The sequence below is a fragment of the Meles meles genome, chromosome 6, assembly GCF_922984935.1.
Source record: "Meles meles chromosome 6, mMelMel3.1 paternal haplotype, whole genome shotgun sequence".
NCBI lineage: Eukaryota > Metazoa > Chordata > Mammalia > Carnivora > Mustelidae > Meles > Meles meles.
In genome coordinates, this window is record NC_060071.1 from 23,694,303 (window position 1) to 23,755,250 (window position 60,948).

A 60,948-nucleotide genomic window follows, 5' to 3' on the forward strand; every position below is an offset into this window, starting at 1 on the left:
TCTCCTGTTTTCTTATTTTCTGGTTTGATTATTCTTTTTGATGGTGTGTTTCAATGTTTTACTTTTTGTATTTTGTGTATCTATTATAAGATTTTACTTTATACTTATCATAAGGCTTACATACAACAACTTGTATCTAAAGTAGTCTCATTTAACGCAATAATATAAATTGATTGGATTCTAAAGCCCTGCATTTTTAATGTTCTCTAAAACTTTTATTGTTTTGATGTCACATTTTACATTCTTAATCTTGTATTTCATTATTTTATTTTATTTTCTCAGTGTTCCAAGATCTTGTGTTTCTTTTAATTATTATAGTTATTGTTCTTTTTACTACCTATTTCTTTTAACCTCTATATTCACTTTTTTTTTTAAGATTTTTTTATTTTTATTTATTTGACAGACAGAGATTCCAGGTAGGCAGAGAGGCAGACAGAGAGAGAGGAAGGGAAGCAGGCTCCCTGCTGAGCAGAGAGCCCCATGCGGGGCTCGATCCCAGGACCCTGGGATCATGACCTGAGCTGAAGGCAGAGGCTTTAACCCACTGAGCCACCCAGGCGCCCCTATATTCACTTTCTAAGTAATTAACTACATGTACGATATATTTACCTCTACAAGTAAATTTATTCATTCTTGTGTTTTCCTGCTACTGAGTAGTACCCTCTGTTTTTAAATTAAAGAAGTCCCTTTAACATCTCTTGTAAGGCCAGTTTAGTGGTGATAAATTCCTTTAGCTTTCAACACCACTAGCCATCATGGAAATACAAATCAAAACCACATTGAGATACCACCTTACACTAGTTAGAATGGCAAAAATTAACAAGATAGGAAACAAGTGTTGGCAAGGACGTGGAGAAAGGAGAGCCTTCTTTTTTTAATATTTTATTTATTTATTTGATACAGAGAGAGGTCACAAGTAGGCAGAGAGGCAAGCAGAGAGAGAGGGAGAAATAGGCTCCTCACTGAGCAGAGAGCCCGATGTGAGGCTCGATCCCAGGACCCTGAGATCATGACCTGAGCTGAAGGCAGAGGCTTAAACCACTGAGCCACCCAGGTGCCCCCGAAAGGAGAGCCCTCTTAAACTGTTGGTGGGAATGAAAGTTGGTACAGCCACTTTGAAAAACAGAATGTAGTTTCCCCAAGACATTAAAAATAGAGCTACCATATGACCCAGAATTTGCACTACTGGGTATTTACCCCAAAGAAACAGATGTAATGAAAAGAAGGAGCACATGCATCCTGATGTTTATAGCAGCAATGTCCACAATAGCCAACCTGTGGAAGGAGTTAAGATGCCCTTCAACAGATGAATGGATAAAGAAAATGTGTTTCATATACACAATGGAATATTACTCAGCCATCAGAAAGGATGAATACTTGCTATTTGCATCAACATGGTTGGAGCTGGAGGGGATTATGCTAAGTGAAATAAGTCATTTGGAGAAAGACAATTTTATGGTTTCACTCATATGTGGAACATAAGGAATAGTGTGGAAGGCCACAGGGGAAGGGTGGGAAAACTGGATGGGAAGAAATCAGAGAGGGAGACAAACCATGAAAGACTCTGGACTCTGGAAAACCAACTGAGGGTTACAGAAGGGAAGGGTGTAGGTGGATGGGGTAACAGGGTAATGGATATTAAGGAGGGCATCTGTGGTGATGAGTACTGGGTGCTATATCCAATTAATATCTTTGATCACTATATCAAAAACTAATGATGTATTATATGTTGGCTAATTGAACATAACAAAAAATATCAGAAAATAGAAATAAATAAATTCCTTTAGCTTTTGCTTTCCTAGAGGGATTTTTATCTCTCCTTCATTTCTGAATAATAATTTTGCTAGGTAGAATATTTTTACCTTGAAATATTTTTTGTTTTTGTTTTTGTTTTTTGTTTGTTTGTTTGTTTGTTTTCTGTCAGCGGTTTGAATATATCATGTCTGTCCCTTCTGGCCTGTAAAATTTATACCAAAGAAATCTGCTGATAGTCTTATGAGGGTTTTCTTGTATATAACAAGTTTTTTCTTGTCTTTCACTTTTCAAATTTAATTATAATGTACACTGATGTGGGTTTCATTGAGTTCTTCTCATTTAGAACTCTCAGAGATTCCAAGATCTGGATGTCTGTTTTCTTTCATAGCCTGGGGAAATTTCCAGCTATATATTTCTTCAAAAAAGTTTTCTGGACAAGATGGCAGAGAAGTAGGAAGCGCTGTTTCAACCTGTCCCCTAAAGTGACCTGATTACTTACCAAAGAACTCTGATCACCCATGAAATCAGCCTGCGATAGAATTATACACTTCTGGATCTCTATGGAGGCAGAAGACACCAGTGGTCAGGTAAAGCAGAGTGGGAACATCAGACAGATATCAGAAGATAAACTAAAGGAGGAGGGAGGCACTAGAAGTGACCCACTGGAAAGTAATACCCTGATACAAGAGTGCCCTGTGATTGAGGACCAGCATTAACTTGGAGTCTGGTTGAAAGCACTCAAAAAGAGCAAAAGATCTTAAAGGGAAATTGGTGAAATTGGGTGGTTAGGGACAGGGACTTAAGCCCACGGACCCAGTAGCCACCGTCAGTGAGGAATCAGAGAGCGCAGCAAGGAAGCAAGCCATGTCTTGGTCCCTGAGCCATCAGCATGCCTGAGAGTGTCTGGGTTGTGGCACCAGTGAGGGTGAGGGAGCCTGCTATGGACACCAGCCAGCAGAACCACAGCCTTTTGCACTCTGCATGCACACTGCATGACGGGGGTCTGAGTCATGCCCCACACCCTCCCCTGAGAGAGGTCTGTGCAGGCTCTAGCCACCACTCTCTAGGACATGGAGAGTCAGAGCACTCACAGCCCAGGCCAGCATGAAAATCTCAGTGCGCTATCTCTGGTTGGGACCTATCTGGCAGTCGGGAGCTGCTAAGACAGTCACGGCTTGTACTTCTCCTGGTTTTGGATACAAGCAGGAGTTCCTGTGACCAGAGAGACTGTTACTGGGGAACTCTGCCAGCGGCAGAGGGGGAATTTATGTGTTCTGGAGCACCCAGAGGGGAACAGACTGAGTTTTCTCTCTGAGATGGAAGTCTGGATGCAGCTTATTTCCTCTAAACCTCCAAAGAATGGCCAAAAGCTGCCAAGGGGAGAAAAAACAAACTAACAAACAAAACCTTCAGACAATAAAAGCCGGAAAAACGGGCTTCCTCAGAGACCAGCCCCTTAATAGGGGCAGAAGGACTCAACACCAGCAAGACTCACTGAAAAACCACACAGCAGGCCCCTCCCCCAGAAAGCCAGCCAAAACAACAAGGACAAAAAAAAAAGAAAAAGAAAAAAAGAGGACAATCATCAATACTTCATAGATACAACTTTTATTTTTAACTTATTCCCACTATTCTGGTTCTTTTCATTTTTTAATATAACTTTTTTTTTAAAGATTTTATTTTATTTATTTGACAGAGAGAGATCACAAGTAGGCAGAGAGGCAGGTAGAGAGAGAGGAGGAAGCAGGCTCCCTGCGGAGCAGAGAGCCCGACGCGGGGCTCGATCCCAGGACCCTGAGATCATGACCTGAGCCGAAGGCAGCGGCTTAATCCACTGCGCCACCCAGGTGCCCCCATTTTTTTTTCATTTTATTTATTTTTTTCAGCGTAACAGTATTCATTGTTTTTGCACAACACCCAGTGCTCCATGCAAAACGTGCCCTCCCTATTACCCACCACCTGTTCCCCCAACCTCCCACCCGTGACCCTTCAAAACCCTCAGGTTGTTTTTCAGAGTCCATTTTTTAATATAACTTTTTAACCTATTTATCATCACAATGAGATGTTCAGTGCATCAAATTCCATAATAACATTTTAACCTGAAATTTTTTGATACATATACCTGTGTTTTTCTTTTGATTTTCTATTTTTTAATTTAATTTACTTTTATTTTATTTATTTTTTAAAATTCATATAGAGATAAGCTTCAAGGTAATCCTCTTTCCCCCATCAATTCTACCCCTATATGTAAACCAGTTTTAATCCCCTTTTATCTCAGAAAAGTTGAGTCCTTTAACAAAGATATCAAGATATATTCAGTAAGAATCAAAATAAACTTCCTCGACCACACTGAGAATTTATAACCACCATCCCATTTTTACTTCTGTCAGTGTTTCTGTGTATTTATTTATTTTTTTTTCTGGTAGTACAAAAATCTTATATTTGCAGTTCATTTTGACAGGGTTCTTTAATTATTTATTTTTCTTCTCCTGTCATTTACTTTTGTCAGTCCTTTTGTTTGTCTGCTTTTGTTTGTATACTTTACAAATCGTACCTTTGGGGCCCATTTGGGCAGGATTTCTCCTTTATATTATCTGTCTTTTTTTTTTTCCTCTCTCTCTCTCTCTCTCTCTCTCTCTTTTTCTTCTTTCTTTCTTTTTGGTGGGGACTCCAAATTGCTCAGAAGCCTTCCAGAGTGCACTTTGCCTGCACCACAGCTGATACATACAGCTACACATTCCTTCAGCCATCTCTCACCAAAATGACTGGGAGGAGGAATGCCCAACAGAGGAAAAATTCAGAGCCTGGGCCCTCTCCATCAGAGATAATGGATATGGACATAGTATGTTGGAAAGGGAATTCAAGCTAACAATTATCCAGGAAATGGCTAGGTTGGAGAAAGGTTTTGATGACAAAATGGAATTGATTAGGGCAGAAGTGAAAGCCACCATGGATAATGTTAACAATGCTCTCAATGAGTTCTGATCTAATCTAAATTCTCTAACAGCTAGGGTAACTGAGACAGAAGATAGAATTAATGATCTGGAGGACAAACAGATAGAGAAAAAGGATCAGGAGGAAGCCTGTAAAAAACAGCTTAGAGCCATGAAAACAGAATTATGGAAATAAATGACACTATGAAAAACTCTAGCATCAGAACTATTGGAATCCCTGAGAGGGAGGAGGAAGAAAGCAGACTAGAAGATATAGTTGAACAAATTCTCCATTAAAATATTCACAATCTGGGGGCGCCTGGGTGGCTCAGTGGATTAAGCCGCTGCCTTCGGCTCAGGTTATGATCTCAGGGTCCTGGGATCGAGCCCCGCATCAGGCTCTCTGCTCCGCAGGGACCCTGCTTCCTCCTCTCTCTCTCTGCCTGCCTCTCTGCCTACTTGTGATCTCTCTGTGTCAAATAAATAAATAAAATCTTTAAAAAAAAATATTCACAATCTGGCAAATGGAACCAGGGGCTATGTACTAGAGGCAGAAAGGTCTCCCCCCAAGATCAAAGAATCTAGAAGGCATTGAGACACCTGGTTGTGAAAATGATGAATCATAATTTTATTATTCTTTAAATTTTTTTAAAGATTTTATTTATTTATTTGACACACAGAGAAAGATCACAAGTAGGCGAGAGGCAGGCAGAGAGAGAGAGGAAAGCAGGCTCTCTGCTCAGCGGGACTTGATCCCAGGACCCTGAAATCATAACCTGAGCCAAAAGCAGAGGCTTAATCCACTGAGCTACCCAGGAGCCAGAATCATAATTTTAGACCAGAGCTCTAAAGCAGCTAGGGAGAAGAAATCCCTTATGTACAGAGAAAAGCCAATCATAATAACATCAGACCGTCCACAGAAACCTGACAAGCCAGAAAGTGCTGGCGAGATGTATTCAAGGCACTAAATGAGAAGAACATGTAGCCAAAAACACTTTATCCAGCAAGACTGACATTCAACATGGATGGAGAGAGAAAGAGCTTCCAAGACCAGCAAGGTTTAAAAGATTATGTGACCACCAAGCTGGCACTACAAGAAATATTAAAGGGTGGGGGTTCTATAAAAGAGGAAAAAAACCAAGAATACCGTTGAACAGAAATATATGGAGGCAATGTATAGAAATAAAGACTTCACAGGTAACACGATGTCAATAAAAACGTATCTCTCAATAATCACTCTCAACGTGAATGGCCTAAACCACCCATAAAATGGCACAGGTTGCAGATTGGATAAAATGACAGGACACATCCATACATTGTCTACAAGAGACCCATACATCCAGACTGAAAGTGAAGGGATGGAGAAGCATCTTTCATGCCAGTGGGCCTCAAAAGAAGGTTGGGTAGCAATTCTCATATCCAATAAATTAGATTTTGAACTAAAGACGGTAGTCAAAGATACAGAAGAACACTACATCATTCTTAAAGGGACTATCCACCAAGAAGATATAACAATTGTAAATATTTATGGCCCCAATATGAGAGCAGCCAACTATATAAGAAAACTGTTAATCAAGATAAAGAGTCATATTGCTATGAATATATTAATAATAGGAGATCTTAACATGCCACTCTCAGTAATAGACAGATCATCCAAGCAGAAAATTAATAAAGAAACAAGAGCATTGAATGACACATTGGACCAGATGTACCTCATAAATAGATACAGAACATTCCACCCTAATACAACAGAATACTCATTCTTCTCGAATGCACATGGAACCTTCTCCAGAATAGACCACATACTGAGTCACAAATCAGGGCTCAACCAATACCAAAAGATTGAAATTTTTCCCTTCATATTCTCAGATCACAATGCTTTGAAACTGGAGTTCAACCGCAAGGAAAAGTTCAGAAGAAATTCAAACACCTTGAAGCTAAAGACCACCTTACTGAAGAATGCTTAGATCAACCAGGAAATCAAAGAAGAACTTCAACAATTCATAGAAACCAGTGAGAATGAAGATACTTTGGTCCAAAACCTATGGGATACAGCAAAGGCGGTCTTAAGAGGGAAATACATAGTCATCCAAGCCTCCCTTTAAAAAATTGAAAAATCCAGAATAAACCAGATGTCTTTACACCTTAAAGAACTGGAGAATCAACAATAAATTATGCCAATTCCACACACAAGAAGGGAAATAATCAAGATTAGAGGAGAAATCTATGAGATAGAAACTAGAGTTACAGTAGAATGCATCAACAAAACTAGAAGCTGGTTTTTTGAAATAATCAATAAGATTGATAAACCATTTGCCAAACTAATCCAAAAGAAAAGAGAGGGGCCCAAATTAATAAAATTATTAATGAAAAGGGAGAGATCACAACTAACACATAGGAAATACAAACAATCATCAGAAATTATTATCAACAGTTATATGCAACCTAGATGAAATGGACGAATTGCTAGAAAACTGTAAACATCCAATATTGAACCAGGAGGAAACTGACATCCTGAAGAGACTAAGATGTAGTAACGAGATTGAAGCAGTGATCAAAAACCTCCCAAAAAACAAGAGCCCAGGACATGACGGATTCCCTGAGGAATTCTACCAAACTTTCAAAGAAGAAATAACACCTATTCCCCTGAAGTTATTTCAAAAAAACTGAAGCAGAAGGAAAATTTCCAGACTCTTTTTATGAAGCCAGCATTACCCTGATCTTCAAACCAGGCAAAGACCCCACCAAAAAGGAGAATTTCAAGACCAATATCCCTGATAAATATGGATGCTAAGATTCTCAACAAGATCCTAGCTAATAGGATCCAACAGCACATTAAAAAGATTATCCTCTGCCCATTTCTTGATTGGATTGTTTGTTCTTTGGGTGTTGAGTTTGCTAAGTTCCTTATAGATTTTGGATACTAGCCCTTTATCTGATATGTCGTTTGCAAATATCTTCTCCCATTCTGTCAGTTGTCTTTTGGTTTTGTTAACTGTTTCCTTTGCTGTGCAAAAGCTTTTGATCTTGATGAAATCCCAATAGTTCATTTTTGCCCTTGCTTCCCTTGCCTTTGCCGTTGTTCCTAGGAAGATGTTGCTACGGCTGAGGTCGAGAAATGGGCAGAGGACATGAACAGACATTTCTGCAAAGAAGACATCCAGATGGCCAACAGACACATGAAAAAGTGCTCCACGTCACTCGGCATCAGAGAAATACAAATCAAAACCACAATGAGATATCACCTCACACCAGTCAGAATGGCTAAAATTAACAAGTCAGGAAATGACAGATGCTGGCGAGGATGCGGAGAAAGGGGAACCCTCCTCCACTGTTGGTGGGAATGCAAGCTGGTGCAACCACTCTGGAAAACAGCATGGAGGTTCCTCAAAATGTTGAAAATAGAACTACCCTATGACCCAGCAATTGCACTACTGGGTATTTACCCTAAAGATACAGACGTAGTGATTCGAAGGGGCACGTGTACCCGAATGTTTATAGCAGCAATGTCTACAATAGCCAAACTACGGAAAGAACCTAGATGTCCATCAACAGATGAATGGATAAAGAAGATGTGGTATATATACACAATGGAATACTATGCAGCCATCAAAAGAAATGAAATCTTGCCATTTGTGACGACGTGGATGGAACTAGAGCGTATCATGCTTAGTGAAATAAGTCAATCGGAGAAAGACAACTATCATATGATCTCCCTGATATGAGGACATGGAGAAGCAACATGGGGGGTTAGGGGGATAGGAGAAGAATAAATGAAACAAGATGGGATTGGGAGGGAGACAAACCATAAATGACTCTTAATCTCACAAAACAAACTGGGGGTTGCTGGGGGGAGGTGGGATTGGGAGAGGGGGAGGGGGCTATGGACATTGGGGAGGGGAGGCGAACCATAAGAGACTATGGACTCTGAAAAACAACCTGAGGGTTTTGAAGGGTCAGGGTGGTTGGGGGAACAGGTGGTGGGTAATAGGGAGGGCACGTTTTGCATGGAGCACTGGGTGTTGTGCAAAAACAATGAATACTGTTATGCTGAAAAAAATAAATAAAATGGGAAAAAAAAAAGATTATCCACCATGATCAGGGGAAATGCATCCCTGGTTTCAAGGATGGCTCAACATTCACAAATCAACCAATGTGATAGAACAAATCAATAAGAGAAGGGAGACGAATCACATGGCCCTCTCAATGGATGCAGAAAAAAGCACTTGACAAAATCCAGCATCCGTTCCTGATTAAAATGCTTCAAAGTATAGGGATGGAGGGAAAATTCCTCAACTTCATAAAGTCCACCTTTGAAAAACCCACAGCAAATATTATCCTCAATGGTAAAAAGCTCAGAGCCTTCCCTTTGAGATCAGGAACACGACAAGGATGCCCACTCTCACCACTCTTGTTCAACAAACTATTAGAAGTCCTAGCAACAACAATCAGGCAACAAAGAGAAATAAAAGGTATCCAAATTGGCAATGAAGAAGTCAAAATCTCTCTCTTCACAGATGACATGATTCTTTATATGAAAAACCCAAAAGACTCAACCCCAAAACTACTAGAACTCATACAGCAATTCAGCAAAGTGGCAGGATACAAAACCAATGTACAGAAATCAGTTGTTTTCTTATATACTAACAATGAAAATACAAAAAGAGAAAGTAGAGAATCGATTCCATTTACTATATCACCAAGAACAATAAGATACCTTGGAATAATCCTAACTAAAGAGGTAAAGTCTCAGTACTTGACAAACTACAGAACACTCATGAAAGAAATTGAAGAAGACACAAAAAGGTGAAGATCATTCCATGCTCATAATCATAAAAATAAACATTGTTAAAATGTCTATACTGCCTAGGGGCGCCTGGGTGGCTCAGGAGGTTAAGCTTCTGCCTTCAGCTCAGGTCATGATCTCAGGGTCCTGGGATCGAGTCCCACATTGGGCTCTCTGCTCAGCAGGGAGCCTGCTTCCCCCACTCTCTCTGCCTGCCTCTCTGCCTATTTGTGATCTCTGTCTCTCTGTCAAATAAATAAATAAAATATTTTTTAAAAAATGTATATACTGCCTAGAGCAATATATATTTTCAATGCCATTCTGATCAAAATTCCACCAGCATTTTTGAAAGGCTGGATCAAACAATCCTATAATTTGTATGGCATCAGAAGAGACCCCAGATTGCTAAGGAAATGTTGAAAAGAACAACAAAACTGGGGACATCACGTTGCCCAATTTCAAGCTTTACTACAAAGCTGTGATCACCAAGACAGCATGACACTGGCATAAAAACAGACACATAGATTAATGGAACAGAGTAGAGAGCCTAGATATGGACCCTCAACTCTATGGTAAAATAATCTTTGAAAGAGCAGGAAAAATTTTACAGTGGAAGAAAGACCGTCCCTTCAATAAATGGTCCTGGGAAAATTGGACAGCTATTTGTAGAAGAATGAAACTTGACCATTCTCTTACACCATACACAATGATAAACTCAAAATGGATAAAAGATCTCAACGTGAGGCAGGAATCCATCAGAATCCTAGAGGAGAACATAGGCAGTGACCTGTTCGATATCAGCCACAGCAACTTCTTTCAAGATATGTCTCCAAAGGCCAAGGAAACAAAAGCAAAAATGAACTTTTGGGACCTCATCAAGATCAAAAGCTTTTGCACAGCAAAGGAAACAGTCAACAAATCAAAGAGGCACCCCATGGAATGGGAGAAGATATTTGCAAATGACAGTACAGACAAAAGACTGATATCCAGGATCTATAAAGAACTCCTCAAACTCAACACACACCAAACAGATAATCATGTCAAAAAATGGGCAGAAGACATGAACAGACACTTCTCCAATGAAGACATACAAATGGTTAACAGACACATGAAAAAATGTTCTTCATCACTAGCCATCAGGGAGATTCAAGTCAAAACCACATTGAGATACCACCTTACGCCAGTTAGAATGGCCAAAATTAACAAGACAGTAAATAACATGTGTTGGAGAGGATGTGGAGAAAGGAGTACCATATTACACAGTTGGTGGGAATGCAAGTTGGTGCAGCCACTTTGGAGAACAGTGTGGAGATTCCTGAAGAAATTAAGACTAGAGCTTCCCTATGACCCTGCAATTGCCCTGCTGGGTATTTACCCCAAAGATACAGATGTAGTGAAAAGAAGAGCCATCTGTACCCCAATGTTTATTGCAGCAATGGCTACGGTCGCCAAACTGTGGAAAGAACCAAGATGTCTTAAACGTCCATCTTAAACAGACAAATGGATAAGGAAGATGTGGTCGATATACACTATGGAGTATTATGCCTCCATCAGAAAGAATGAATACCCAACTTTTGTATCAGCAGGGACAGGACTGGAAGAGATTATGCTGAGTGAAATAAGTCAAGTGGAGAGAGTCAATTATCATATGGTTTCACTTATTTATGGAGCATAAGAAATAACATGGAGGGCATGGGGAGATGGAAAGGAGAAGGGAGTTGGGAAAAATTGGAGGGGGAGATGAACCATGAGAGACTATGGACTCTGAAAAACAATCTGAGGGTTTTGAAGGGGCAGGGGGTGGAAGGTTGGGTGAGCCTGGTGATGGATATTATGGAGGGCACATAATGCATGGAGCACTGGCTGTGGTGCATAAACAATGAATTCTGGCACACTGAAAAGAAATTTTAAAAATTAAAATTTTGACTAGGTAAAAGTGAAAAAGTTTGCCTCAAAGAAATTATTCTGACCCTTTCAATCTCTTCTTTTTCTGGAACATCTATAATGCAAATGTTAATTCCCTTTTTAGTTTCCCCATAAATTCCTAAGCAATATTTTCTTTCTTCCTGTCTTTTTCTTTCTTTCTTTCTTTCTTTCTTTCTTTCTTTCTTTCTTTCTTTCTTTCTTTCTTTTCTTCTTTCTTTCGTTTCTCCTTTTCTGATTGGGTGAGTTATGCTGCTTTGTCATTAAGTTTATTGATCCTTTCTTCTACCTAATCTAGTCTGTTGCTGAAAGCCTGTATTGCAATTTTCCATTCTACTACATTTTATTCAGTTTTGAGACCTCTATTGGGTACTTGCTCTTCATTGAAGTACTCACTGTGTTCATCTATTCCTATCCTGACTTCACTGAGCATTTCTATGACCTATACTTTGAATTATTTTTTTATTATGTTAGTCACCATACAGTACATCATTAATTTTTGAGGTAGTGTTTCAAGATTCATTATTTATGTATAACACCCAGTGATCATTGCAGCATGTGCTTTGCTTAATGCCCATCTCCCAGCTACCTCACCCACCACACCCTCCCCTCTGAAACTCTTAGATTCTTTGACAGAGTCCCTAGTCTCTCATGGTTCATCTACCCCTCTGATCCCCCCACCTTCAATTTTCCCACCTTCCCCTATGTGCCTCAACACTATTCCTTATGTTCCACAAATGAGTGAAACCATATGATAATTGTCTTTCTCCAGCTGACTTATTTCGCTTAGCATAATCCCCTACAGTCCCATTCATTTGATGCAAATGGTGGGTATTCATCCGTTCTGATTATAAACATAAAAGTACCATTAGTTATGAAGATGGGAGTGCAACTGATGTATCATTTAACATTATACCAAAAACTAATGTTGTATTATAAATTCACAAATTGAATTTAAATTAAAAAAGAAGTATTACAATTGATAAACTTGGAAAAGTCCTGGGGGGAGGGGAGATGGGATCTTCTCAGCGGATAGAAAATCCCCTCTTACATGGGGAGATGGAGAGGAGAGGGAGTTGAGGGAAAATGGAAGGGGAGATGAACCATGAGAGACTATGGACTCTGAAAAACAACCAGAAGGTTTTGAAGGGGCGGGGGGGGTGGGAGGTTGAGGAACAAGGTGGTGGGTAATAGGGAGGGCACGTACTGCATGGAGCACTGGGTGTGATGCCAAAACAATTAACACTGTTATGCTGTAAATAAACAAAAAAAAAGTAAAAAAAAAAAAAAGAAAAGAAAATCCCCTCTTGAACATCTGCTGAAATTATGCTTCACAAATTCTGTTTACTTCCTTTAATATAGGCATAATTTTACTAAAAATGTTAAGGTCTTCTTTGAGGAGAGCAAATCTTCCCAAACTGGTCCCTTAAATATTTCCCATCCCATCACAGCTGTACTTGCTTCCTCCTTTCACTGGTTTGGATCTTCCTGTGAGGCCTTTGTTCCATCCCCCTTCGTGACCATACATCATTCATCCTTCTATCCACATTGCCAAATTTTTTCCATTCCCAATTCAGCCCTCAGATCCCTATGGTCATTTGAATTTATGTTCTTTATCATCCATCAAAGGCTCTCCAGAGACTAAAGGACCAAGAAAATTCATCACCTGAGTCTGAATAAAGAATAATAAGCAACCTGGAAATAGAACTGGATGTTTTGTCCATTCACATACATTTTGAAGACATTCAGAGAGCTGCTAGATGTTTTCTCAGTCACTGGCATAAAATTTACTCTACAGTCTTTACCAAATTACATGTCATTGCTTAATAAAATATTGATCTCACAAGGTGCCTAGGTAACTTAGGTGGTTAAGCATCTGGCTTTGGCTCAGCTCATGATCTGAGGCTAAACAAACCCAACCCCACATTGGGCCCCACTTTGGGCTTTTCACTCACTAGGAAGTCTTCTTCACCCTTCCCCTTCTGCTTCTGCCCCACTTCCCCACACATGCTCTCTCTCACACAAGTAGATAAATATTTAAAACAACAAAAGACTGTTTCCTATGCTCTCCAGGATTTATAAAGAAGTCCTCAAATTTAACACACACAAAACAGATAATTATAACAAGAAATGGGCAGAAGGTATGAACAGACACTTCTCCAATGAAGACATACAAATGGCTATCAGACACATGAAAAATGTTCATCATCACTAGCCATCAGGGAGACTCAAATTCAAACCACATTGAGATACCACCTGACACCAGTTAGAATGGCCAAAATTAGCAAGACAGGAAACAACATGCATTGGAGAGGATGTGGAGAAAGGGGAAGACTCTTACACTGTTGGTGGGAATGCAAGTTGGTACAGCCACTTTGGAGAACAGTGTGGAGATTCCTGAAGAAATTAAGAATAGAGCTTCCCTATGACCCTGCAATTGCACTGCTGGGAATTTACCCCAAAGATACAGATGTAGTGAAAAGAAGAGCCATCTGTACCCCAATGTATATAGCAGCAATGGCCACGGTCACCAAACTGTGGAAAGAACCAAGATGCCCTTCAACCGACGAATGGATAAGGAAGATGTGGTCCATATACACGATGGAGTATTATGCCTCCATCAGAAAGGATGAATACCCGGGCGCCTGGGTGGCTCAGTGGGTTAAGCCGCTGCCTTCGGCTCAGGTCATGATCTCGGGGTCCTGGGATCGAGTCCAGCATTGGGCTCTCTGCTCAGCAGGGGCCTGCTTCCCTCTCTCTCTCTCTCTGCCTACCTCTCTATCTACTTGTGATCTCTCTCTGTCAAATAAATAAAATTTAAAAAAAAAAAAAGAAAGGATGAATACCCAACTTTTCTAGCAACATGGACGGGACTGGAAGAGATTATGCTGAGCGAAATAAGTCAAGCAGAGAGAGTCAAGTATCATATGGTTTCACTTATTTGTGGAGCATAACAAATAACATGGAGAACATGGGGAGATGGAGAGGAGAAGGGAGTTGAGGGAAAGTGGAAGGGGAGACGAACCATGAGAGACTATGGACTCTGAAAAAGAACCTGAGTGTTTTGGAGGGGGTTGGGGAACCAGGCGGTGGGTAATAGGGTGGGCACGTATTGCATGGAGCATTGGGTGTGGTGCAAAAACAATGAATACTGTTATGCTGAAAAGAAATTAAAAAAATGTTTTTATAAAAAAATACAAAAATAAAATACAAAAAAAAACCCGAAAGAAATAAAACATTGATATTCTCCTTCAGAAATATTAGTAAATGGGTAACTTAATTTGCCTTTTTCCAGAAACACAATCAGATAAAATTATGCAGCGGTGATAAACCAGTGAGATTATATTACTGTGTTTTACTGATCCATAGCTAAAATTTTAGAATCTTTGTTTTGCATTTGTATATTTTTTGTTAAATATGCATGTATTTATGAATGCATGTAGTTTTTTAAATTTTTATTTAAATTCAATTACTTAACATATATTATTGTTTTCAGAGGTACAGACCTGTGATTCATAAGATTTATAGAATACCTTGGCTCAATACCTCACATCCCTCCTTAAAGTCCATCGCACATTTACCCCTCCAGAAACCACCCTCCCTTCCAGCAACCCTCAGTTTATTTCCTACAGTGGTTTCTTATGGTTTGTCTCCTTCTCTGGTTTCAACTTTTTAAAATATTTCATCTCTTTCTTTATGATTCTCTGTTTTGTTTCTTAAATTCTACATCAGTGAGATAACATGATAATTCTTTCTCTGACTGACTTATTTCATTTAGCATAGTACCCTCCAGTACCATGCATGCATGTCATTGCAAATGGCAAGATTTCATTTTTTGATGGCTGTGTTTTATATATGTGTATATATATATATATATATATATATATATATATATATATAAACTCCAACGTCTGTTTTATCCATTCATCTGGGACATCTGGGCTCTTTCTATAGTTTGACTATTGTTTGACTATTGTGTGCTGCTATGAACATTGGAGTGCACATGCCCTTTCAGATCACTACATTTGTATCTTTGAGGTAAATATCAAGTAGTGCAATTGCTGGGTCATAGGGTAGCTCTATTTTCAGCTTTTTGAGGAACCTCTATACTGTTTCCCAGAGCAGTTACAACAGCTTGCATTCCCCACCAACAGTGTAGGAGGGTTCCCCTTTCTCTGCATCCTTGCCAACATCTGTCATTCCTGATGTTAATTTTAGAGATTCTGACTACTGTAAGATGATATCTCATTGTATTTTTGTTTTGTATCTCCGTGATGCCAAGAGATGTGGAGCATTTTTTCATGTGTCTGTTGGCTAATTGGATGTCTTTCTGGAGAAATGACTGTTCATGTCTTCTGCCCATGTTTTAATTAGATTATCTGTTCATTGTGTGTTGATTTTACAAAGTTCTTTATAGATCTTGGATATAACTGTTATCTGATATGTCATTTGCAAGTATCTTCTCCCAGTCTGTCCATTGTCTTTTGATTTTGTCAACTGTTTTTTCAGTTGTGCAAAAGTTTTTGTTTTGTTTTATTTTGTTTTTGTTTTTGTTTTTAATCTAGACGTAGCTGAAATATGTCATTTTCCCTTTGGAGACATAACTAAAAAGAACTTGGTGCAGCTGAGATCAAAGAGGTTTCTGCTTGTGTTCTTCTCTAAGATTTTGATGGATTCTTGTCTCCCTGTCTCACATTTAGGCCCTTCATCCAGGTTGAGTCTATTTCTTCAGTATGGTGTAAGGAAATGGTCCAGTTTCATTTTTCTGCATGTGGCTGTCTAACTTTCCCAGCAACATTTGTTGACAAAACTGTGTTCTTCTGGGTTTAGACTTTATTTGCTATTTTCTCCAGTTCCTTTAGGCGTAGGATTATTTTGTGTAGTTTAGACCTTTCTTATTTACTGAGGAAGTCTTGTGTTGTATATACTTTCCTCTTAGGACTGCCTTTGCTGCATCCCAAAGATTTTGGGCAGTTGTGTTTTCATTTTCATTTTTTCCATGATTTTTTTGATTTTTTTTCTTTAATTTCCTAGTTGATCCATTCATTCTTTAGTAGGATGCTCTTTAGCCTCCATGTATTTGAGTTCTTTCCCACTTTCTCTTGTAGTTGATTTCTAGTTTCAAAGCATTGTTGCCTGAAAATATGCAGGGACTGATCCCAGTCTCTTGGTACCAGTTTAGACCTGATATGTGACCTAGGATGTGATCTATTCTAGAGTATGTTCCATATGCACTAGAGAGGAATGTGTATTCTGTTGTTTTGGGTTGGAATGTTCTGAATATATCTCTGATGTCCATCTGGTCCAGTGTGTCATTTAAAGCCTTTACTTCCTTGTTGCTTAGATGATGTGTCCATTGCAGTGTTGGAGTTATTAAAGTCCCCTCCTATTATTGTATTATTATAGATGTGTTTCTTTGATTTTGTTAATTAATTGGATATCTATTCAGCTGCTTTTGTGTTAGGGGCATAAATATATATAGTTGTTATATCTTCTTCTTGGATAGATACTTTAAGTAGGATACGGTGTCCTTCCTCATCTCTTAGTATAGTCTTTGGTTTGAAATCTAATCTGATACAAGGATTGTCACCCCAGCTTTTTTTTATGTTTATTAGCATGGTAAATGGTTTTTCACCCCCTCAGCTTAAAGCTGGAGCTATCCTTAGGTCTAAAATGAGTCTCTTGCAGGCAGCATATCAATGAGTCTTTTTTTTTTTTTACCCCTATCTGATATCCTGTGTCTTTTGATTGGGTCGTTTAGCCCATTTACATTCAGAGTAACTATGAAACGATATGAATTTAGTGCCATTGTATTATCTGTAAAGTCATTGTTTCTGTATATTGTCTCCGTTCCTTTCTTATCCATGTTACCTTTGACTCCCTCTTTGCTTGAAGGATCCCTTTTAATATTTTCTGTAGGTCTGTTTTGGTCATAGCAAATTCTTTAAGTTTATATTTGTTCTGGAAGCTTGATCTCACTCCTTCTGTTTTCAATGACATCCTAGCTGGATAAAGTATTCTTGGGTGCATTTGTTTCTCATTTAACACCCTAAATATATTATGCCAGTACTTTCTGGCTTGCCAGCTCATTGTAGGTAGGTCTGCTCCCAATCTAATGTTTCTACCCATACAAGTTACAGATCTCTTGTTTTGGACTGCTTTCAGGATTTTCACTTTGTCTCTGAGATTTTACGTTTCACTCTTATATAACAGGGTGTTGACCTGTTTTTATTAATTTTGAGGTGGAGTTCTCTGTGCCTTGTGGATTTTGATGCCAGTTTCCTTCCCCAGATTAGGGAAGTTATCTGCTACAGTTTGGTCCAATATACCTTTTGCCCCTCTCTGCCTTACCTTTTCTTCTGGGATCCCAATTATTTTAATATTCTTTTGTGTTGTGGAAACACTTGTGTCTCAAATTTCCCCTCATTATCCAGTAGTTGCTTATCTCTCTTTTCCTCAGCTTCTTTATTCTCCATTGTTTAGTCTTCTATATCATTAATTCTCTCTTCTCCCTCATCTCTCCTAGCAGTTAGAGCCTCTATTTTTTATTTCATTTCATTAATTGCTTTTCTGATTCTGACTTCGTCAGATTTTAGTCCTTCATTTCTCCAGAAAGGGATTCTCTAGTGTCTTCTATGCTGTTTTCAAACCCAGCTATTATATATATAAGTGTTATTCTGAACTCTAGTTTTTTTATGACTTACTTATATCCATACTGATTAGAGAAACTGTTGTTCTCTTTTTTATTTATTTATTTATTTATTTTTATTTCTTTATTTACAGCATAACAGTGTTCATTGGTTTGGCATCACACCCAGTGCTCCATGCAGTACGTGCCCTCCCTATTACCCACCACCTGGTTCCTCAACCTCCCACTCCCCCGTCCCTTCAAAACCCTCTGGTTGTTTTTCAGAGTCCATAGTCTCTCATGGTTCATCTCCCCTTCCAGTTTCCCTCAACTCCCTCTCCTCTCCATCTCCCCATGTCCTCCATGTTATTTGTTATGCTCCACAAATAAGTGAGACCATATGATACTTGACTCTCTCTGCTTGACTTATTTCGCTCAGCATAATCTCTTCCAGTCCCGTCCATGTTGCTAGAAAAGTTGGGTATTCATCCTTTCTGATGGAAGCATAATACTCCATAGTGTATATCGACCACATCATAATTATCCATTCATCCGTTGAAGGGAATCTTGGTTCTTTCCACAGTTTGGCGACCATAGCCATTGCTGCAATAAACATTGGGGTACAGATGGCCCTTCTTTTCACTACATCTGTATCCTTGGGGTAAATACCCAGTAGTGCAATTGCAGGGTCATAGGGAAGCTCTATTCTTAATTTCTTCAGGAATCTCCACACTGTTCTCCAAAGTGGCTGCACTAACTTGCATTCCCACCAACAGTGTAAGAGGGTTCCCCTTTCTCCACATCCTCTCCAACACATGTTGATTCCTGTCTTGCTAATTTTGGCCATTCTAACTCGTGTCAGGTGGTATCTCAATGTTGTTTTAATTTGTATCTCCCTGATGGCTAGTGATGATGAACATTTTTCATGTGTCTGATAGCCATTTGTATGTCTTCATTGGAGAACTGTCTGTTCATATCTTCTGCCCATATTTTGATATGATTATCTGTTTTGTGTGTGTTGAGTTTGAGAAGTTCTTTATAGATCCCGGATATCAACCTTTTGTCTGTACTGTCATTTGCAAATATCTTCTCCCATTCCGTGGGTTGCCTTTTTGTTTTGTTGACTGTTTCCATTGCTGTGCAGAAACTTTTGATCTTGATGAAGTCCCAAAAGTTCATTTTCACTTTTGTTTCCTTGGACTTTGGAGACATATCTTGAAAGAAGTTGCTGTGGCTGATATCGAACAGGTCACTGCCTATGTTCTCCTCTAGGATTCTGATAGATTCCTGCCTCACGTTGAGGTCTTTTATCCATTTCGAGTTTATCTTTGTGTACGGTGTAAGAGAATGGTCCAGTTTCATTCTTCTACATATCGCTGTCCAGTTTTCCCAACACCATTTATGGAAGAGACTGTCTCTTTTCCATTGAATATTTTTTCCTGTTTTGTCAAAGATTATTTCACCATAGAGTTGAGGGTCAATATCTGGGCTCTCCACTCTATTCCACTGGTCCATGTGTCTGTTTTTATGCCAGTACCATGCTGTCTTGGTGATCACAGCTTTGTAGTAAAGCTTGAAATCAGGTAACGTGATGCCGCCAGTTTTGTTTTTATTTTTCAACATTTCCTTAGCAATTCAGGGTCTCTTCTGATTCCATACAAATTTTAGGATTATTTGCTCCAGCTCTTTGAAAAATACCGGTGGAATTTTGATCAGAATGGCATTAAAAGTATAGATTGCTCTAGGCAGTATAGACATTTTAACAATGTTTATTCTTCCAATTGAAGAGCATGGAACGGTCTTCCAACTTTTTGTGTCTTCTTCAATTTCTTTCATGAGTGTTCTGTAGTTCCTCGAGTACAGCTCCTTTACCTCTTTGGTTAGGTTTATTCCCAGGTATCTTATGGTTCTTGGTGCTATGGTAAATGGAATCGATTCTCTAATTTCCCTTTCTGTATTTTCATTGTTAGTGTATAAGAAAGCCACTGATTTCTGTACATTGACTTTGTATCCTGCCATGTTACTGAATTGCTATATGAGTTCTAGTAGTTTGGGGGTGGAGTTTTGGGGGTTTTCCATATAAAGAATCATGTCATCTGTGAAGAGAGAGAGTTTGACTTCTTCCTTGCCAATTTGGATACTTTTTTTTTTCTCTTTGTTGTCTGATTGGCGTTGCTAGGACTTCTAATACTATGTTGAACAAGAGTGGTGAGAGTGGGCATCTTTGTCATGTTCCTGATCTCAACAGGAAGGATGCAAGCTCTTTCCCACTGAGGATGATATTTGCTGTGGGTCTTTCATAGATAGATTTTATGAAGTTCAGGAATGTTCCCTCTATCCCTATACTTTGAAATGTTTTCTTCAGGAACGGATGCTGGATTTTGTCAAATGCTTTTTCTGAATCAATTGAGAGGACCATGTGGTTCTTCTCTCTTCTCTTATTGATTTGTTCTATCACATTGATTGATTTGCGAATGTTGAACCAACCTTGCAACCCAGGGATGAATCCTACCTGGTCATGGTGGATAATCTTTTTAAGGTGCTGCTGGATCCTGTTTGCTAGGATCTTGTTGAGAATCTTTGCATCCATATTCATCAGTGATATTGGTCTGAAATTCTCCTTTTTGGTAGGGTCTTTGCCTGGTTTGGGGATCAGGGTAATGCTGGCTTCATAACAAGAGTCTGGAAGTTTTCCTTCTGCTTCAATTTTTTGGAACAGCTTCAGGAGAATTGGGGTTATTTCTTCTTTGAAAGTTTGGTAGAATTCCCCAGGGAATCCGTCAGGTCCTGGGCTCTTGTTTTTTGGGAGGTTTTTGATCACTGCTTCAATCTCATTACTAGATATCGGTCTATTCAGGTTGTCAATTTCTTCCTGGTTCAATTTTGGGAGTTTGTAGTTTTCTAGGAATGCATCCATTTCATCTAGGTTGCTTAGCTTATTGGCATATAACTGTTGGTAATAATTTCTGATGATTGTTTCTATTTCCTTGGTGTTAGTTGTGATCTCTCCCTTTTCATTCATAATTTTATGAATTTGGGCTTTCTCTCTTTTCTTTTGGATTAGTGTGGCCAATGGTTTAATGATCTTATTGATTCTTTCAAAAACCAGCTTCTAGTTTCATTGATACGTTCTACTGTATCTCTGATTTCTACCTCATTGATCTCTGCTCTAATCTTGATTATTTCCCTTCTTGCATGTGGAGTTTGTTTGATTTGTTGTTGATTCTCCAGTTCTTTAAGGTGTAGAGACAGCTCGTGTATTCTGGATTTTTCAATGTTTTTGAGGGAGGCTTGGATGGCTATGTATTTCCCCCTTAGAACTGCCTTTGCTGTATCCCATAGGTTTTGGACCAAAGTGTCTTCATTCTCATTGGTTTCCATGAATTGTTTAAGTTCTTCATTGATCTCCTGGTTGATCCAAGCTTTCTTAAGCAAGGTGGTCTTTAGTTTCCAGGTGTTTGAGTTCCTTCTGAACTTTTCCTTGTGATTGAGTTCCAGTTTCAAAGCATTGTGATCTGAGAATATGCAGGGAATAATGTCAGTCTTTTGGTATCGGTTGAGTCCTGCTTTGTGACCCAGTATGTGGTCTATTCTGGAGAAGGTTCCATGTGCACTTGAGAAGAATGAGTATTCTGTTGTTTTAGGGTGGAATGCTCTGTACACGTCGATGAGGTCCATCTGGTCCAAAGTTTCATTCAATGCTCTTATTTCTTTATTAGTTTTCTGTTTCGATGATCTGTCTATTTCTGAGAGAGGCATATTAAGAACTCCTACTATTATTGTATTCATATCAATATGACTCTTTATCTTGATTAATAGTTTTCTTACGTAATTGGGTGCTCCCATATTGGGGGCATAGATATTCACAATTGTTAGATCATCTTGGCAGATAGTCCCTTTAAGAATTATGTAGTGTCCTTCTGTATCTCTGACTACGGTCTTTAGTTTAAAATCTAATTTATCTGATATGAGAATTGCTACTCCGGCCTTCTTTTGAGGCCCATTGGCATGAAAGATGCTTCTTCATCCCTTCACTTTCAGTCTGGGTGTATCCTTAGGTTCAAAATGGGTCTCTTGTCGACAACATATGGATGGGTCCTGTCGTTTTATCCAATCTGCAAGCCTGTGTCATTTTATGGGCGCATTTAGGCCATTCACATTGAGAGTGATTATTGAGAAATAGGTTTTTATTGACATCGTGTTGCCTTTGAAATCTTTCTGTCTGTAGATTGTTTCTATATTTCTGTTCAATGATATTCTTAGGATTTTTTCTCTTTTATAGGACCCCCCTTAATATTTCCTGCAGTGTCGGCTTGTTGGTTGCATACTCTTTTAAGCCTTGCCAGTCTTGGAAACTCTTTATCTCTCCATCCATTTTAAATGTCAGTCTTGCTGGATAGAGTATTCTTGGTTGCATGTTCTTCTCATTTACTACTCTGAATATATTTTGCCAGCCCTTCCTGGCTTGCCAGGTCTCTGTGGAAAGGTCTGACGTTATTCTAATGGGCTTCCCTCTGTATGTAAGGAGCTTCATTGTCCTAGCTGCTTTTAAGAGGGTCTCTCTTGAAACGTAATTCCTCATTTTAACTATAAGGTGTCGTGAGGACTTTCGGGAATCTAACATCTTGGGAGGAAATCTCTCTGCCTCTAGTACATGAACCTTGTTTCCATTCGTGAGATTGGGAAAATTTTCATAGACAACTTTTTCCACTATATCTTCTAGACTTCTTTCTTTTTCCTCCCCTTCAGGGATTCCAATAATTCTGATGTTGGAACGTTTCATGGCATCGTTTATTTCCCTGATTCTGTTTTCGTGGCTTCTGAGCTGTTTGTTCCAGGCTTCCTCCTGATCCTTTCTCTCTATCTGTTTGTCCTCCAGGTCACTAATTCTATCTTCTGTCTCACTTACCCTAGCTTTTAGAGAATTTAGATTAGATTGGAACTCATTGAGAGCATTTTGAACATCATCCCTGGTGGCTTTCAGTTCTTCCCTAATCAATTCTGTTTGGTCATCCATGGCTTTCTCCAACCTAGCTATCGCCTGGATAATTGTTAGTCTGAATTCCTTTTCTGATATATTGTCTATGTCGATAGCCATTAGCTCTGTTGCCGAAGACCCATCCTCTGTATTTTTCTTCTGTTGGGTATTCCTCCTCCTAGTCATTTTGGTAAGAGATGACTGATCAGATGCAGCTGGACTTATCGATTGTGGTGTAGTCAAGGTGCACCCTGGAATGCTTCTGTGCAATCAGGGTTCCCTACCCAAATGAGAGAAAAAAGAAGAGAAAAAGCAAGAAAAAAAAAGGGAAAAGAAAAAGGGAAAAAAGAGAGAGAGAGAGAGAGAGATAGGAAAAAAAGGGAAGATAAAAGAGAAGGCTCAGCCCAAATGGGCCACAAGGTAAGATTTGTGAACTATACAAAGAGAAACAGACAAACAAAAAGACTGATAAAAGTATATGACAAGAGAAAAAATATATATATATATATTAGAAAAAAAAAGGAAAGAACCTCAACAGAAAGAACCCGAAGTATATGATTTATATATTATCAGGACAAACACAAATTCACAGAAACACTGACAGAAGGAAAAATTGGGAGAGTGGTTATAAATTCTCAGTGTGGGTGAGGAAGGTTATTTTGATTCTTCCTGAAGGTATCTTGATGTTTTTGTTAAGGGACTCAACTTTCCTAAGTTACAGCAGGATTAGAAACTGGTTTGCCTATAGGGGTAGCATTGATTGGGGAAAGAGGATTACCTTGAAGTTTAATTCTATATGTATAGTAGAAAATAAAAATTAAAAAAGAATAAACTAGACCAAGCAAAGTTAAAATTAAAAAAGAATTAAAAAAATAGAAAAGCAAAAGAAAAACACGGGTGTATGTATCAAAAAGTTCAGTTTAGAAGGTTATTAAAGAATTTGATGTACTGGACATCTCAGTGTGATGGTAAATAGGTTAAAAATTATCTGTATATATATATAAAAAAAAGAACCAGAATATTGGTAAAGAGTTAAAAATAGAAGTTGTATTTATGAAGTAGTGGTGGTTGTTCTCTTGTAATCTTTTTTTTTTCTTCCTTCCTTGTTGGTTTTCTGGGGGAGGGGCCTGCCACGTGGGTTTTCAGACAATGATGATCCCTGAGTTAGGTCTTCCCGCTCCCCTCAAGGGGATGTGCTCTGGGGAAACTGGTTTTTTCAGGCTTTTGTTCTCTGGGGGTTTTATGTTCTTCCATCTGTTTTTTCTCGCCTTGACAGCTTTTGATGGTTTGGGGAGTTTTAGAGGATAGCAAACTGCACCCCGACTTCCCTCTCAGAGAGAAGCCTCAGAATGTTCTGCAAGAGCTGCTGGCAGAGTCGGTTCTGAGTCACTGTCCCTGGGGATGCAGGAGCTCCTCGTTGTACCCAAAACCAGGGCAGCGGTGGCTGTCTAGGCAGCTCCAGACCGCCAGAGAGGTTCCGAGCAGAGATCGCACACTGAGATTTTCCCGCTGTCGCGGGCTGGGAATGTCTGGTTTTTCCAGATGCCAGAGCTCCAGGCTAGCACCTATGAGCACCTTTCCCAAGGGAGGGTGTGGCATGCGCGCATTTCAGGATTCCCATCTGGCCAGGTTCCCAGCCCCTCACGGGAGCCAGACCCCACTCATTCTTGGGCGCGCTGGCGGGTCAGGTGCACTGGCAGCTCAGGGATGGAGACCTGATTGATTTCTCCACCGCACTCTCTCTGGCTCAGCACCAGGGGAGGCTGTCCTGGGTCTGGGGACTTAGGTCCCTGACCCTAACCGCCCAGGTTCCCACTATTACCCCCCACAATCCTTTGCTCTTTGTTTTTTGAGTGCTTTCAACCAGACTCCAAGTTAATGCTGGTCCCCAGATGCAGGGCACTCTCGTATTGCGGTATTACTTTCCAATCGTTCACCTCTGGTGGCTCCCTCCCCCTTTTGTTTATCTTCTGATATCAGTCGAGGCTCCCAGTCTGCTTTACCTGCCACTGGCATCTTCTGCTCCTGTAGTGATCCAGACGTGTATTATTCTGATCTCAGGCTGATTTCATGGGTGGTCGGAGTTCTTTGGTAGGTAATCAGCTCACTTTAGGGTACAGGTTGAAACGGTGCCTCCTACTTCCCCACCATCTTGACTCTCCCTCTGTTGTTCTCTTTTTTGAGGTGAGTTTTTCCATCTTACCATCCTGTCCACAAGGAATAGATAAATGGGAAAATGAAATCTAAAATGACAACAATGACCCCAGAGATATATACACTAAACAAATCAGAAGAGACCAGAAACCAGGAAAAAAAGAGAGAAAGAGAATATAATTAGACAGGTGAACAGAGTAGAGCAATACACTGGATTCTGGATGTATTTGGTCTTTTTTTAATTTATTTTTTGATTTTTATTTATTTGACAGAGAGAAATCACAACTAGGCAGAGAGGCAGGCAGAGAGAGAGGAGGAAGCAGGCTCCCTGCAGAGCAGAGAGCCCTATGTGGGGCTTGATCCCAGGACGAAGGCAGAGGCTTTAGCCCACAGAGCCACCCAGGCACCCCCCCCCACATTTTTTTTTGTAAAACTATATCCTAAAATTGTTATATGTAGATATAGATATAGATAGATACAAGTGATTAAATACAATAAAAGGATAGAATGCAACTGTAAGACTGGAAATTAAAAGATAAGGAAAAAAACAAAAGAGAGAAAAGAAATAAAGACCAATTACTACAAAAAAAAGGAAGGAATATATACAGACAGATGAATAGGGCAGAGCAATACACTTCCTTCTGAGTGTATTTTGGTCAGTTTGATATTAGAAACTGAATATGTGACAGACAGGGCTAGGTAGGGAGAGATAGGGGTCTGTGTGATAAGGCTCACAGAAATCCCAAATTTGTGGAAGTATGGAGAAACCAGTGATAAGGGGACACATTGGACCACCTTACCCTAGGTTGTGGGGAGGGTGTCTTTGTGATAATCACCTATGACCAACAAGCAATAACCAGACCCTTAAAAGGAAGTAAGCCACTGAAGGTGTTACCTTTAGTCCTTGGTCAATGGTGATATCAATAGAAATGTTAAAAGGATTTAAGTCCCCTGGTTAGCTTTCTATAAAAGAGCAATCCTAAAGACCATCATTAGCAATCCCGTTGGGACCCTTTTCACTCTTGAGAACTTTTTCTGTATCTTTACTTAAACTTCTATCACTTACTCATTCTCCTTTGTCCATAAGATTCTTTCTTTGACTCTGTGAGACAAGAATCTAGCTCTTCTTCCTCAAAATTACATCTCAAAATTGTAAAGAAGAATATATATATGTATATATATACATATATAATACTTACATATGTATACATATATACAATCAAAATCCAAAAAGGAAGAAGCAGGAAAAAAGAGAAAGAGAGAATATGATCAGGCAGGTGAATAGAACAAAGCAATACAGTCGATTTTGTGTGTATTTTGGTCTGTTTGAAGAAACTGGATCCCAAAATTGTAAAGAAAGGAAAGCATATATATACAAAAGTAAGATTAGATACAATGAAGGGATAGGGTGCAACTGTAAAATGAAAATTTAAAAATATTTTTTAAATGAGTTGACAAGAAGTTGGTTGAAAATGTAAAGAAAAAAATTTTTGAAAGACTAAAGAATCATGGGGAAAAGCCATGAATTCTATATGCTGTATTCCACAAGCAGTGGAGTTTTGCCATCTTGGGTGGATGTTCTTGCTGATTTTCTGGAGGAGGGGTCTGTTGCATTGCTTCTCAAGTGTCTTTGCTCCAGGTGGAATTGCACCACCCTTGGCAGGGTGACCGGCTAAATTCTGCTCAGGTTAACTCTTTGTGACTTTTGTTCCCTTAAAGCTTTCCATGTAGCTTTATAGGATGAGAATGAAAATGGCAGCCTCCCTAACTCTGGTTCTGGAACTGAGAGCTCAGGGCCTCCCTCCTCAGTGAGCCCTCAGAGAAAAGCAGTCAATCACTCCTGTCTCCCTGGTCTCCTTCCAGACTCCATGCTCATCTGGTCTGTGACTGACTGAGCATTTCTATCTCGGGCACATGACCCAATTTTGAGTCTCTGAACCCTGTAGACTCCTATGGCATGTTTTTGTGGCTCTCCTGCACATGGAGGAAGAGGCTATCTTGCTGATTCTCCTGCTTGTTGTTGTGTTGCAGCTATTCTTTCCTTTGACTCCACTTGAGTTTGCAGGAATTCATAATGATTTGGTAGCTATCCAGCTGAATTCCTGGGACCACACAAAATTAAGGTCTCCTACTTCTCCACCATCTAGGACTGCCTCTCTGGTCTGCATGTACTGTTTTTAATATTAATTGTTTTTCTTTTACTTTGTTGGAAATTTCCCCTCATTAAATTCCTGACAGCTAGGACCATCAAGGAAATACCCCCTACTACCTTATCTCAACAGATGATTCAGCCAGTTCTTAATGAAAAAAAATAGTTGACCAAAAATGGGTTTATACTAATCAAAAGAAAGACTTCTCCAATGAAGACATAAAAATGGCTATCAGACACATGAAAAAATGTTCATCATCATTAGCCATCAGGGAAATTCAAATTAAAACCACATTGAGATACCACCTTACACCAGTTAGAATGGCCAAAATCTCTTCTTTAAAAAAAAAAAGAGGAGAGACTCACAAAATTGTTTGCAAAACTTTAGTCAAGAGCCTGAAAGTTCTATCAGGTCAATCTGTATACTTCTTTGTGAGATCCTTCCCAAGGATGCTGCTAAGCCCATTTAATAAGTTTCCCAAGTTGTTCATATCTAATTACTCTTGATATCTAATAAGATTCTCCTTCTCTGCCATTCACTAGTTGGTCTGAGTAACCTGGCCCCCTTCAGCAAGAAAACACCCTACCCGGGGCACCTGGGTGGCTCAGTCGGCTAAGTGGCTGCCTTCAGCTCAGGTCATGATCCCGGGGTCCTGGAATCAAGCCCTGCATAGGGCTCCCTGCTCATCAGGGAGCCTGTTTCTCCCTCCCCCTCTGTCCACCGCTCTGCCTACTTGTGATCTCTCTCTGTCAAATGAATAAAAACTTTTAAAAAAGAAAAGAAAGAAAAAAAAAAAGAAAACACCCTACCCATAATATTTCAGTTTAGCATTTTTACATCCTCTGATATCCACCAGGATCTTTGGTTATAAATTCTCACTTGCCTATACCATATTCAGAATTGAATAGAGATCTATGCTGAGTTATTTTCCCCATTACAGTACTTCTGAACAAGTTCTTTTTTTTTTTGCTTTAATTACTTTGTAATTATGGTTTTTAGTTGACAGTATTTATAAAATTTCACTGAAGCTAAGACAGTAACACCCCTTTTTCCCCCCTTTGATTCAAAGGCATGCAGAACCCAAAGTGAGTAGATGGAAGTTTTAATTCCCATTTTGGGATTTTTAAAAATCTCCTTCTAGAGTAATTCCTTCATATGGAACTAAGACCTCAATGTCTGCAGAGCATAAAGTCAATTAAAACAGGAAGAACAAATTTTAATAGTGGGTCACAGGATTACACTGAGTGGTGCCTCTCTTATTCCCACCACTTGTTTCCTGGACCTATGGATTAAGGTACTTGATGAAACAGCATCATATATTGGGTGCTGATTTAGAACATATACAGCCTCCTAAAGACTTCTGCTACTGCCCCACAACATACTGACACCTCGTTGGCATGGTTCCTGCGTTTTCAAAAGGCTTTCCATCATTTTATCAAGCCAGCTGCTTCAAGATGGAGGGAACATGGTAAAATTGGTGAAACCCATGGTAATGGGGCCTTGCAACACTTCTTTTGCTTTGAAGTGAGGTCCTTAACTTCAAACAATGCTGTGTAGAATATGATGCCACTAGATAAGGACTTCTATAACTCAATGGATAGTAGTCATGTGAAAAAAATTGTATGCACATAAGGAAAATGTGTATTCAGGATATGTGTGTATTCAAATAAGAACAAAATGTTGCTCCTTCCATGAAGTGGTCCAGTATAAAGAGCTTGCCACCAGGTAGCTCAGTGAACACCTTTTGGAGTGGTATCATATAAAGGAAACACTGTTCAATCCGCTGCTGGCATTTTGGGCACTCAGCTTGGTTGAATGAAATGCCATGTTTCTAAGACTATGAAAACCCTTAAATCTTGCCAACAGGCCATCCTGTTGATGAGTCCATTTGGCAATGACAAGGGTTGTTGAGCAGAGGTTGACTGGTATCCATATAACATTTCATCTTATCTACATGATTTTTAAAAAGATTTTAATTTTTATTTATTTGACAGAGAGATTTTATTTATTTACTTGACAGAGAGAGATCACAAATAGGCAGAGAGGCAGACAGAGAAGGGAAAGCAGGCTCTCCACTGAACAGAGAGCCTGGTGTGGGACTTGATCCCATGACTCTGAGATCATGACCCAAGCTGAAGGCAGAGGCTTAACCCACTGAGCCACCCAGGTGCCCCATTCACAAGATTTTTAAAATATTTTTCTGCTGAATTCACCATTTGGTGAAAATTCAAATGAGACACAAATATCTATATTTTTTAAATGATGATAGATGTATATCTGTATGCTTCCTCCTCAAATTTAATTATCACCAATTTTCTAATCATGTTCAAGTCTCTGTCCAGCAAAACTGACCATGGCCACAGCCCAGAAATCACTGTATAATTCCATGTTTGGCCATTTATCCTTATAAGCAATGGTACAGATTTATATTCCATGGTATGGATTTATATTCCATGGAAGGATTTCCATCTGCCACTCTCCTTCATGGAAATCCCAGGGAAAGGATGTACTGCTGTAGCTGTCACTTTCATTAATACCTATATATCATGCAGAATCATCTGCAAATCAGGGCCACATTTTGTTTTGTTTTGTTTTCTTCTGTCAAATGATCTTAGATAGTTCCCCATTAAGGCCTGGTTTGGGGCTAGAAGAAAGCAACAGGAGTAAAAACCATAGATATTTGGGCCACTTCCTTATTAACTTCCTTACTACACAAGCCTAATCATGTATACCACTTTGATTTTATAATGGAATACCACCGTGCAACCATATATTTATGTCTCAATTTGTTAGATAATATCTGGTTAATTATGGGAAGCTTGAGTCACATGGTATCTTGGTACCCATGGACAACATTCAGTCTCTGCTAAGGCCCAGTAGAACACCAAAAATTGCTTTCAAAAGGAAAGTAGTTTGGGGCACTGGGTGGTTCAGTGGGTTAAAGCCTGTGCCTTTGGCTCAGGTCATGATCTCAGGGTCCTGGGATCGAGCCCCGCATCAGGCTCTCTGCACAGCAGAGAGCCTGCTTCCTCCTCTCTCTCTGCCTGCTTCTCTGCCTTCTTGTGATCTCTATCTGTCATATAAATAAATAAAAATCTTTTAAAAAAATTTAAAAAAGGAAAATAGTTAACTGTGAAAGATATTAAAGTCTTCTCCAATATCCTAAATATCTGTCCTTTGATTCATCTATAGCATCTACCAAGGCTCCAAACAGCATAGTTATCTGCCAGTGAAACTCAGAAACCATTGGCTCTGATGGAGTATGATTCAAATGTCAGAATATCTTCAGAATAGCTTCAACAACAACATTGAACTATTTAAGACCCTTCTCTCTTTCTAGACCCCACTTGAAATTAACAGCTTTTCAGCTTATTTAGTAAAAGAGCCAGTATAGTACATATTAATGAGAAAAATGTTTCCTCCAAAATACAAAGAATCCCACTAAGCATTACACCTCTTTCAGGATGTTGGAAAAAACAAGTAAAACATATTTTTCTTCACCTTGCAATTGATATTCACACATGCCCCAAACTGTGGAACCCTAGAAATTTCTCTGGGGTAGTAGATTGCTAAATTTTAGCTGGATCTATTCTCCACTCTCACACACAAATGTCTTAGCTATAGATCTTGTGTAGTTGCTATTCTCACTCATTAGGTACATGCACGGTAATGTCTTCAACATAAGGGGCCAGTATGATATATTATGTATATCATATGATATATTATGTAATATCCCTGCAAATCAAAGGTAGTACGATGTTGAGAATTGTCACACACATTGTAGTACAATGTAGGTGTATTTCTTCCCTTATTATCTGAAACATAACTGCTTCTTATAGACAGGTACCAAGAGAAAGCCAGGTACCAGATCAAAAGCTTCTTAGAGACCACCAGAAGATGTGTGAATTTGCTCACAACAAAACCACATCTGGAACAATAGCTGCAATTACTGTGAAACTTGGATAAGATATCCTTAATCTACTACTTTCCTCCTTTTATTTTTTTTATTTTTTATTAACATGTAATGTATTATTTGTTTTAGGGGTACAGGTCAGTGATTCATCAGCCTTACAGAATTCACAACACTCACTATAGCATATACCCTCCCCAATGTCCATCACCCAGCTACCCTAGCCTTCCCACTGCCCCTCCCCTCCAGCAACCCTCAGTTTGAGGCACAATCCCAGGACCCTGAGATCATGACCTGAGGTGAAATGAAGAGTTGAATACAACTGACTGAGCCACCCAGGCACCTCTCTACTATTATTTTCCAAGAGCTGTATGTTCTGCACAGGCCAAATGGAAGATTTTAAAGGGAAGTCATAGGAATAATCACTCCTGCATCTTCTAGTTTACTGATGGTGCATGGATCTCTGCAATTCCTCCAGGAATGCAATATTGCTTTTGATTTAATACTTTACTAGATGAGGGCATTTTTTATGGCTTCCATATGGTCTTATCCAGTATAATAGCCATCACTCCTCAAACTGAGAAACCAATAAAGGGATTCTGCTAGCTTCTAAGTATCTATATTCCAAAAATGCATACTTGATCTAGGAAATAACCACAGAATGGGTTAGGGCAACCTCTGAACCCATTGTGAAATAGACCTGAGATAATACTCCATTGAATACATGAGTCCCCATAATCTTTCCTCTGATGGAGTGACATAATGATGTTTAAGGTCTCCTGGAAACAATGTCAGTTCAGAGCCAGTGTCCAAATACTCCTTCAAATTATTTTCCCCCCAATACACCATTCTCCTGGCAAAAGGACATAGGTCTCTTTAGGGATGAGTGGGAGCAACATTGATAGGAAATTTTTGTCACTTTAATGAGGACATTCTTTAAGTGAACATGGCCTCCCTTTATTCAAAGAATTCTGGATTGATAAATAGTTCAAGTAGAGGAATTGATTGAAGGGTTATGACTTTTCATTTATCTTATGTCTGAGAATTGAATGATGGGCTGTGAATATATGTTTATGATTGAAGTTATACTTTGATTCGCCTGACACAAAACTTCTCTCCTTATGCAGATCATTTTCACTTTCTTCTTTTAGACTTTTTAAGATTTTAGTTGATTATTTCTTTCACATTTGGGAAGACCATGATTAACTAGCCAACACCACAGGTCTGTGTCAGTCAATATTCTGATTGCTACTTTGTGTCTGCTTTCCTTTGCAATAATTACACCTACCTTGTCTTTGGTATTTGAGTGATGCCAGATGGTCATCTCTATCCCAGAATTGTATTACTTACGCTGCATTTAAACTTTGCAACTGAGTGGCTCTTTTTCCCACTATAACATCTCAAGAGAAGATATATCACAAAATGTATCATGATGTTAGGGCTCCACTCCCAAATTTATTTCTGAAAGTATTGAAGATAGGTATGTTTCCTGGTCTCCCCCTGTATGGGTGAGTAGGCTTCAATGACAAATCCACTCTAATCTTCCTATCTCTCTAAACTTTTGAAAACCTCTCCTCACATTAAACAAAGGAAGATTGAACAACTTCATTTCACTAACAGAGGACCATCTTTTCATTCATGGTTGTAGTCCTCTCCAGATCCCTGAACTGCAACATTAAATTCAGAATACCTACTTAGTGGACCCATATCAATAAATTCACCTGATCCAAGTTTGTTTTCTTCCACCATTATCCAAAACCCCTGTTAAATATTTGCACAGATGTTCCCCACATTTCTGCTTGTATAAATTAGAAACCTCAACTAGGTCTTTTGGGGTGCAGCACACATTCTAATGGGTAACACTTTGTGTCTCCTATTTATTAGCCTATTGACACTTGAGTCTAGTTATAGGTGACCACTGTCTCAGTGGAAATCTCCATAATTTTCTCAGGTAATGCAAGGCAATTCCCCTCAGACAGAGATAGAAAGGATGACCCCATGTAAATTAGATGGTTGCTGCTACCTGGGATGGTGTTGCTACAAATGGTGTTTGTAAGAATACTTCCACTGGGTGCTGGGAGACCACTTCCATTGGCAAAGTGGACTCAGAATAATTTAGCAGCTCTGTGTTCCCAGCATATTGGGATCCTCCCACACCCCAATTTAATACACAAGGTGCTAATTGTGGGTGATCAATTTAACAGAAGATAGAAAACAAAGACATTTGCTGAATATCAATACATGTGTACACACAAATATATTCATTAGAGATAAGGAGCAGGGGCACCTGGGTGGCTTAGTTGTTTAAGCATCTTGGGTTATGATCCTGGGGTCCTGGGATCAAGCTCCTCTTGGGGCTCTCTGCTCATTCAGGGAATCTGCTTCCTTCTCCCCACCCCCTCCTGATTTCTCTTCCTATCTCTTTTCAAATACATAAATAAAAACCTTTAAGATTTTAATAAAATAATACATAAAAATAAAAATAAGAGGCAAATACTTACAGTCCTATTTGAATTGATCATGTGATAGTAGGTGGTGTATATAACTACCTTATATTATTCTAATGATTTCCCTTTGCATCAGCCAGCACCTCAGCTGATGTGGTTCTTTAACCTGTTGAGTTGACTCAAATCTTTTTTTTTTTCCCCTCTATCCCAGAAAAGTTCTGGGCTGTAACTAGTTCTGCTGGGACTTGGTTGTTCTAATTTTTCACTGACCACAATTATAGGGGCATGGTAATACTAAGAGTCACAGGATTCTAAGAATATATCCTAAGAATACAGGATTGTCTGTATTCCAGACATACTCTTCTTTAGCTCTGTCACAGACTGGTTGTCAAATTTCCCTTTGGTTTTGATGGAGATTCCTTGCTTCAACAAGCTTTAGTCAAACTCCTAAAACTTTTCCTAGGATCATCTGTACAATTCATTGTAAAATTGATAGCATAAACCTTTTTATGACTTAGCAAGGACTTCTCATCCTCAAAGTCTGATCACCTTCAATATCTAATCAAGATTATCATTTTCTGAGGCACCTGGGTGGCTCAGTGGGTTGAATCCTCTGCCTTTGGCTCAGGTCATGATTCCAGGGTCCTGGGATCAAGCCCCACATTGGGCTCTCTGCTCTATGGAGAGCCTGCTTTCCTTCCTCTCTCTCCGCCTGCCTCTCTGCCTACTTGTCATCTCTGTCTGTCAAATAAATAACTAAAAATCTTAAAAAAAAAGATTATCATTTTCCACCATCCACACATGATGTCTGTCACTTGGCTGTATTCAGAAAAGAACCATGTAAGTCACATTAGTCAGGATGCCCCTTAACCCTGATGTTTCCTTTTAGTATGTTCTATGCACTGAAACCCACCAGTCTCCATGGCTATAAGTTATAATCTGCCCAAACTGGGGGATTAAGTCTGTTTATATACTAAGATTTATTTTCCTCTATTTCAACAGTCCTGAATAAAATCTATTTTACCCCATTAAAAATATGACTTTCCTTAATAGTTAAAATGTCACAACTGGATAAATTAAAATCATTGTTGGAGCTCAAGACAGCTCATCCAGGACCGTAAGAAGACAATTGAAAGTCTTTGTCTTTAATTTTGACTGATCAGGAATACTTTGGTGAATCCAACTCCTAAACCATTACCCAAGCAACTGTCCTTTGAAGTCCTCAGAACATATTTCAATTCATAACATTTTGTGTTACCTCTACAGCTTAGTTATAATCCCTAACAAACAGAAAAAGGTGAGAGTCCTAGGTTTTTCTCTAAATAACAGTTTTAGATACCAGTAAAGCACAAGTTGTGATGAAGTCCCAACTTACTCTGGTGATAACTATATAATACAACGAGTTTACAAATAGGAGCCTCTCAGAAGATTGAAAACCCCTTTGTAGAACCCCTGGTGGTTATATGTCCTACCAAATCTGTGTATTTTTTGTCGCATGATTTTACTAAATATAATTTGGAACTCTAATGACATCATTGGGAGACATTATTTTTCTCTGACCCTTCTCCCTTTATATCACCTCTGCTGCCCTTTCCTCATCCTAATGCTTTAACTCAAGTATAATTAACATAGCATGTTATATGTTTCAACTGTACAATGTAATGTTTCAACAATTCTATACATTTTGCAGTGCTCATCAAGGTAAGTGTAATATTTTATCTACTTCACCCACCCCCTCCCACATTCCCTCTGGTAAATAGCACTATGTTCTCTGTATTTGAGTCTATCTTCTTGTTTGTCTCCTTTTCTTTCTTTCTTTGTGTTGTTTTTTAAATTCCACATATGAATGAAATCATACAGTATTTGACCTTCCCTGACCTACATTTCACTTAGCATTAGACCCTCCATGTCCATCCATGTTGTTGCAAATGGCAAATGCAAATGACAAGATCTCAATCTTTTCATGACTGAGTAATATATTCACTATGTATATATATAGTGAATATATTACATATATAATATTATATATATATTCACTATATATATATGTATATATATATATATATATATACACACACACATGTACATATACATATCCCACATCTTCTTTTTTTTTTTTTAAAGATTATTTATTTATTTGACAGAGAGAGATCACAAGTAGATAGAGAGGCAGGCAGAGAGAGAGAGAGGGAAGCAGGCTCCCTGCCGAGCAGAGAGCCCGACGCGGGACTCGATCTCAGGACCCCGAGATCATGACCTGAGCCAAAGGCAGCGGCTTAACCCACTGAGCCACCCAGGCGCCCCAATATCCCACATCTTCTTTATCCATTCATCTATTGATGAAAACTTGGGTCCATATCTTGCTTATTGTAAATATTGTGAATAATGCAGCAATAAACATAGGGGTACATATATCTTTTTAAATTAGTATTTTTATTTTATTCAGGTGAATAGCCAGTAGTGGAATCATCTAGCAATTCTATTTTTGATTTTTTGAGAGACCTCCATACTGTTTCCACATTGGCTGTACCAATTTCATTACCAAAAGCAGTGCACAAGTATTCTTTTTCTCCACATCCTTACCAATACTTGTTATTTCTTGTGTTTTTTTTTTTTTTTTTTACTGTAGCTATGACAGGTGTAAAGTGATATCCCACTATGGTTTTAATTTGCATTTCCATGATGATTAATGAGGTAGAGAATTTTTTTTTCTTTACTCTCTTCACCATCTGTATGTTTTCTTTGAAAAAATATCTTTTCATGTCTTCTGCCCATTTTTAGTCAGACTATTTGCTTTTTAGTGTTGTTTCATAAATTCTTTATATATTTTGGATATTAACCCCTTATCAGATATGTCATTTTCAAATATCTTCTCCCATTCAGTAGGTTATCTTTTTATTTTGTTCCTTGTTTCTTTCACTGAGCAGAAGCTTTTTATTTTGGTGTAGTTCCAGTAGTTTAATTTTGGTCATTTCCCTTGCCAGAGGAGATATATCTAGAGAAATATTTCTATGACCAATGTCAAAGAAATTATTGCCCATGTTTTCTTCTAGAAATTTTATGATTTCAGTTCTCACATTTATGTCTCTAATCCATTTTAAGTTTATTTCTGTACATCATATAAGAAAGTAGCTTAGTTTCAATTGTGTATAACAATCCAGTTCTCCCAACATCACATTTTGAAAAGTCTATCTTTTTAAATTGTATTTACTTGCTTAGTGTTACAGTTTAATTGACCATAAAAGCATGAGTTTGGAGAAGGGAAAGCAAAAATGGCAGTGCAGTAGGAGAACCCTAGGCTCATCTCCTCTCAAACACAACTAGATAATTATCAAATCATTCTAAATACACAAAAAAATCAATCTGAAGCATGACAGAACAAACTCCACAACTAAACTGAGAGAAGAAACCACATAAAAGAAGGTAGAAGTGCAGAGATATGATTTGGAAGAGAAATACATAGTGGTTGCTGCAGAGGAGAGGAATCCATAGTCTTGGAGAAAGGCGCGGGCAGGGGTGGCTCACTGGAGAGCACACAAGAACACTTCCACAAAGCCATTGTCTGATAAAATAGGAGGGCTCATTTCCATGAATTCTTGTAACCAGTGGAGCTTTAAGACTGGAATTTTAGAGGTCAAGTGGGCTTGGCTAGGATATAACCCTGAGGGCACTGCCCAACTCATGGAGAGAAGTAGGCAAACAACCCAAGGGCAGGTAGAAACAGAGATCTGAGGAATGCCTGGAGCAAATACAGGGGAAACCATTTGCTCCTGTTGGACCTCATAGGTGAGATGCAACATTAACAAGATGCGTTTCATCTCCCCCAACCCTCAGTATAAGTTCAGATTCATCTCACAGGGCAGTTCAGCCCAGACACTGGCTGCCTAGCCTCCTTGCTCCAGGTCCCAAGCCCCTGCAGTCATGTGTGGTTGCCCCTCTTGGACAAACCTCCTTCAGTGCCAGCATGCAAGACCCTCCTTAAGAAGACCAGTGCAGACTTTTGCCATCATCACACCCTTAAAGCCTGGAGTTTCAAAATTCAGCAGGGTTGGCTGGGATAGAGGCTGCATGGCACTGTGCTGTTTCTGGAGAGAATGAGGAGAGACAACCTGGAGGCATACAGCATAAAAAGAGCAATCTGAAAAATGCCCACAGGGAACTTACAGGGGAGAGATTATTCACGGTTCTCAAAGTCCTTACCTGGGAGCAAGAAGCACAGAGAATGTTCTTTGGGGAAAAACAGAGTTAACTGGTGCCCTTTACCTACCTCACTCAGCATAAACACAGAGATTCCCACCTCCAGTAAAACACAACACTGACACTGGCTGCCCAAGCTGTCTACACTGGGCCCCACAACTCTGTGCTCTGCCAGTACTGCCTTTCTCAGTAAGCCTCAGTCCCTATGTTGTGGGCCCCTTCCCCAGAAGACCAGCAAAAGTCCCTGACCACACCATGTCAACAGACCAGAGAGTTCTACAAAGCTCCATTTATAGTGAAAATAGGCATCAGGTCTTATTTAACAAGCAGACCAGAGCACATCTAGTTAAAAAACATCACCTCTGGCCAAGGACTAAACAATGCACAATACAGCAAAGGAGATCCTTTGTAGATGACTTGTCTGAAAGAGATACCAGCCAAAACACAGCAGCAGAGTGCATGCAGCACACACACCAGAGGCACTCTGAAGCTCCAGGCTCTTGATAATACATGATTTCTTCTTCATAAAGCCATTACTCTCAGAAATAGGATACATAAGGACTTGTCTAACACAGAGAAGACAGAGACTTAAATAAAATGTGAGGACAGATTATTTTATCCCAAATGTAAGAACTATATAAGGTCACACCCAGAGATCTAAATGAAACAGATATAAGTAACTTGTCTGATGGAGAATTTAAAGCAATAATCATAGGGATACTTGCCATGCTTGAGCAACAAATGTCGGGGATGATGCAGAGAAAGGGGAACCCTCATACATAGCTGGCAGAAATGCAAACTGGCATAGCCACTCTGGAAAACAGTACGGAGAGTGATGGAGAGGAATAAAGTGGGGGAAGAGTAGGAGACTTTGTTTCATCTGGTCCCTTGAATTTAGCTGGATATCTATCAAAACATTCTGAACACTCACAAATTCAGCTTGAGATGTAAAAAATATATATATCTGGAACTCTACAAGAAGAAAAATGACTGCTTTTTGCAAGGTAGAAGGTACAGAGGTGAATCTGTGGGGAGATATGGAAAGTGATATAACCCTGGAGCACAAAATCAGAACCCTTATAACTCTCCAGTGAAAACATCCCTTCCTGAAAGGGGCTCAGGAGAAGAAAAGGGCAGATTTCTAGGTGAGTCATTGTGGGCTCAGGATCCCAGGAGACACAGAATGAACAGAGGTGCCTGAAGTGATAGTGTGCCCAAGCAGTGGAGCAGGGAAACTGGTGATGGTCAGTGAACCCAGGAGGGCACTCTCAGCTCAGGTCACCATAAACTTCAAGCCAGGCTGGTTGGGTGACTGAGCTCTGCGTGAACACCCTGAAAAGGACTAGAACATATGAGCCATTTACCATCCACCAGGAAGGTCCAAATGGCTACTCCCTGTGGAGGCCGAGAAAAATTAAGGCTTTCCCACCTCAGGTTTGGCCTTAGCATAAGTACAGCCATCTTAGTTCCGGCAGCCATCTCAGACCCCTGTGTCCAAGGCCTGAACTTTCCCCTACTTTACTTTAGTTCTAAGGACCCCCACCCTGCTTTAGTAACAGGAAACCCCACCCTGCTTTAGTAACAGGAACCCATAAATACCCCTGCCTTAACTAAGCTCGAGGCCCAAGTCCCTACTCCGCTGTGTTGGGGATACTTGGGCCCAAGCTTAAGATTGTTAAATAAACCCTCCTGTGATTGCATCAGTGTTGGCTCCTTGGTGGTCTCTCAGACGTGAAAACTCGGGTACAACATTTGGAGGTTCCACCGAGATCTGGGAGACTCTCAGGACCCCAACCTGAAGGTCTTGCACCGGCTGGTCAGTGCACTCGTTTTCATCTATATGCCCACATACTTTGGGAGCTCCAATCTGCATTTTTCCAGGAATTCTAATTTGTATCTGGGTCGACATTGGCTCAAGCGGATGCATGGCGGCCCGTTAACCGGGGGTCTTAGGAGACATCCCTTGCCCCCGCAGAGGGTTCAAGTCCCCTGCCATTTCAGGGGGTTAGAGTCCCCCTAGGCGGTCACTAGGGGGTTAGAGTCCCCCTAAGAGATCATCAGGGGGTTCATCGTCCCCCAAGGCGGCCAGGGGGTTCAAGTCCCCCTAGGCAGTCAGGTGTCTTGTTTTCATTGTCTGTTGTGCTGTTTATTAAGTTTATGGGGATTTTTTTAACAGACGTACCTTACCCCCACCTGGAGGACAAGATCCACATCTGTGAGGAGAGCCGGCTGCCATTGAGATCGGATTCTCCCTTAACTTTCTTTCAGTTTTGTCTTTGTGGCCATGCCAGATTGTTTGTCTGTGTGAGTGTGTTCTCGTTAATTGTTGTAAGTGTGTGTGCCTTGTTGTGGACTGAAGGCATGATGGGACAGACACAGACTATCCCTCTGTCCCTGATTATTAACCACTTCTCGGACGTCAGGGAGAGAGCTCATAATCTGAGCACAGATGTACAAAAGGGAAAGTTTCAGACTTTCTGCATGTCTGAGGTGCAGATTTTAATGTAAAATGGCCCCAGGAGGGAATGTTTCAACTGCTAATTATCCTACAGGTCAATGCTGTCATCTTCAGAGAAAAACCACATGGCCACCCTGACCAAATACCTTATACACTGGTCTGGCAAGACATGATCGAAAATCCTCCCTCCTGGCTTAAACCTTTTCTCCCTCCTGAAACAGGACCTACACCCAAGATCCTGGCCCTGCAGAGACCAACTCCTAAGTCTAACAAGAAAGCAGAGTCTGAACCAAAGACTCCGCTTTACCCGGTCTTCCAGGACACTCCCACAGAGGACCTGATTTTTCTGCCGCCCTACCAGGTCTCCCCTACCCCCCGTCTGCCCCTCCAGCAGAGGCATCAGGGGCTGTCGAGGGAGTGCACGCCCCCTCGCCACGCTCCCCCAGATGGAGGGACCCCCATGCATGGGCCGGTGACAGGGACACGTTGACAGACCCATCGAGCTGCCCCAGCCTCAAACCTGGGACCAGCTGATTCCACTGTCCTTCCCCTCTGCACCATGGGACCCCCGATGAAACAGGGGGACAACCAATGCTATATTGGCCATTCTCTACTAGTGAATTATACAATTGGAGAACTCAACATGCAAAGTTCTCCAATAACCCAAAATATCTGATTGGTCTTTTGGATACTGTTCTTTTCACCCATCTGCCCACCTGGGATGACTGTCAGCAGCTCTTGCATGTCCTCTTTACCACCGAGGAGAGAGAGCGAATCCAGATGGAAGCCCAGAAGTCCATCCTGGGTGACGACAGACAGCTGGCTCAGAACTCCGATCTCATAAATGCAGCTTTCCCCTTGTCTCACCCCACTTGGGACTACAACTCGGCAGGTGAGGAGAGCCTAGAGGTCTACTGCCAGACTCTAATGTCAGGTCTCAAGGAAGCAGAACACAAGCCTACCAATCTGGCCAAGGTATATGATGTAAAACAGGGTAAAGGTGAGAGTCTGGCAGAATTCCTAGAAAGGATCATAGAGGCATTCAGACAGTACACCCCTATGAATCCAGAGGTCCCAAAGACCAAAGCTGCCATAGTTATGGCTTTTGTTAACCAAGCTGCTCCAGACATTAAAAGGAAATTACAGAGGGTAGAAAGACTAGGAGAGAATAGCCTACAGGATCTGATAGTGGTGGCAGAAAGAGTCTAGAATAAAAGAGAGACCCTGGAGGAGCAACAGGCTAGGATAAGTGACCGTCAGTCTCAGAACCTGGCTAAGATCCTACTGGCCATGACCATGGATGACCCACATAAAAAAAAACAGAGATATCTCAAGAAGCTGGCTTCAGGAGAAGGTAAGGGGGATGGCCCCCACTGAGAATGCCCCAAACTGAATAGAAACCAGGTGATTATTGCAGAAAGAAGGCCACTGGGCAAGGGTCTGCCCCTGGTTAAAGGAACCCCCTGAAAAAAGACGAAAGGCCTCTACTACTATCTTGGAGGTCAAAGAGTTAGATGACTAGGGGAGTTGGGGTTTGGCACCCCTCCCCGAGCCCAGAGTAACTAACCCTTAAAGTGGAGGGGCAACCAATTAAATTCCTAGTAGACACCGGGACACAGCAGTCTGTCTTGCTACAACCTCAAGGGAAGTTGGCAAATAAGACCTCATGGGTACAGGGTCCACCGGCACTAAACAGTATTCATGGAGTACCCGAAGAACAGTGGATCTCAGCATGGGCTGGGTAACCCACTCCTTCATGGTCATTCCTGAGTGCCCCTACCTCCTGTTAGGCCAGGACCTACTCACCAAGATGGGAGCCCAAACTAGTTTCCACCCTGAAGGGGCAAAGATTCTGCACAAAGAGGGACACCTGATCCAGGTGCTTGTCATGAACCTGGAGGATGAATATCGTCTTCACCAAATGCCCCCAGAACCAATGACCAACACTGACCGCTAGTTGCAGGAGTTTCCCCAAGCGTGGGCAGAAACCAGGGGAATGGGATTGGCCCAACATTGTCCAGTGATATACATTGAACTAAAGTCAGGAGCAGAACCAGTCAGAGTCCGCCAATACCCCATGCCTCTCACAGCATGGATGGGGATCACCCTACACATCTGGTGACTGCCAGACTCAGGCATACTGCGGCCTTGTCAGTGGGCACAGAACACTCCCCTGTTGCCAGTACGAAAGCCACACTCTAATGATTACAGATTGGTCCAAGACTTGAGGGAAGTTAACCGACGGGTGATTGACAGGCACGCTATGGTCCCAAAACCCTACACCCTCCTCTCCACCTTGCCCCCAGACAAGACTTGGTATACAGTGATAGACCTAAAGGATGCCTTTTTCAGCTTGCCCTTGGCCCCAAAGAGCCAAGATCTATTCACTTTTGAATGGGCGGACCCGGAGAAGGGCATCAATGGCCAACTCACCGGGACTTGACTACCGCAAGGATTCAAGAATTCACCCACCATCTTCGACAAGGCACTGCACAAAGACTTAGGTGAGTTCCGTGCCAAACACCCTAATCTGACTCTATTATAATATGTAGATGATATTCTATTGGCAGCAGAGGACCAGGAAACATGCCTGCAAGGCACCAAGGACTTGCTCCAAGCGATAGCAACTCTGGGATACCAGGCTTCAGATAAGAAGGCCTAGATCTGCAGAATGGAGGTGAGCTACCGGGGGTACAAATTAAAAGATGGACAAAGATGGTTAACGGATGCATGGAAGGAGACCATCATGAGACTCCCACAGCCTCGAAATGTCTGCCAGGTACGTGAATTCCTAGGGTCAGCTGGGTTCTGCCGATTGTGGATCCCAGGTTTTGCTGCCATAACTAAGCCCCTCTATGAGGCCATGAAATAAAAACGGACTTTTTATGGACTGAGGCCATGGACAAAGCCTTCAATGACCTTAAACAAGCCTTGCTTTCGGCCCTAGTGCTCGGGCTGCCTGATCTGACTAAGCCCTTCCATCTTTAGGTGGATGAAAAGGAAGGGGTGGCAAAGGGAGTCCTAATTCAATACATGGGCCCCTGGAAGAGACAGGTGGCATACCTCTCAAAGAAATTAGATGTCTTAAAGGCATCCAAATTGGTAAAGAAGAAGTAAAACTATCACTCTTCGCAGATGATATGATACTATATGTGGAAAACCCAAAAGACTCCACTCCAAAACTGCTAGAACTTGTACAGGAATTCAGTAAAGTGTCAGGATATAAAATCAATGCACAGAAATCAGTTGCATTTCTGTACACCAACAACAAGACTGAAGAAAGAGAAATTAAGGAGTCAATCCCATTTACAATTGTACCCAAAACTATAAGATACCTAGGAATAAACCTAACCAAAGAGACTAAGAATCTATACACAGAAAATTATAAAGTACTCATGAAAGAAATTGAGGAAGACACAAAGAAATGGAAAAATGTTCCATGCTCCTGGATTGGAAGAATAAATATTGTGAAAAATGTCTATGCTACCTAAAGCAATCTACACATTTAATGCAATCCCTATCAAAATACCATCCATTTTTTTCAAAGAAATGGAACAAATAATCCTAAAATTTATATGGAACCAGAAAAGACCTCGAATAGCCAAAGGAATATTGAAAAAGAAAGCCAAAGTTGGTGGCATCACAATTCCGGACTTCAAGCTCTATTACAAAGCTGTCATCATCAAGACAGCATGGTACTGGCACAAAAACAGACATATAGATCAGTGGAACAGAATAGAGAGCCCAGAAATAGACCCTCAACTCTATGGTCAACTAATCTTCGACAAAGCAGGAAAGAATGTCCAATGGAAAAAAGACAGCCACTTCAATAAATGGTGCTGGGAAAATTGGACAGCCACATGCAGAAAAATGAAATTGGACCACTTCCTTACACCACACACGAAAATAGACTCCAAATGGATGAAGGACCTCAATGTGAGAAAGGAATCCATCAAAATCCTTGAGGAGAATGCAGGCAGCAACCTCTTCGACCTCAGCCGTAGCAACATCTTCCTAGGAACAACGGCAAAGGCAAGGGAAGCAAGGGCAAAAATGAACTATTGGGATTTCATCAAGATCAAAAGCTTTTGCACAGCAAAAGAAACAGTTAACAAAACCAAAAGACAACTGACAGAATGGGAGAAGATATTTGCAAACGACATATCAGATAAAGGGCTAGTATCCAAAATCTATAAGGAACTTAGCAAACTCAACACCCAAAGAACAAACAATCCAATCAAGAAATGGGCAGAGGACATGAACAGACATTTCTGCAAAGAAGACATCCAGATGGCCAACAGACACATGAAAAAGTGCTCCACGTCACTCGGCATCAGGGAAATACAAATCAAAACCACAATGAGATATCACCTCACACCAGTCAGAATGGCTAAAATTAACAAGTCAGGAAATGACAGATGCTGGCAAGGATGCGGAGAAAGGGGAACCCTCCTCCACTGTTGGTGGGAATGCAAGCTGGTGCAACCACTCTGGAAAACAGCATGGAGGTTCCTCAAAAGGTTGAAAATAGAACTACCCTATGACCCAGCAATTGCACTACTGGGTATTTACCCTAAAGATACAAACATAGTGATCCAAAGGGGCACGTGTACCCAAATGTTTATAGCAGCAATGTCTATAATAGCCAAACTATGGAAAGAACCTAGATGTCCATCAACAGATGAATGGATAAAGAAGAGGTGGTATACATACACAATGGAATACTATGCAGCCATCAAAAGAAATGAAATCATGCCATTTGCGACGACGTGGATGGAACTAGAGCGTATCATGCTTAGTGAAATAAGTCAATCGGAGAAAGACAACTATCATATGATCTCCCTGATATGAGGACATGGAGAAGCAACATGGGGGGGTAGGGGGATAGGAGAAGAATAAATGAAACAAGATGGGATTGGGAGGGAGACAAACCATAAACGACTCTTAATCTCACAAAACAAACTGGGGGTTGTTGGGGGGAGGTGGGATTGGGAGAGGGGGAGGGGGCTATGGACATTGGGGAGGGTAAGTGCTATCGTGAGTGCTGTGAAGTGTGTAAACCTGGCGATTCACAGACCTGTACCCCTGGGGATAAAAATACATTATATGTTTATTAAAAAAAAAAAATTTGGAGGGGGAGGCGAACCATAAGAGACTGTGGACTCTGAAAAACAACCTGAGGGTTTTGAAGGGTCAGGGGTGAGAGGTTGGGGGAACAGGTGGTGGGTAATGGGGAGGGCACGTTTTGCATGGAGCACTGGGTGTTGTGCAAAAAGAATGAATACTGTTACGCTGAAAAAATAAATAAAATGGATAAAATGGAAAAAAAAAGAAATTAGATGTCATGGCCACTGGATGGTTTCCATGTTTAAAAATTATTGCTGCAATGGCCACCATGGTTAAAGATGCAGATAAGCTGACTATGGGGCAGGAACTATACATCACTACCCCACATGCCATTGAAAGGGTACTCTAACAACCCCTGGACTGATGGATCAACAATGCCCACTTGACCCATTACCAGAGCTTGCTTTTGAACTCTACCAGAATTTTGTTCCAGGCACCAACAGCCCTAAGCCCAGCAACACTGCTCCCTAACCTTGACGGGGAACCCCCACATGACTGCCAAGAAATCCTGGCTCAGGTACACAGAATCAGAGCTGATCTCCAGGACCAACCACTGTCAAATGCAGATGACACCTGGTATACAGATGGTAGTATCTTTGTATGGTAAGCAATCAGGTATGCAGGGACAACTGTAACCACAGAGACAGAGACCATCTGGGCGGAACCGTTGGTGGCTGGGACTTCTGCCCAACATGCAGAACTGATTGCACTAACCAAGGCGCTAACAATGGGAGCAGGCAAGTGGATAAACATCTATACCGATAGCAGGTACGCCTTTTCCACAGCCCACATCCACAGAGTCATTTATAGAGAAAGAGGGCTCTTAACAGCAGAAGGAAAGACTATTAAAAACAAGGTAGAAATCCTTGAGCTCCTAAGGGCCCTCTGGCTGCCTAAGGCGCTGGCCATTATCCATTGTCTAGGACATCAAAAAGCAGACACACCAGTGGCCAGGGGAAACAGGCTGGCCGACTTAAAGGCAAAAGAGGCAGACCTTTCAGTGGACCATGTCTTAGTGACCACACTGCCTGATCCAGGAGCACCGAGCTTGCCAGACAACCCGAATATGCTGACGCATACTTACAATGGATTAGGCGTCTGCCCGGGACACAATGCCTACATGGCTGGTGGAAAGCTGCAGATAGCAGCAGAGGAACTGGGACAGTGACTCTTAACCAAAATGCACAGGAGTACACACCTGGGAACAACAACAACAACAACAACAACAACAAAAGGAAGACTTGGTGCAGCATGCAAAGATCACTATCAAAGACTCCTGATCAAAGATCGAACAGATTGTGGCAAGCTGCCATGCATGCCAATTAATTAATGCCACCACCCATGGATCTAACCTGGGCACCTGGCTCCAGGGGGACTGCCCAGGAGCCTACTGGGAAGTGGACTTCACCAAGATAAAACCTGGAAAATACGGATACAGGTATTTACTGGTATTGTAGATACTTTTTCAGGATGGACAGAAGCATTTCCCACCAAACATGAAACCACACAGACTGTGACCAAGAAACTGCTGGAAGACATCTTACCGAGGTATGGTTTTCCTATTAAGATTGGACCAGACAATGGACCAGGATCTATCTCTAAGGTAACACAGGGAGTGGCACTAGTACTTGGGGCAGATTGGAAATTACATTGCGCATATAGGCCCCAAAGCTCAGGACAGGTAAAGAGGATGAACAGAACATTAAAAGAGACCATGACTAAATTAGCCTTGGAGACTGGAAGGGATTGGGTGACTCTCCTCCCCTTTGCCCTATATAGGGTGTGAAACTCCCCATATAAGATGGGACTTACCCTTACGAGATCATGTTTGGTATTCCTCCACCTATTATTCCCAATTTAAAATCTGAGGTGCTTGCTGAGTTTGATGATCACCAACTCCTTTTCTCCCTCCAAACGTTACAACGAACCCATGAACAGGTGTGGCCTAAGCTGAGGGCCCTCTATGAGCCTGGGCCACCCCCAGAGCCCCATTGATATCAGCCAGGTGACTGGGTGTACATCCAGGGATACCAACACCAGACACTTCAACCATGCTGGAAGGGACCCTACATCGTGATCCTGACCACTCTCACTGCTCTCAAGATCGACAGGATTACTCCCTGGGTCCACTACACCCACGTCCGGCCAGCTGACCCACACGCCATTCTCAAGGGCATTGTCCCAGAATGGAAAAGTCAGCCCAACAAGGACAATCCCCTAAAGCTAAGACTGTGCTGTTCTCACTTACCCCACTAATGTTGCTTGCTTTTGTCAAAGACAGAGTCAGTACAGTTCAGCTCATGGTACTCAGACAGCAATACCAACCACCGGACCTTGTTGCTGAGACCAGCCTGGCCCCATGATTGGGTCTTTCCTTAGGTTCCTCTGAGAGGGGGAAATATGGAGGCCGAGAAAAATTAAGGCTTTCCCACCTCAGGTTTGACCTTAGCATATGTACAGCCATCTTAGCTCCAGCAGCCGTCTCAGACCCCTGTGCCCAATGGCTGAACTTACTTTAGTTCTAAGGACCCCCACCCTGCTTTAGTAACGAGAACCCCCACCCTGCTTTGGTTCCAGAAACCCCCACCCTGCTATAGTAACAGGAATCCCCACCCTGCTTTAATAACGGGAACCCATAAATACCCCTGCCTTAACTAAGCTCAGGGTCCAAGTCCCTACTCTGCTGTGTTGGGTATACTTGGGCCCAAGCTTAAGCTTGTTAAATAAACCCTCATGTGGTTGCATCAGTGTTGGCTCCTTGGTGGTCTCTGGGAAGTGAAAACTCGGGTACAACACTCCTGAGACCAGGCAATAGTTCTCAGGACAGCAATGGCCTCAAAAGGATAATAGGGCAACACCCAGCCAAGGCCCAGGAGCAGTGGAACTGGGTATTTACATAAGCCTGCAACCACTCTCAGTCCCAAGCCACACAAAGGGCAGCGATGGGTGTGGGTCTCTCAGATTCCTCCCAGGAAGATTAGAGTAGGCATACACTGCAAGAATCTGCAGAATTTGGCATACACAGAGGTGAAGACTATTTGTCCCACAGGGTTTATTGAAGAGAGGGGACCCAAAATCTGTTGGCTCAAGGCCAGAGATCAGGGCATGGCCATATTTACTCTGACCCTCTGAAGAGGCGCTGAAAGCCTACAGAGGAGAAAAGCCACACAGAGGACCAGCTTAGACTGAACCCAGCACCCGGCAAGAAGTGGTACAACTCTATCCAGGCAAAAATACTTGAGAAGCAACACAACAAGCTTCCAAAGGACAATCTGTAAGAATAGGAGCAAACTAAGCCATAGATCCCACAAGACTGTAAAACTCCAGCACCAGGGGAAATACTATATTGAGCTTGAGATATGTTCTCAGGATTCAGTTATTTTTCAGTCTAAAATTTTCCATTTTTTTAACCTTTCTCCCATTTCAGCTAATTTCTTATATTACCAGCTTATGTTTTAAGTTGCATTTTAACTTTTAGTTTTTACATCTGCATATAATAGATATAATCTTCATTTACTCCTTTTTTTCACTATCTTTAATTTTAATTTTGTATATAGATAAGTATTCTTTCTTTGCAAATTGGGGAGGTAGTGTCTTCTAATACATGGACCAAAATTCAATCAGGAACAAGGGCTTTGTCCACTGTATGGACAAATAGTCCATAGAGAGTCTCTCTCAGTGTCCCCCACACTTTTTTTTTCTTTTTATTGTTTGCTCTGTTTTGCTTTTTGTTTGTTTTTCTGTTTTAGTTTCTGATCATTTCAGAGATCAGAAACTAAACACTCTACAGAAACTAAACACTCTACATTCTAGAGTATATTGTGCTTGGGTCAGGGATAATATTTTGGACTCTGCTCACTCACTCACCCATCATTCTCTGGAAATAATGATAGAAGGAGGAATTTATACCACAAAAGAAAAGACCAGAGCTAATGCTCTCTGCCACAGAGCTAATCAATATGGACATAAGTAAGACATCATAGATGAAATTCAGTATAGCAATTATAAAATAGCATAAAAGACAGTAGAGAATCTGTAAGTGCTGAAATGAGATCTAATCAGTATCTCTAGGGAATGCACACATTTTTTTTAGAAATTTATGTCAACAATCAGAATGACAACTGTAGTTATCAACATTTTTACACTTATTTTTCTTTTTTCCTTTTCGAGGCTAAACATAGAGTTTCTTCAATTATTCTTTGATTAATAGGGTTTTGATTTCTTTTGTTTTGTTTTTAAGTAGGCTTAATGCCAGGATGGAGCCCAAGACAGGGATTGAACTCACAACCCTGAGATCAGGACCTGAGCTGAGATTGAGTCAGAGGCTTAACCCACTGAGCCATCCAGGTGTCCCTGATTAATAAGGTTTGATTTCACTGTTTTAGTTGCTCTATTCAAAAATTCAATGTTGGAGAGGATGTGAAGAAAGGGGAACCCTCTTACAGTGTTGGTGGGAATGCAAGTTGGTGCAGCCATGTTGGAAAACAGTGTGGAGATTCCTTAAGAAATTAAAAATAGAGCTACCTTATGACCCTGCAATTGCACTGCTGGGTATTTACCCCAAAGATACAGATATGGTCCATATATACAATGAAATATCATAACTCCATTAGAAAGGATGAAAACCCAACTTTTATCAACATGTATGGGACTGGAGGAGATTATGCTGAGTGAAATAAGTCAAGCAGAGAGAGTCAATTATCATATGGTTTCACTAACCTGTGGAGCATAAGGAATAACACGGAGGACATTGGGAGTTGGAGAGACGTGCATTGAGGGAAATCAGAAGGGGAGATGAACCATGAGAGACTGTGGACTCTGAGAAACAAACTGAGGGTTTTGGGGGGCGGTTGGGTGAGCCTGGTGGTGGTTAAGGAGGGAACATATTACATGGAAAAGTGGATGTGGTGCATGAACAATGAGTCTTGTAACACTGGAAAAAAATTAAATTTAAAAAAATAAAGTGGTTAAAAATATAAATAAATAAATAAATAAATAAATAAATAAATAAATAAAAAACAGATGGCTCTTACAGCTAGGGTGAATGAGGCAGAAGACAGAGTAAGTGATGTACAAGTAAGGCTGATAGAAAGGAAGGAAGTTGAGGAAAAGCAAGAAAGAAAACTCAGAGTCCATGAAGAAAGACTTTGAGAATTTAATGATCTTTTAAAATGAACAGATGTCAAAATTATTGGTGTGCCTGAGGGGGAAGAGTGAGAGAGGAACAGAGGAATATTTGAGCAAATCATAGCTGAGAACTTTGCTAATCTAGGGAAGGAAAGAGGAATTCATGTCCAAGAGACAGAGTGGACCTCTCCCCAAATCACTAAAAAATAGATCAACACCCCAACAGTGAAGCTTGCTAATTTAAGAGAAAAAGAGGATATCCTGAGAACAGCACAAGACAGGAGATTTCTTATGTACACAGGGAGAAACATCAGACTAATATCAAACCTATCCACAGAAACCTGGCAGGCCAGAAAGGGCTGGCATGATATAGTCAGGGTACTAAATGACAAGAGCATGCAGCCAAGAATTCATTTCTAGCAAGGCTGTCATTTAGAATGGAAGAAGAGATAGAGATTACAGGACAGACAGAAACTGAAAGAATATGTAAGTACCAAGCCAGCCCTGCAAGAAATATTAAGGAGGATTCTGAAAGAAAAGAGGTCCCTAGAGTAACCTAGACTAGAAAAAAGAAGAGAAAATGTACAGAAAGAGGGACTTTACAGGTAATACAATGACACTAAATCCATATTTTTCAGTAGTTGCTCTGAATATAAACAGGCTAAATGCTCCAATCAAAAAAACACAAGGTATCATATTGGTAAAAAAGCAAGACTCATTCTTATGCTGTCTATAAGAGATTAATTTTAGACCTAAAGTCACCTCCATACTGAAACTGAGGACGTGGAGAAATATTTACCATGTTAATGGACCTCAAAATCAGATGGGGTAGCAATCCTCATATCAGAAAAAATAAATTTTATTTTTTTTAAGAGTTTATTTATTTATTTGACAGACAGATCACAAGTAGGCAGAGAGGCAGGCAGAGAGAGAGGAGGAAGCAGGCTCCCTGCTGAGCAGAGAGCCCAATGCGGGGCTCAATCCCAGGATTCCGGGATCATGACCTGAGCTGAAGGCAAAGGCTTTAACCCACTGAGCCACCCAGGCGCCCGAACAAACTAAATTTTAAACCAAGGACTGCAGCAAGCATTGAAGAGGGACTCAATATGACACTTAAAGGGTCGATCCAACAAGAAACTCTAAAAATTATAAATATTTGTGGCCCCAGTATGGGATCAGCCAACTATATAAACCAATTAATGACCAAACTAAAGAAACACATTAATAATAATACATTATTAAGTGGAGCTTCAAAACCCTACTCACAGAAATGGACAAATCACCTAAGTGGAAAATCAACAAGGAAGCAAGGGCTCTGAATGACACACTGAACAGAAAGGACTTCACAGATATACACAGAATATCCCATTCTAAATCAAAAGAATACTCATTCTTCTTGAAAGCACAGGGAACTTTATCCAAAATATATCACATACTTCTTTGGTTAGGTTTATACCCAGGGATATTATGGTTCTTGGTGCTATAGTAAATGGAATCGATTCTCTAATTTCCCTTTCTGTATTTTCATTGTTAGTGTATAAGAAAGCCACTGATTTCTGTACATTGACTTTGTATCCTGCCACGTTACTGAATTGATGTATGAGTTCTAGTAGTTTGGGGGTGGAGTCTTTGGGGTTTTCCATATAAAGAATCATGTCATCTGTGAAGAGAGAGAGTTTGACTTCTTCCTTGCCAATTTGGATACCTTTTATTTCTCTTTGTATTCTGATTGCTGTTGCTAGAACTCCTAATACTATGTTGAACAAGAGTGGTGAGAGTGGGCATCCTTGTCGTGTTCCTGATCTCAATGGGAAGGCTCTGAACTTTTTACCATTGAGGATGATATTTGCTGTGGGTCTTTCATAGATAGATTTTATGAAGTTCAGGAATATTCCTTCTATCCCTCTACTTTGAAGCGTTTTAATCAGGAATGGATGCTGGATTTTGTCAAATGCTTTTTCTGCATCAATTGAGAGGACCATGTGGTTCTTCTCTCTTCTCTTATTGATTTGTTCTATCACATTGATTGATTTGCGAATGTTGAACCAACCTTGCAACCCAGGGATGAATCCCATCTGGTCATGGTGGATAATCTTTTGAATGTGCTGCTGGATCCTGTTTGCTAGGATCTTGTTGAGAATCTTAGCATCCATATTCATCAGTGATATTGGTCTGAAATTCTCTTTTTTGGTAGGGTCTTTGCCTGGTTTGGGGATCAGGGTAATGCTGGCTTCATAAAAAGAGTCTGGAAGTTTTCCTTCTGCTTCAATTTTTTGGAACAGCTTCAGGAGAATTGGTGTTATTTCTTCTTTAAAAGTTTGGTAGAATTCCCCAGGGAATCCGTCAGGTCCTGGGCTCTTATTTTTTGGGAGGTTTTTGATCACTGCTTCAATCTGGTTACTAGATATCGGTTTATTCAGGTTGTCAATTTCTTCCTGGTTCAATTTTGGGAGTTTGTAGTTTTCCAGGAATGCATCCATTTCATCTAGGTTGCTTAGCTTATTGGCATATAACTGTTGGTAATAATTTCTGATGATTATTTCTATTTCCTTGGTGTTAGTTGTGATCTCTCCCTTTTCATTCATAATTTTATGAATTTGGGCTTTCTCTCTTTTCTTTTGGATTAGTGTGGCCAATGGTTTATTGATCTTATTGATTCTTTCAAAAAACCAGCTTCTAGTTTCATTGATACGTTCTACTGTATCTCTGATTTCTACCTCATTGATCTCTGCTCTAATCTTGATTATTTCCCTTCTTGCATGTGGAGTTGGTTTGATTTGTTGTTGATTCTCCAGTTCTTTAAGGTGTAGAGACAGCTGGTGTATTCTGGATTTTTCAATGTTTTTGAGGGAGGCTTGGATGGCTTTGTATTTCCCCCTTAGAACCGCCTTTGCTGTATCCCATAGGTTTTGGACCGAGGTGTCTTCATTCTCATTGGTTTCCATGAATTCTTTAAGTTCATCTTTGATCTCCTGGTTGATCCAAGCATTCTTAAGCAAGGTGGTCTTTAGCTTCCAGGTGTTTGAGTTCCTTCTGAACTTTTCCTTGTGATTGAGTTCCAGTTTCAAAGCATTGTGATCTGAGAATATGCAGGGAATAATGTCAGTCTTTTGGTATTGGTTGAGTCTTGCTTTGTGACCCAGTATGTGGTCTATTCTGGAGAAGGTTCCATGTTCACTTGAGAAGAATGAGTTTTCTGTTGTTTTAGGGTGGAATGTTCTGTATATGTCTATGAGGTCCATCTGGTCCAATGTTGCATTCAATGCTCTTATTTCTTTATTAGTTTTCTGCTTCGATGATCTGTCTATTTCTGAGGGAGACATATTAAGATCTCCTACTATTATTGTATTCATATAGATATGACTCTTTATCTTGATTAATAGTTTTCTTATGTAATTGGGAGCTCCCATATTGGGGGCATAGATATTCACAATTGTTAGATCATCTTGGCGGATAGTCCCTTTAAGAATTATGTAGTGTCCTTCTGTATCTCTGACTACAGTCTTTAGTTTAAAATCTAATTTATCTGATATGAGAATCGCTACCGCGGCCTTCTTTTGAGGCCCATTGGCATGAAAGATGCTTCTTCATCCCTTCACTTTCAGTCTGGGTGTATCCTTAGGTTCAAAATGGGTCTCTTGTCGACAACATATGGATGGGTCCTGTCGTTTTATCCAATCTGCAAGCCTGTGTCATTTTATGGGTGCATTTAGGCCATTCCCATTGAGAGTGATTATTGAGAGATAGGTTTTTATTGACATCGTGTTACCTTTGAAGTCTTTCTGTCTGTAGATTGTTTCTATATTTCTGTTCAATGATATTCTTAGGATTTTTTTCTCTTTTATAGGACCTCTCTTAATATTTCCTGCAGTGTCAGCTTGGTGGTTGCATAGTCTTTTAAGCCTTGCCAGTCTTGGAAACCCTTTATCTCTCCATCCATTTTAAATGTTAGTCTTGCTGGATAGAGTATTCTTGGTTGCATGTTCTTCTCATTTAGTACTCTGAATATATTTTGCCAGCCCTTCCTGGCTTTCCAGGTCTCTGTGGAAAGGTCTGACGTTATTCTAATGGGCTTTCCTCTGTATGCAAGGAGCTTCTTTGTCCTAGCTGCTTTTAAGAGGGTCTGTCATGAAACATAATTCCTCATTTTAACTATAAAGAGGTAAAGGACCTGTACTCGAGGAACTACAGAACACTCATGAAAGAAATTGAAGAAGACACAAAAAGATGGAAGACTGTTCCATGCTCTTGGATTGGCAGAATAAACATTGTTAAAATGTCTATACTGCCTAGAGCAATCTATACTTTTAATGCCATTCCAATCAAAATTCCACCAGTATTTTTCAAAGAGCTGGAGCAAATAGTCCTAAAATTTCTATGGAATCAGAAGAGACCCTGAATTGCTAAGGAAATGTTGAAAAACAAAAACAAAACTGGCGGCATCACATTACCCGATTTCAAGCTTTACTACAAAGCTGTGATCACCAAGACAGCGTGGTACTGGCATAAAAACAGACACATAGACCAGTGGAACAGAGTGGAGAGCCCAGATATGGACCCTCAACTCTATGGTCAAATAATCTTCGGCAAAACAGGAAAAAATATACAATGGAATAAAGACAGTCCCTTCAATAAATGGTGCTTGGAAAACTGGACAGCGATATGTAGAAGAATGAAACTCGACCATTCTCTTACACTGTACACAAAGATAAACTCGAAATGGATAAAAGACCTCAACGTGAGACGGGAATCTATCAGAATCCTAGAGGAGAACATAGGCAGTAACCTCTTCAATATCAGCCACAGCAACTTCTTTCAAGATATGTCTCCAAAGTCCAGGGAAACAAAAGCGAAAATGAACTTTTGGGACTTCATCAAGATCAAAAGCTTCTGCACAGCAAAGGAAATAGTCAACAAAACAGAAAGGCCACCCACAGAATGGGAGATGATATTTGCAAATGACAGTACAGACAAAAAGTTGATATCCAGGATCTATAAAGAACTTCTCAAACTCAACACACACAAAACAGATAATCATATCAAAAAATGGGCAGAAGATATGAACAGACACTTCTCCAATGAAGACATACAAATGGCTATCAGACACATGATAAAATGTTCATCATCACTTGCCATCAGGGAGATTCAAATTAAAACAACATTGAGATACCACCTGACAAAATATATCACATACTGTGTCACAAATCAAATCTCAACCAATACCTAAAGTTTGAAATTATTCCCTGCATAGTTTCAGACTATAATACTTTGAAACTCAAACTCAAGAACAACAGGAAATTTGGAATGAACTCAAACACGTGGAAGTTAATGAACATCCAGCTAAGGATTGAATGAGTCAACCAGGAAATTTTTAAAAGAATTTTAAAAATTCATGGAAATTAATGAGAATGAAAACACATTTTTTTAAAGATTTTATTTATTTATTTGACAGAGAGAGACCACAAGTAGATAGAGAGGCAGGCAGAGAGAGAGAGGGAAGCATGTTCGCCACTGAGCAGAAAACCCGATGTGGGACTTGATCCCAGGATCCTGAGATCATGACCTGAGCCGAAGGCAGCGGCTTAACCCACTGAGCCACCCAGGTGCCCCTGAAAACACATTTTTTTTAACACCTCAAAGATTCAGCAAAGGCAGTCCTAAGGAGGGAAGTCCATTATAATATTAGCCTCTCTCAAAAAAAATTAGAAAAATACCAAATACACCAGAAAACCATACACCCAAAGTACCTGGAAAAAGAATAACAAATAAAGCCTAAACCAAGCAGGAGAAGAGAAATAATAAAGACTATAGCAGAAGTAGAATAGAATCCAATAGTAGAACAGAATAGAATTCAATAGTAGAACAGATCAATGAAACTAGAAGTTGGTTCTTTGAAAGAATTAATAAGATCAAGGGGCACCTGGGTGGCTCAGTGTGTTAAAGCCTCTGCCTTTGGCTCGGGTCATGATCCCAAGGTCCTGGGATGACACCCCACATCAGGCTCTCTGCTCAGCGGGTAGCCTGCTTCCTCCTCTCTCTTAGCCTGCCTCTCTGACTACTCTCTCTCTCTGTCAAATAAATAAAATCCTAAAAAAAAGAATTAATAAGATGATAAACCTCTGGTCAGACTTATTCAAAAGAGAAGAAAAAGGACCAAAATTAATAAAATCATGAAGGAAGGGGAGAGATCACAACAAACACCAAAAAAATACAGACAATTTTAGGGAAGAAACAAGAGTGTGTCATGAACATGGGGAAGCAAAAGAAAGCAAGGAAGTATCTGACTATGAAGTGAATGCTTAGTCTCCAAGATCAGAACTTAAAGAAAAGGATAGATTAAAATATCAAAAAAAGAAAAGAAAGACCCCAGTGCACTCAAGGAAAGAGAAGTCCCCCAACATCCTTCCTGCTTATTCGTCCAATATAACACACAGCTGGGCCCACCTTACCACATCCTGGTTTATACCAACTTTATCAACTTTTCCATTAAAGCCAAACTTGACTTAGTACAGTCAATGATGGACTGTCTTTATGCCAAGTGTATTCCTTGTATAACTGACTGTGTAATGGCTGAAACTGAGAAACTGGGGCAGAAGTATCGAGTGTCTCTAAGGATTGCCAAAGATCCAAGATTTGAATGATTACCATGCACACACAAAGGAACCTATACAGATGACTGCTTAGTGCAGAGAGTAACTCAGCACAAGTGTTACATTGTGGCCACAGTTGACTGAGACCTTAAATGAAGGATCTGGAGGATCCCTGGAGTTCCCATCATGTACATTTCTAACCATAGGTACAACATGGAGTGGATGCCAAATGATTAAGGAGCCCCTAGGTTCTAATTCTTAAAAGATAGAGTTCCTCTGCCTTCCTTTACCAAATTTTTCTGTTGCCAATTCATATTAGCAACATGCTATAGCATGAATTATTCTTCTTACCTTTTTCCTGTTATGAGCTGAGTATGGTTAAATACACTCACTTTTTGGTATTGTTTTGAAATTGTTATTTTATACCATTTTAAATATTGTTGCATTTTTTAATAAATCAGATGATTGCTCATATAAAAAAAGAAATGCAGATGATTTTAAGAACATATTATGAGCAACTATGTGCCAACAATTTAGGCAATCTGGAAGAAATGGATGCATTCCTGGAAATGCATAAACCACCAAACTGAAACAGGACAATATAGAAAATCTGCACAGATGAATAAGCAGCAAGGATATTGAAGCAGTAATCAATAACCTCCAAAAGACAAGTGACAGTGACAGGGCCAGATGACTTCCCCAGGGGAATTCTACTAAACAGTTAAAGAAGAAATAAAACCTGTTCTTCTGAAGCTGTTTCAAAAAACAGAAATCGAGGGGAAATGTCCAAACCTGTTCTATAAAGCCAGCATACCTTGACTCTAGAAAAAGATCTCACCCAAAAGAAAAATTAAAGAGCAATATCCCTGATGAACATGGATCCCAAAGTTCTCACCAAGATACTAGCCAATAGGATCCAACAATATATTAAAAGGATTCATCACCATAAAAAGAGATTTATTCCTGAGATGCAAGTGTGATTCAACATCAGCAAATCAATCAACATGATAGATAACAATAACAAAAGAAAATGCAAGAATCATATGATCCTCTTAGTTGATGCAGAAAAAAACATTTGACAAAACACAGCATCCCTTCTTGAAAAATTCTTCAAAGTGTTGGGAGAGAGGGAACATACCACAATAACATAATAGCCACCTATGAAAAGACCACAGTGAACATCGTTCTCAATGGGGAAAAGGTGAGAGCTTTTCCCTTAAGGTCAGGAACACAAAAGGGATGCCCACTCTCACCACTGTTGGTCAACATAATAACTAGAATCCTAGAATTCTAGCCTCAGCAATCAGACAACAAAAAGAAATAAAAAGCATTTAAATTGGCAAAGAAGATGTCAAATGCTCACTCTTTGCAGACAACATGATATTTTATATGGAAAACTCAAAAAACTCTATGCCAAAATTTCTAGAACTTATATAGGAATTTAGCACGTGACAGGACACAAAGTCAGTGCACAGAAACCAGTTCAATGTCTGTACACTAACAACATGACTGAAGAAAGAGTAATTAAGGAATTGATCCCATTTAAAATTGCACTCAAAACTGTGAGACACTAGGAATAATCCTAACCCAAGACGTAAAGCATCTGCACTCTAAAAAGTGGAGAACGCTTATGAAAGAAATTGAGGAAGACACAAAGAGATGAAAAAATATTCTATGCTCATTGGTTGGAATAGAAAATATTATGAGGGGCGCCTGGGTGGCTCAGTGGGTTAAAGCCTCTGCCTTTCGCTCAGGTCATGATCCCAGGGTCCTGGGATCGAGCCCCGCATCGGGCTCTCTGCTTGGCAGGGAGCCTGCTTCCTCCTCTCTCTCTCTCTCTGCCTGCCTCTCTCCCTACTTGTGATCTCTATCTGTCAAATAAATAAATAAAATCTTAAAAAAAAAAAACAAAAAAAAAAAAAGAAAATATTATGAGAATGTCTATACTTCCCAGAACAATTCACACATGCAATGTATTCCCTATCAAAATACCATTGATAGGGGCACCTGGGTGGCTCAGTCTTTAGGTGTCCACCTTCAGCTCAGGTCATTATTCCAGGGTCCTAGGATCGAGCCCCAAATCGGGCTCCCTGCTCAGTGGGGAGCCTGCTTCTCCCTCTCTCCCTGCTGCTCTGCCGACTTGTGCTCTCTCGCTTTCTCTGTCAAATAATAAATAAATAAATAAATAAACCATTGATATCTTTCACAGAGCTGGATCAAAAAATCCTAAATCTTTATGGAACAAGAAAATACCCCAAATATCCAGGGGAATGTTGAAAAAGAAAACCAAAGCTGGTGGCATCAAAATTTCTGACTTCAAGCTAAATTACAAAGCTGTGATCATCAAGAAAGCATGATATTGGCACAAAAAAGACACATAGATCAATGGAATAGAATAGAGAGCCCAGAAATGGACCCTCCACCCAATGCTCAACTAATCTTCAACAAAGCAGGAAATAATATCCAATGGAAATAAGACAGTCTCTTCAAAAAAATGGTGCTGGCAAAATTGGACAGCCACAGGCAAAAGAATGAAATTGAATCATTCTCTTACACCACACACAAAGATAAACTCAAAATGGATAAAAGATCTCAGTGCAAACAGAAATCCATCAAACTCCTAGAAGAGAACAGAGGCAGCAACCTCTTCAACCTCAGCTGCAGCAAATTCTTGCAAGACATATCTCTAAAGGCAAGGGAAACAAAAATAAAAATAAACTTGTGGGACTTCATCAAGATAAAAAGCTTTTGCACAGCAAAGGAAACAGTCAACAAAACTAAAATAGGAGAATAAATCAACAAAACTATGGAATGGGAGAAGATATTCACAAATGGCATATCAGATAAAGGGTGGGTATCCAAGATCTATAAAGAATTTCTGAAACTCAATACCCCACCAAAAACAACAACAAAAAAAAACAAAAACAAACAGACAAAATAATGCAGTCAACAAATGGACAAAAGACATGAACAGACACTTCTCCAATGAAAACATCCAAATAGCCAATAGACACATGAAAAAATGCTGCACATCACTTGACATTAGGGAAATACAAATCAAAACCACAATGATATAGCACTTTACACCAATCAGAATGGGGAAAATTAACAAGACAGGAAACAACAAATGTTGGCAAGGATGCAGAGAAAGGGCAATTCTCTTATACTGTTGGTGAGAATGCAAGTTGGTACAGTCACTCTGGAAAACACTATGAAGTTTCCTCAAGAAGTTAAAAATAAAGCTGTACTATGGCCCAACATTGCACTACTGGATATTTACCCCAAAGATACACATGTAGTGCAAAGATGGGGTCCCTGCAACACAATGTTCATAGCAGCAATGTCTACAGTACCCAAACTGTGGAAGGAGCTGAGATGTCTGTCAACAGATGGATGGATAAAGAAGATGTAGTTCATATATACAACGGGATATTACTCAGCCATTAGAAAAGATGAATACCTACCATTTGCAACTAGTTGGGTGGAATTTGAGGGGCTTATGCTAAGTGAAATAAGTCAACTGGAGAAAGACAATTTTCATATGGTTTCACTCATATGTGGACCATAAGAAAGAGTGCAGAGAATCATAAGGGGAAGGGAAGGAAAACTGAATGGAAATAAATCAGAGAGGGAAACAAACCATGTGGAAGGGGAGGTGGGTGCCAGGATGAAGTAACTGATTGATGGGCATTAAGGAGGGCACATGATATGAGGGGCACTGGGTATTGCAAGAAACTAATAAATCACTGAACACTACATCAGAAACTAATGATGTATTATATGTA

At 40.3% G+C, this 60,948-nt stretch overlaps 1 pseudogene; it reads left to right on the forward strand.

Moving 5' to 3' along the window:
- The first annotated feature begins 56,823 nt into the window (after positions 1-56,823).
- On the forward strand, positions 56,824-57,418 carry LOC123943249 (annotated as a pseudogene).
- The last annotated feature ends 3,530 nt before the right edge of the window (positions 57,419-60,948 follow it).